Source organism: Eubalaena glacialis, chromosome 10 (genome assembly GCF_028564815.1).
Source record: "Eubalaena glacialis isolate mEubGla1 chromosome 10, mEubGla1.1.hap2.+ XY, whole genome shotgun sequence".
In the NCBI taxonomy this organism is placed as follows: domain Eukaryota; kingdom Metazoa; phylum Chordata; class Mammalia; order Artiodactyla; family Balaenidae; genus Eubalaena; species Eubalaena glacialis.
In genome coordinates, this window is record NC_083725.1 from 57,212,890 (window position 1) to 57,284,978 (window position 72,089).

At 37.4% G+C, this 72,089-nt stretch overlaps 1 protein-coding gene across 2 annotated transcripts; it reads right to left on the reverse strand.

Annotated features, from left to right (window-relative positions):
- Window positions 1-327: 327 nt before the first annotated feature.
- Window positions 328-32,978, reverse strand: EED (embryonic ectoderm development). Of its 2 annotated transcripts, XM_061202762.1 has the most exons (13): window positions 32,501-32,907; window positions 27,287-27,439; window positions 25,225-25,317; window positions 21,898-21,963; window positions 20,717-20,842; window positions 19,987-20,068; window positions 14,964-15,055; window positions 13,023-13,156; window positions 10,384-10,489; window positions 9,131-9,205; window positions 1,953-2,111; window positions 1,146-1,219; window positions 328-729 (listed from the first exon to the last, which is right to left on the reverse strand). In XM_061202762.1, the coding sequence occupies exons 1-13, from the start codon at window positions 32,612-32,614 to the stop codon at window positions 603-605; spliced, it is 1,401 nt and encodes a 466-aa protein (XP_061058745.1). In that variant the 5' UTR covers window positions 32,615-32,907; the 3' UTR covers window positions 328-602. The 2 variants fall into 2 exon arrangements, with proteins under 2 accessions (XP_061058745.1, XP_061058744.1); XM_061202761.1 differs by lacking the exon at window positions 9,131-9,205 and having other exon boundaries at window positions 32,501-32,978.
- Between the last annotated feature and the right edge of the window lie 39,111 nt (window positions 32,979-72,089).

Consider the following 72,089-nt stretch of genomic DNA (forward strand, 5'->3'; position numbering starts at 1 on the left):
GATAGGTTATTACAACATTACATGTCACAACTCTTACAGAATTTACTTATTACAAAATTATTATAGAAGAAATCATTAAGAAATATAAAACCATAGGAAATACAATTTCCAATAAAGATAAGGGTTTAGTGTAGTCAAGTACTGTTCTAATTGCTTCACATGTATTAAATCACTTGATTCTTTTACTTACCCAAGGTCAGTTAGTGGCAGAGCCAAGATTAAAATTCAGTTTGTTCTAGAGCTTATACTTAATCACTATATTATATAGCTTTCTCCAGTTACACAAATAAAACAATAATAATCACTGCAAAAAGATAAGGTGTGATTTTATTACTTTCAACATTTCTTTTCATCACAATGAACAAAACAAAATAAACTAAAATACAACACAGCTTTACAAAAATAAATTTTTATTAAAAGCAGTAGAGTCTGAGCAGGAGACAGTACAAAGAGTGTAAACAATGTAAACATCACTACATTCAGCTCAGCTTGATTGAACGCTGAAAGACAACTCTAAATGCTCTATGTGCCCTTACTAGCAAGGTACGTTAGTTCTACTGTACACAGAAAACACACTCTAATTTTGATTGAGAAAAAGTATTTTATCGAAGTCGGTCCCAGCGCCAAATACTGGCATCATCACAAACAGCTATAAGAATGCTGCTATCCCTGCTAAAACTGGTTTGTCGAATAGCAGCACCACATTTATGATGAGTCAGTGTTGTGCATCTAGGGAGAAAACATGACAACAGGTTAAATACCATGCATATATAATGCTGTCAGTATCTAACTTAAAACAATGAATCAGAAAATGAATAGATGTTCCAAGTCATATAGAAAGCACTTGAAACCAGAATACACTTCACTAAGAGCCCAATCTCAAATTTCATAAAATTTGGGTATATTTTAAATCCAAGAGGCACCATATAACTTATATTAAAAAAAGAGAAATAACTTATTACCAAAGTACTTGGGAAAAACAATCATTATTAGAATAAAAAAGAAATACTTTACAATACTCTGAGAATGTAAATGTTACAAATGATTTAAGGATGTAATTGATACTTGCAATGCCTTCCTCTATGCTGACATAACACTTTGGAGAAAAAGTCAGAAATTATGAAGAGGAATTTCTAAATACTTACTTGGCTTTATGAGGATCTTCTACTTCTAAATCCCAAACATAAAGTTTGCCAACCTGATTGCCCAATGCAAGCATCTGTATAAACATATTTAAAAAAAAAATCAAATTATTAAAATAAGCTATAAAGATTTCAAACAATCCTAAGACATCTTTCTTATTTCAGAAAAACATCAGCTCCAGCCTATGGTAACGTTCTTGGTTATTTCTTTGCATCTTACATTTCTTATATTGTGTAAATGAGGATAAGAGCAACTAATGCTTCACAAAGATGTCTTGAGTAAAATAAGGAGGTTATTTTGCAAATTTACAAAGAACTTTACAATTTATTTACATAGTTAGCATGTACTCTTTATTCTGCCTTAAAGAACTGTAGTAAAAGCCATAGGAAATTTCCAAAGCTTTCATATAGAAATAAATACCCAAGTAATTTGTTATCACAAAATTCTAACACCAAATTTAAAAAAAATTTTAGATAACTAATATTTTGTCTCTATCTTCCACGTTGGTTTTCTATATAAAAAGATTAACACCCTAATCCAAAACAATAAATCTTAGTAACAGATGTTACGGAAAGTAAACACCTAACTGCCACCATTGACACCTGTCAATTTTATTTATAATAAGCACTGCAGATGGTGTGCAGAGCCAAAAGGGTAGAATAAATAACATCAAAGGCCAAAGCAATTAATACAAAAAAATCAAGGTAGATTAAACTTAGAGGTAATAGAATACAGATACACTACAGAGAAAACTAAAATTGCCATGGTTTTAAGTCAAATAATTTCACGATGTAAAAATATGTTGCTACCTTTTGCCAGAAATCCATAGAAAACCTCATGTACCAAATGTCACACTGGCTGTAATCAAATCGCCCAAGAATAGTCACATTAGACTCACTGGGTTTAATTTTATCTATATCATCTTCCATTTTACCAGGTTTCCAGCATACAATGGCATTTTCACAAGACTTTAAAAAAGACAGAAATGAGAAAAAAAGAAATGTTAATCAAAGAACTGAATTTTAAACTTTAAAAACAAAGCTTTTTCTCTACTATCATTTCATAACTCACAGCTCTTAGAACCTGGTTATCCATCTACTGAGTCCAGCGATATACATTCATTTATATTTACAGAGTCAGTATCCACACTTACGGACAAGAAGTCTGATTATCAACAGATTTTAACAGTACAAAAGCATTACACTGTCTAGAATATTCATTTTTGAAGTCACAATTTCTCTTCCAAACCAAAACAAATTCAGCTTTAGATACTTCAGCATCCAGAGACTTGAAGTATTTTATAGCAAAGGTAAAATTACAAACACTGGATTAGAATACACAGCTCTTCAATATGGCCCCTGCTTACTTCGCTAGTTTAATCTTTCCCCATTCCACTTCTAAACCCCTGTGGTTCCCTTTATATCTGGTTAACTATTAATCCTTCTGTCTGCACTACATGATAGGTGCTCAAGAGACGTCATAGGAAAGCTAATGAATTCATAGAAGGGGCCTTAGAGATAAGATTATACAGAAGGCAATAAAAGCAGTGGTTCAATATCAAGACACTGATAAGGGGATGGGATTAAAATAGGCTGAGTTACACCTTCCCTGTCCTGCAACACTGAACCTTTACATATATTCTCTTTAAGCAGCAAGTGGTAAAGAACAGAATGAGAGGAAAAAATGCAAAACAGAGGGCACTATTTATATTCCTGTGTAGGTCAGTGATTTGCTGGCTAAGGGATATTTGGCAATGTCTCTGGCTTCTAGTTAATAAAGGCCAGAGACGCTGAACACTTTGCAAGGCAAAGAACAGCTCCTGCCACAAAAAAGAACTGTCTTACCCAACGTCCACAGGGCCAGGACTGAGAAATCCTGGTGCAGGCGAAGAATGCCTCCTGGAACTTTACAGGATACAGCCTAACAGCCCCATGTGGTAGCTCTGTGGGGTCACGGGGAGATTAGGGAGTGGACAATATGCTTTTTTTCTTCTCTCCCCTTTTTGGATTATATGAAATCCCAGGGATATGGATCTGTTATACAAGTTCTTTATTGTAAAGTATCTTAGAGATCACCTAGTCTGATGACTCTTAACTAAGTACACAATTGGATTGATATAGACTGTACAGCTTTCTTTAAAAATTCATCTTGACCCCAACCCTACTGAATCACAAACTCTGAGAGGGGAGGCCAAAGCAGCAGAATGTAAAATACTTCTTTAAGTGCTTCTTACTGACTATACTGGTAAAGGATCCTTAATCAGTGGAGTTTCCTCATGGAGAACTAAATAATTGCACTAATGGATGGCTGCACTAGAAAATCATCTAGAGAGTTTTTAAACATTACAAATTCCCAGGTCCTTATGCCAGATTTAGAATATCTGGGGATGAAGCCTAGGAATCTATTTTTACAATGTCCTCCCAATAGTTCTGATGTGGAGCCAGATTTGAGACCACCAATATTCAGTTCAGCTTCCCATCTAAAATGCAGAAATCCTTTCCTATATCATCTGATTAAGTTCTAAGAGCAGAAATTTTAGAGCTACTCCTTTTTTAATTCTGCTTCCAAAACAGATGAAGTAGAGGTACTTTTTCCTATTTATCTTGTCAAGTACAGCTTAAAAGTCTGAAGGGTAGGGAGGAGGCAGACTGGTTAGGGGCCCTGGGACATGAAGGACATTGAGTTGCTTGGTTTTCTTTTGCCTCTTTATGTATCCCAGACTGGATGCTAGAGAAGGTAGCAACTCAACAAAGCTAACAAGTGAAGACAAAAAAAAAAAAAAAAAAGCCCCAACAAAAGCCTACTCTCTGCAAAGGACCAGGAAAGTGGCAACCTAGCATGAGAGAAAATTTTCAGGTAAACACTTAATACCACAGAAAAAACAGTGGACCCATCCACACATGTGGACCAGCAAAGTCCCAGTGGGGTCCCTTCTCAGATGATAACTAAACACTTCAAATACATAACACCCTGACTCCTCTCTACCCCTCAGGGTAATGAGGTGACTCTCCTCCTCCTCCTCTGCCTGGGGTGGTATTAGAGGAAGCCTAGCAGAGAGTCAGAATGTTCACAACCACCCACCACTCTCAGTGTCAGTGGAGACCACTCAGGGAGCAGTACTGAGGCCTCCCAACCTCTCTTGCTAGGGTGGTATCACCTGAGGCCCAGTGAAAAGCCTGAACTCCCACCTCAGTAGTAAAAGACATCATCACCAAGTCAACCAAGTGGGGAACCTAAACTTCCCTTGCCACCTGCCAATAATGAAGCAGCACTCCCCTTCCCCAGCTGAAAATTTATCAAGGGAAGCCTGCTTAAATATCAGTAAGATCCAGAGTTTCCTAACAGTAACCAAAATATCAATATCTCAATCAAAATTCACTTGTCATACCAAGAAATGTAAAAATCTCAACTTTAATGAGAAAATATTATCAAGAGATACCAACACTGAGATGACATAGATGTTAGAACTATCTGACAAGGATTTTAAAGCAGCTATCATAAAAATGCTTCAATGAGAAATTACAAACACATTTAAAACAATAAAAAAGTCTCAGCAAAGAAATAAAAGATAAGAATCACATGTAAATTTTAGAACTAAAAAAACTATAACCAAAATAAAAAACAACTGAAGGGCTCACCAGCAAAAAAAGAGAGATGAAAGAGTCAGTAAATTTAAAGTTAGAACATAGAAATTACCCAATTTGAACAAAAGAAAACATACTTATTAAATAATAGAGTCTCAGGGACCAAACAAAAAATATAATATTCACATCATTAGAGTTCCTAAAGGAGAGGGGGGAGAAAGTGGGGCTAAATAAGAATTTGAATAATGGCTGAAAAGTTCCCAAATCTGGGACAAATTATGTCCCCCAAAGACAAACCTACTACAGATTCGAGATGGTGAGTGAACCCCAAAAAAGATAAACTCAAAGAAATCAATATCAGGCATATCACATTCAAACTTCTGAAAACTAAAGACGAAGAAAAAAAAATCCTGAAAGAACACCTTACCTATAGGAAAAAAACAATTCAATGATGGCAGATGTCTCATTACAAATGACAGAGACCAGAAAGAGGGGGAACAACATTTTTCAAATGTTTAAAGAAAAGAACCATCAACACAAAATCCTATATTCAGTGAATATATGCTTCAGGAATGAAGGGGAAATGAGGACATCCTCAGACTAAGAAAAACTAAAAGAATTTGTCACCATTCTAAAAGAATGGCTACAGGAAGTTTGATGAACAGAAAGGAAATGATATAAGAAGGAATCTTGGAATATCAGAAAGGAGGAATGAACAACAGAAAAAGCAAAATGAGTAAACACAACACTCTGCTTCTTCTCGAGTTTTAAAATTCTGTTTGGCGGTTGAAGCAAAAATTGTAATACTCTTTGATGAAGTTCTCAATTGTAAAGGGAATATTTGAGACAATTATAAGTGGAGGAGAGAGAGAGAGGTAAGCTTCCTATACTTCACTTGAAGTGGTAAAATGTTGATATACTGACTGATCACGTATATATCATATATATATATACAGTAACACCCAGAGCAAATACCTACACAAAGAAATATACTCAAAAGTAGTATAGATAAATCAAATTGGAATTCTAAAATATGTGCACATAGGCGAAAAAACCCAGAGAAATGAAAAGAATGAAAGAAAATTAAATGGTAAACTTAACGTAATAATTGGTAAGTTAAGGCTCAAATATAAATGGTCTGAATATACTAGCTAAAACACAGTTTGGCAAAGTGAATTAAAAAAATATGACCCAACTATATGCTGTCTTTAAGAAACTCACTTCAGGTATAACAATACATGTAGATTAAAGGTAAAAGGTTTGAAAAAGATGGGACTTGCCTGGTGGTGCAGTGGTTAAGAATCCACCTGCCAATGCAGAGAACACAGGTTCGAGCCCTGGTCCGGGAAGATCCCACATGCTGCGGAGCAACTAAGCCCATGCGCAACTACTGAGCCTGCGCTCTAGAGCCCGTGAGCCACAACTACTGAGCCTGTGTGACACAACTACTGAAGCCCATGCACCCTAGAGCCCATGCTCCACAACAAGAGAAGCCACCGCAACGAAAAGGCCGTGCACTGCAACGAAGAGTAGCCCCCACTTGCTGCAACTAGAAAAAGCCCGCGCACAGCAACCAAGACCCGACACAGCCAAAAATAAATAAATAAACTAAAAAAAAAAAGGTTTGAAAAAGATATACCATTAATTAAAGGAAAGCAGGAATGGCTATACTACTGTAAGACAAAGGAGCCATCAAAGCAAAAAATTTACCAGAGACAGAGATGGACCTTACATAATGATAAGAGGGTCAAGCTACCAAGACAAAGCAATACCAAATGTGTATACACCAACCAACAGAGCTGCAAAATGTTAACAGAACTGAAAGGAGAAAGGGAAAAAGCCACAATTACAGTTGAAGACGTCAACAATTATTTCTCAATAATTTATTAATTATTAGACAGAATAGTGGACAGAAAATCAACAAAGACATAGAAGAATTCAACCACACTGTCAACTGACAGGATCTAACTGACATTTATAAAACACTCCACCCAACAGCAGAATACACATTCTTTTCAAGCTCCCATGGAACATACCCAAAACAGGGTCATAAAACAAATCTCAAAAAATTTAAAAGAATCAAAATCATAAAGAGTATATTCTGACCAAAATGGAATCAAACTAGAATCAATAAGAGAACGATAACAAGAAAATTTCCTAGCACCTAGAAACTACACAGCACACTTCATATCAAAATTTTTGTGAGATGCAGCTAAAGCAGTGCTGACAGGGAAATTTATAGCACTAAATGCTTACATTAGAAAAGTCTCAACTAAATAATCTAAGCTCTCGTCGTAAAAATAGAAGAACAAAAACAACTCACAGCAAACTAAAGGAAAGAAGGAAGACAGGAGATAACAGAAAAAAATTTGACAAACCCTTAAAAAGAGTGACAGAAGAGAAGACATAAATTACTAATTTCAGGAATGAAACAGGGGCTATCACTAGAGACCTTGCAGATATCAAAAGGATAATAAGGGAATACTACAAACAACTCTCCACACATAAATTTTATATTAGATGGAATGGATCAACTCCTCAAATAGCACAAACTACCACAATTCACCCGATATGAAACGGTTCATTTGAATAACCTTTTCACTTTTAAGGAAACTGAGTGTTTAATTTTTAAACTCCTCCTCAAAAATTTCTAGGCCTAGAGGCCAGTATTATTGATACCAAAACCAAAGGCAATATAAATAAGAAAACTTCAGACCAATATCATATCTCATTAATACATATAAAATCTTTAACAAAATATTAGCAAATAGAATTCAGCAACATATAAAAAGAATTATACAGCAAGACCAAGTAAAGCTTATTCCAGTGATACAATATTCAGAAACAATCAGTGCAATCCACTGCATTAACAGGCTAAAAAAGAAAAACCAGTGATCATATCAGTTGATGCAGAAAAAGCATTTGACAAAATTTAACACCCATTCATGATAAAACTCTGAAATAATTAGGCAAAAGGACAGCTCTCAACTTGATAAAGAACATCTACAAAAATCATACAGTTGATATACATACTTGTGAAAGACTGAATTCTTTCCCCCTTTAACATCAGAAACAAGCCTAGGATGTCTGCTCTTAACACTGCTATTCAACACAGGACTAGAAGCTTACCAGTGAAATGAGACAAGAAAAGGAAATTAAGAAAAATACAGTTCAGAAAGGAAGATATAAAATCTGTCCTTATTTGCAGATGAAATTATGGTCTATGTAGAAAATCCCATGTAATTAACCAAAAACAAACAAAAACCTTCCTAAACTATAAGTAGTTCAAACAGATTGAAGGATTCAAGATCAATACACAAAAATCAATTTATTTCTATATACTAGCAATAAACACAAAGAAATGGAAATCAGAAATACCATTTATTATAGTCACTCTAAATGGAGAGACATACCATAGTCAAGGACCAGAAGACTAAGCAGAGTAAAGATATTAATTCCCCACCAAACTGATATACAGGTTTAACACAATTCCAATCAAAATCTCCCCACCCCCCAAAAAAAATCCCAGAGAGATTTTTAGTAAATGTAGACAAGATTATTCTAAAATTTATACGCAAAGACAAAGCAACCAGAATAGCTAAAATAATATTGAAAAAGAATAAAGTGGAAGAAATCACTCTACCAACTCCAAGACTTATTATAGAGCTAGAGTAACCGAGCCTGTGTATGTAGTACTGGTAGAGGGAACAGAATAGAAAAACCAGAATCGGCCTCATACAAGTATGGCCAAACAATTTTGAAAAAAGTACAAAAGCAATTCAAAGGAGGAAAGATAGGCTTTGAACAAACGGAGCTGGAACAACTGGAAAACTATAGGCAAAAAATGAACTTTCTACCTAAACCTCATACAAAAATTAACTTAAAATGGACCATTAAATTTAACATAAACCATTACAATACTTTTTGAAGGAAACACAGGAGAAAATCTTTAGGACCTAGGGCTCAGTGAAGAGCGTTTAAACACAATATCAAAAGCATGATCCATAAAATAATAATTTTTTTAAAAAATCAATAAATTAATTGAACTTTATCAAAATTAAAAACATTTGCTCTGCAAAAGACCCTGTTAAGAGGATGAAAAGACAAGCTACAGACTGGAAGAAAATATTTGCAAACTAGTTATCTGACATAGGATTTATATTTAGAATATATGAAGAACTCTCAAAACTCAACACAGTAAAAAACAAAACAAAACAAAAACCAATCCAATCAGAAAATGAGAAGATATGAAGAGACATCATTGAAAGGATATATGGATGGTAAATAAGCACATGAAAAAGATGTTCAACACCACTAACCATCAGGGAAATGCAAATTAAGACCACGATGATGTATCACTACACACCTATCAGAACAGCTAAAATAAAAAATAGTGACAATACCAAATGCCGGCGAAGATTCGAAGACACTGGATCTTTCATACATTGCTGGTGGGAATGTAAAATGGCACGGCCACTCTGGAAAATAGTTTGGCAGGTTCTTAAAAAACTAAACGAACTTAACCATGACCTAGCAATTGCTCTTCTAGGCATTTATCCCAGAGAAGTGAAACCTTAAGTAAGTCCACACAAAAACCTATACACGATTGTTCAATAGCAGCTTTATTTGTAATAGGCCCAAACTAGAAACGATCAAAATGTCCTACAATAGATGCATAAGGTTAAATAAACTGTGGTACATCCATTCCATGGGATACTACTCAGCAGTAAAAAGAGAGACTTATTGATACACACAACAACTTGGATGGCATTATACTGAGTGAAAAAAAAAATCTTAAAAGGTCCCATACTGTAACATTCTTGAAATGACAAAATCACATGTGATAAAATGACATAGAACTACACACGCACATTGTACAATGTCAATTTCCTGGATTTGATATTGTATTATAGCTATGTAAGATGTAATAACCAATGGGGGAAATTGGGTGAAGGGCAATATGGGACCTCTCTGAACTGTCTTTGAAACTTCCTGTGAATCTAATTTCAAGATCAAAAGTTAAAAAATAGAAAGGTAAAACTATACCCTCATGGCCAAGGAAAAAATAAATCAGGCTCTGCCCAAGAAAATGTGAAATGCCCTGAAACCTGTATCAAGAAAAGAAACTAGATAGCAGTTTCTCCAAATCTGACAATCCTAAATGTTCAGATGACATCACCACCAACTTCTCTAAATTATCAGTAAAAAATATATATATAAACATATGTATCAACATACTAGAGCAGGGGTTGGCAAACTACATCCCATGAACCAACTCCATCTGTCTGTTTTTGTACATGTAAGTTTACTGAAATGAACACAAACATTAAAAAAAACAAACAAAAAAAAACCCAACCACACTACTGGCTTTAGATATTGGTTATTTTACAATAACACTGGATATCAGAGAACAGTATCAACTTGCAAGTTAACATTTTTCATCTTATTGGAACACAAATTATAATTCATCAGGATGTTTTACGTCTAAAACAAATTTCCAAATCTTTCGAAGTTCTCGTAAGACTTAAAAAAAAAAAAAAAAAAAAGCAATTTCCCATCTGTTATCCAATTTACCAACTGCATAAAAAACTGTGCTCCCTGCAAAGTTCCAACTCACGCAAACAATGGAAATACAGCTTAACAGCAGTTACCATACCTTGGAAAGTATCAAATCACCTAACCATCGCACACAATCGACATAATTTCTATGTATGTCTCTGGTAGAAAAGTCAGGAAAATGAATTTTCTGAGAAATAAATGGCCTGAAATGGAAATATCAAAAGTTAAGAGAAAAACGTGTAGCAAAAGCTCACTAATTTTCCTTTTTGGATTTATAAAACTTTGAAAAATAAAATATATGAATACTAATTCTTCTGTGTTTCTACAAAACTAAATACCTTCTTATCTGTTTACTCGGAGCTAAAATCTCATTCCATTTTTGTTTCTACATTTTACGCCATTATTAGCTCTCAACTGAATTTTGTATTCATCCTATGAAATTTCATTTATAAAAATTGCACCTTCCTGCCTTACTACATATAGGCCAAAATTAATCACTTCAATTCTGGCTATCCTAACCAATAACCAAAGACACCTGATTACAGAGCTGAAAATTTCTCATAGAAAATACTAAGTTACCTACTCAATCCTTTAAAATTAAACATTAATGGTCTATGAAAGTAAACATATCTAGATTATTTCAAAAGATAATTATCTTTTAGGAACAATGACACATCATTTCAAAGTCTGCTAAAGGTAAAGTTAGGTGAGAATCCTGCCCAGAACAACAATTTCTGAAGATGATATCTGACAGGAGTTTGACATTTATTAGTTAGAACTTCTCCTGTATTTAGAAAAGTAAAATATGGCGCAACTTTTCCTTAAAGATGTTTGTGAGAAGACCATAAACTAGAGAAGTTGTTACCAATTCTTAATTAAATGTATACCTAATATTTCTAATCTAGTAAGTGATTCAGTTTTATTTATTTTTATTTATTTTATTTTTGGCTGTATTAGGTCTTTGCTGCTGCATGCAGGCTTTTCTCTGGTTGCGATGAGCAGAGGCTACTCTTCATTGCAGTGCACAGGCTTCTCATTGTGGTGGCTCCTTTTGTTGTGGAGCACGGGCTCTAGGTGTATGGGCCTCAGTAGTTGTGGCACACGGGCTCAGTAGTTGTGACTCGTGGGCTCTAGAGCGCAGGCTCAGCAGTTGGGGCTCACGGGCTTACTTGCTCCACGGCATGTGGGATCCTCCCGGACCAGTTCTCAAACCCGTGTCCCCTGCATTGGCAGGCAGATTCTCAACTAATGCGCCACCAGGGAAGCCCCTGATTCAGTTTTTAAACTGAAGTAACTGCAGAAGTATCATATACCATGAATTAGTTGTGTCTTGGGCAACTCACATGTCCTCTCTTTGCTTTTCCCTCATGTGTAAAAAGGATGTTGGGCTGAATCATTTCAAATACTCTTTCCAATTCAAATTCTGGGATCTTTTCTTTTCTTTCTTTTTTTCTTTTTTTTTTTGCGGTTTGCAGGATCTCAGTTCCTCAACCAGGGATTGAACCCAGGCTATGACAGTGAAAGCCTGGAATCCTAACCACCAGGCCACCAGGGAACTCCTGGATTTTTTCTTTATTAAAACATTAAAATGCTATTAATGATCTGATATAAATTCTTAACTGCTATAATTTTATTAATTACGTTTTAGCCAAATATGTATTATAATCTATGGTTAAACCTCTCTCAAGAAGACCAGCATAATTCACTGTTATTTTCTGTAAGCTGTAAAATATAACTTCTATTTATTTCAGAGCTCTAGAAAATATAAAAACATAAACTGAATATTATACTAAGCCCTGGTGTTTTAAAATAAAAATTGAAAGTCATACTAACTCTTAGAGGCTTGAGATCTGATGCATGTCTGTGTATTAAAATATTTACTGATAATTACAAATTCAACTACCAATCTATTAATAATCTGGCTTGATAACCAGAAAATTAACTCTGCTAAAATGAAAAGTGCAAACAAAGTTAACATTTACAAACATATGATAGTCACAGTGAAAGTGTTAATAATAGCTTGATAAGATTCTAAAAAAGATAGTAAATGAATTAAGAGTTGAGGTTTTTCAAAAATATACTAAGAAAACTGCCAAGTTCCCATAGCTAGTCCCTCCCCTTGGTTCAAAGCTCCTGCTTTTGAATTTTCTCCATTTAATGAAGTGAGTATCACTTAAAGGAAAGCATTATGTTATCATGAATCAAAGCTAAGAACCCCATTTAAAATTATGATTTACTTCTTCTGTTTATATAATCATCTTACACAGATGTGTGAGTTTTCAAATACTTTATCTTCTTAGAAACATAATCAATATAATAGTTTCAAGGCATATGAAATTTAAGGACTGAAAATAAAGCTCTTTCATTATGAGTGAAAAATAAAAATAAAAATAAAATTATAATTTACTGTCTTGAATTAGAACTTACAGTATTGACAAGCAGTGCTAATAACATTAGCACATGCATACCTAAATAAAAATAAGTGAAATGTGCTACTAAATTAAGATAAAAATACAACTGAAAGGGATTTTGAAAAATGAGCCACAAACATATTAGACAAAAATAAAGGCCTTCCATTTAAAATCAGTGAATTTTATGGCATGTAAGTTATACCTTAAAGTTATTAAAAGGGGATTCTAAAATCAGTGTTGGAGACTTATACAACAATTTTGGAAAAAGTAAAACGCTATTCAACAGCATGAGATAGCAAATTGTTTTAAGTACTACAACTGTTACCTGTTAGTTTTATTTGGGTTATAATCATAAGATTCCTTAATTGCATTCATCATTCTCTTTGAATTGATCCTCCAAAGTTTAAGAGAGTGATCCATACCACAGGACATTATTTTTTCACCCAAAAGATCATAATCCTGTATGTAAAACAGAAAAGCTTAAATTAAATATATAAATTATTTCCCCAAATTATGCTATCTAATTTTCATCTGATGTCCAGTATTGTGAAAATTGTATTTCAAACCACCATACTAACATTTTGGGTTTCATATATGTAGGCCATAAATCACAAAGTTTTTACTGCTTTTGAGATTTATTTTAACTGATGTGTCACCACCACAATATATGAGCTTATACAATATGGAAGGCAAAAAAGTAAACTGAATTTAGTTTTATCTATTCAATTATCTTTATTCAAATATTTCCTTTGCTTGATTTTGAAGGTGAATCGAATGATGAGGTAAAACAATTATTCTATGACATAAAAACCTAAATGGTTATGTTACTTTTCTTTGTCTAACCCTGATCAAGCAATGAAACTGACATCTATATGTGAAATTATGAGTCCTTAAACAATTGAAATTTTAGTTTATTTGTACACCTAAGTCACAACACTTCAGGTACCTTGGTTTTAGAGTTCACTTTTTAAATGAATAAAGGAAAAAATGTCTAAAAAAGGAAATAAGATATTTAAACTTTTTCATTTGCTGTTTACTAATTTTTACTAAGCTCCTAACAGATCATCCATTATAACCTTATTCCACCTCATTTCATAGATGAGACACTGAGGCACAGAGATGATATTTAATTTAGCACATGGTACATACATGTGTTAAGGAAAATCTCACACATCAATCCTTCTAGCAGTGAACTCCTATTGTTACAGAGAAGAGATACAGACTCCTGCTCTCATTTTAAGAAATAACAGTAGAGAGTTCTATTTAAGGAGAGTATTTTCCTCACTAATCTAGATACTCTGTTAATCCAACCTTTGAATTAATCATGAACACTGTTTTACACAGCCTGAGAGCTTTAGGTTTGGTGTTTATTGAATCCACAAGTCTGGTAGCTGCTCTTTTCCTAATAACCTCACCGTCAACAGCAACAAGACACCCTTAGAGCCAGGAGCTCTCATTAGTTTTTAAGGAAGGACAGTAGTCTTTTCACACATAAAGCCAGGTGGAGATTGCTATTGCAACTTCTAGAGAATCCAAGTTGCAAGTTCTAGAAAATCCTTTAAGGTAGGTATAATTCTCACAAAAGTATACAAACCCTAACTATAGGAATAGTTAGTACCTCCAATTAAAATGTCACAAGCTTCAAAATATGGTGCCCCTTTAAATAGTTTTAAAAAAAAAGAAGAAAAGAAATGAGCTATAAGGCTACTAAATAAGTAAGCTCTACACAGAACACAAGTAAACCTGAAATAACATAAAAATCTGAAACTTGACTAAAAACATTTATATCATTACAATAGATCAATAGATTATAATACATAAGTATAAAGATAACACCATGCCATCAAAGGGAAGAGTTATCTAAAACTCAGTGTGAACAACACTTCCTAGAAATGAGTAACTTGTATTTCAACTTCAAATAAAAGATGAAAAAGTTTCTTAATTACCAAGTAGGTTAACCTTTTCCTTTAATAACTGAGAAACAACAAACGTTAACTTGGTGATTTTAGATTAAAAAACGAAAAGAACAAGTTCATAGCATTCATTCATGAGAATCCAGGCACTGAGTACAGATAAAACACAAAGAGCCTATTTGCTTTACTTCTTCATCTGTAAGTTAAAACCCTCTCTGTCACAAGTAAATGAAATAACTGTCTGCCAGACTAGATGAAACAAACCACATGCTTTCTTATAAGGAAAGAGTTCTATGGGTATTGTTCACAGCTTTGTACACCTGAAGGTCACTGCCCTGTAGCTTTCAACTTACAGCACTTAGAACTTCATCTCTGTGCCCTTCTACACCTCCAAATATTGCCACCAGAGTGTCCGTTTGGATATTCCATAATCGTAAAGCATGATCTAGTACAGACATAAAAAAATTAATATGAACTTTTATCATTCATTTACTGTGAACTTTCAAAAGCTCTTTAAAGAAGAAAAAGCTACCAAAGTTTGGACTAAACTTACTCACAGTAAAGATTAAGAAGGAATCCATACCATAAAGGAACTTAAAATATTGATATCACCTGTAGATTTAACTAGGCATGAGCTCATACTTTCAAGATAAGAAAGAAACATTTCTCTGGTCCTAAATTTGATTATTGCATATGCCATAGAACAAGGTACTAGCTTTTCTCTCTACCATATCCACATTTACAAATTGAAGAGGACAAAGTAGATTTATAAGATTTCTATAGTAAATCCCAAAATAGGATTGAAACATATATAGTGACATAATTTTAGAGTATTATAGACCTTTCAAACATGCTATAACTGTAAATTGAGCAATCTAATTTTCCACTAAACATCAGCAACAAAATAAAGACAGCAATATTCATAAATACAATACTATGCAGAGCTTGAAATATAGCAACGTCCATACTGTACATGAATATTGACATATTACATAGGTAACACTAAGAGGCAGTAATATATTGTGTTAGTGGAAATTAACATTGCTACAAAAATGATTTCTTGATTCCAATTTGTGTCCAAGTTTTTGTGCAGACATATATTTTCATTTCTCTTGAAGACATACACACCTAGGAGTGGTAATTCTATGTTTAACTTTTTAGGACTGCCAGACTGTTTTTCAATGTCCTTACATTTTACATTCCCACCAGCAATCGATGAGGGGGGTTCCAATTTCTCCATATCCTAGTCAACATATTTTATTGTCTGTCTTTTTGATTATAGTCATCCTAGTAGGTGTGAAGTTGTATCATTTTTTTTAATTAACATCTTTATTGGAGTATAATTGCTTTACAGTGTTGTGTTAGTTTCTGCTATAAAACAAAGTGATTCAGCTATATGCATACGTATATCCCCATATCCCCTCCCTCTTGCGTCTCCCTCCCACCCTCCTCATCCCACCCCTCTAGGTGGTTGCAAAGCACCGAGCTGATCTCCCTGTGCCCTGCAGCTGCTTCCCACTAGCTATCTATTTTACATTTGGCAGTGTACACATGTCAATGCTACTCTCCCACTTCATCCCAACTTACCCTTCCCCCTCCCCGTGTCCTCAAGTCCATTTTCTACGTCTGTTTCTTTATTCCTGTCCTGCTCTAGGTTCATCAGAACCTTTTTTTTTTTTTTTAGATTCCATATATATGTGTTAGCATACGGTATTTGTTTTTCTCTTTCTGACTTACCTCACTTTGTATGACAGACTCTAGGTCCACCCACCTCACTATAAATAACTCAGTTTTGTTTCTTTTTATGGCTGAGTAATATTCCATTGTATATATGAGCCACATCTTCTTTATCCATTCATCTGTCGATGGACACTTAGGTTGCTTCCATGTCCTGGCTATTGTAAATAGTGTTGCAATGAACATTGTGGTACATGACTCTTTCTGAATCATGGTTTTCTCAGGGTATATGCCTAGTGGGATTGCTGGGTCATATGGCAGTTCTATTTTTAGCTTTTTAAGGAATCTCCGTACTGTTCTCCAGAGTGACTGTATCAATTTACATTCCCACCAACAGTGCAAGAGGGTTCCCTTTTCTCCACACCCTCTCCAGCATTTATTGTTTGTAGATTTTTTGATGATGGCCATACTGACTGGCTTGAGGTGATACTTCATTGTAGTTTTGATTTGCATTTCTCTAATGATTAGCGATGTTGAGCATCCTTTCATGTGTTTGTTGGCAATCTGTATATCTTCTTTGGAGAAATGTCTATTTAGGTCTTCTGCCCACTTTTGGATTGGGTTGTTTTTTTTTGATATTGAGCTGCATGAGATGCTTGGATATTTTGAAGATTAATCCTTTGTCAGCTACTTCGTTTGCAAATATTTTCTCCCATTCTGAGGGTTGTCTTTTCGTCTTGTTTATGGCTTCCTTCGCTGTGCAAAAGCTTCTGTTTCATTAGGTCCCATTTGTTTATTTTTGTTTTTATTTCCATTTCTCTAGGAGGTGGGTCAAAAAGGATCTTGCCGTGATTTATGTCATATAGTGTTCTGCCTATGTTTTCCTCCAAGAGTTTTATAGTATCTGGCCTTACATTTAGGTCTTTAATCCATTTTGAGTTTATTTTTGTGTATGTTGTTAGGGAGTGTTCTAATTTCATTCTTTTACATGTAGCTGTCCAATTTTCTTAGCACCACTTATTGAAGAGGCTGTCTTTTCTCCAATGTATATTCTTGCCTCCTTTATCAAAGAAAAGGTGACTGTATGTGCATGGGTTGATCTCTGGGCTTTCTATCCTGTTCCATTGATCTATATTTCTGTTTTTGTGCCAGTACCATACTATCTTGATTACTGTAGCTTTGTAGTGTAGTCTGAAGTCCAGGAGCCTGATTCCTCCAGCTATGTTTTTCTTTCTCAAGATTGCTTTGGCTATTCGGGGTCTTTTGTGTTTCCTTACAAATTGTGAAATTTTTTGTTCTAGTTCTGTGAAAAATGCCATTGGTAGTTTGATAGGGATTGCGTTGACTCTGTAGATTGCTTTGGGTAGTAGAGTCATTTTCACAATGTTGATTCTTCCAATCCAAGAACATGGTATATCACTCCATCTGTTGGTATCATCTTTAATTTCTTTCATCAGTGTCTTGTAGTTTTCTGCATACAAGTCTTTTGTCTCCGTAGGTAGGTTTATTCCTAGGTATTTTATTCTTTTTGTTGCAGTGGTAACTGGGAGTGTTTCCTTAATTTCTCTTTCAGATTGTTCATCATTAGTGTATAGGAATGCAAGAGATTTCTGTGCATTAATTGTGTATCCTGCTACTTTACCAAATTCATTGATTAGCTCTAGTAGTTTTCTGGTAGCATCTTTAGGATTCTCTACATATAGTATCATGTCATCTGCAAACAGTGACAGTTTTACTTCTTCTTTTCTGATTTGTATTCCTTTTCTTTTTCTTCTCTGATTGCTGTGGCTAAAACTTCCAAAAACTATGTTGAATAATAGTGGTGAGACTGGGCAACCTTATCTTGTTCCTGATCTTAGAGGAAATGGTTTCAGTTTTTCACCATTGAGAATGATGTTGGCTGTGGGTTTGTCATATATGGCCTTTATTATGTTGAGGTAGGTTCCCTCTATGCCTACTTTCTGGAGAGTTTTTATCATAAATGGGTGTTGAATTTTGTCAAAAGCTTTTTCTGCATCTATTGAGATTATCATATGGTTTCTCTCCTTCAATTTGTTAATATGGTGTATCACATTGATTGATTTGTGTATATTGAAGAATTCTTGCATTCCTGGGATGAACCCCACTTGATCATGATGTATGATCCTTTTAATGTGCTGTTGGATTCTGTTTGCTAGTATTTTGTTGAGGATTTTTGCATCTTTGTTCATCAGAGATATTGGCCTGTAGTTTTCTTTTGTTGTGACATCTTTGGTTTTGGTATCAGGATGATGGTGGCCTTGTAGAATGAGTTTGGGAGTGTTCCTCCCTCTGCTATATTTTGGAAGAGTTTGAGAAGGATAGGTGTTAGCTCTTCTCTAAATGTTTGATAGAATTCGCCTGTATCACTGTGTTTTTGATTTGCATTTCCCTAATGATTAATAATGCTGAGTGCCTTTCTATGTGCTTATTGGACATTTGTGCAAGTTCTTTGGAAAGATGTCTATTCAAAACCTTTGGCTGTTTTTAATTTGGTTGTCTTTTTATTACTGAGCTGTATGACCTCTTGATACAAGTCCCTTATTAGATACATAATTTGCAAATATTTTTTCCTTTCTATAGGTTGTCTTTTCCTTCCTTGAGCATTACTTACAGAAAAATTCCTATTCATTTTGAAAAGCTGTTTGAAAAATGCTCTTATTGACACAGTGGGGGAAGAACAGGGTTAAAAAGTTGTGACATTAAGAACAAGTAACGCATTATGGCCTATGTTACTTGTAAAGGAATACCTGAGCCCAGCTAATGTTATTAAGAGAAGAGAAAAAGTTATCAGCTCTCTTCTTAGGTGTCTATTTCCAAACAAGCCTTGATAGTTAAAGAAAAATCACACTGAAACATGTTTCATGTAAGAGTTTTAATTTGAGGACATCTTTTAATATGAGCAGATTGTGGGGGTGAGGTTATCGGTGTGACAAGCCATTAAAAGAATAAACTTGACTAGAATAATAATGTAGAAATGAAATGAGAAAGGGCAATCGAAAACAGAATGTAGAGAAAAGAACAACCCAAATCATTTTAGAGAGCTCAGAAATGATTAAGAATGATTAAGAGGACTGTCTGAACCCAGAATAAACTTATAATGCCGACACAGCCATACAGAGCAAAGCAATGCTTTCTCTTTATAAATAAGGAAAAAATTTCAAAGAGCTTACGCTGGATAACTTAGCATTGTAAGGAATTCTACAGGGGATCCTTTATAAAACAAAAGTTTTATATAGAGAGAGTCAAAAAAAAGCAATATCGATCTTCAGATGCATTATTTCCTACTACATGATTGGAAAGAATGGTAAGATGATTTGCAAAACTACCTTCAAACTATTAAAAATGTCATAACTTTGGTGATCTGCCACTTAAAATTAATGAAGCTTAATATGATAATTCAATTGCAGATAAAGTTCTAAAACTATCATAATGCAATATGGTAAATAAGGGTAATACACACTTAATCCTCAGTACCAATTATTTTATTTACATCGTATGTTAACTGTGTATTTCAAGGTCCCATCCTCCAATTCTTGGTTTGGAGATGCTAATCTAGCCTAAGATTTTTCTAAAACTTACTTCTTTTTAAATTTGGCTTTTTTCCTTAGAACAGTTTGTCCCTAAAATAAAAAACTCACTCCCAAATAATAGAACTAAAGAAACATTTGCTTCTCTTACCTTTACTTACTGACAGGAGAAGATTTGGATCTCTTGGATGGAATTTCAGCTCATTGATAGCATTTCCATGGCCAACATAGTGCTATAATAAATTTAAAACATTTCTTCAACTTTCATATAAAAATCAATAAATTCTTTTTCATTAATCTTAGGAGAATGGAAAAATAGTTTCACTTGAAGTAGTGGTTCTCAACCTTGGCTGCATATTAAAAGCACCCAACTTGAAGGAAAAATAAAAGATGTTCAAGTCCCATTTGCAGATATTCTGAGCCACAGCAAGGATTTAAAAGATTATCAGATGATTCTAATGTACCCCCAAGGTTATAGTGATTTGTGAAATTTCTTTTAGTATCAACTTCCAAGGCTTCACTTTTCAGTTCTTTACAAGGTGCTCTTGACTCTATACCCTCTATTTAGGGGATTTTGGAAAATGAGCTCACTCTTTTCTTATTGTTCATTTAAAGCCTCTCAGACTAAAGCAAGACAAAAGGACAGAAATTATTTTAAAAGAAAATAGTTCAAATGATAAAATTTTCCCACTTATTCCTTAATTTGCATTCCCCAAGTGTGACAAAGGTCTCAAAAGACTTGTCTAAATGAAGCAATAGGCAAAGTACAAACCAAATTAGAAATTGCACAGACATTGACTCTGTTTTAAATTCAACATGACAAGCTTTCGCAGGTGTGCGTTCAAAAAAAAGCAGATCTGTAATTTAACAAGAAAACCCACCTTTATGCATTGCATTGTTATGGGATTAATTATCCTAATTATGCCTCTAGATCCAGCTACAGCCAGCAGAGGATGGCTTGTATTGCTATCATATGTCCATGCACAAGTGTAAAAGTTCTCATCAGCCTAAGAAATGCCAGTTAAGAAATATAAATTTGTTTTTGGAAAGTAAACACATCAATGATCACAATACTATTCACAAAAACCTCCAAAGAACTGCTGAAGTTTTTGACAAAGAAGTTCCCATTTTTCTTTACACTACCAGGTTTAACCAATGGAGATTTTAGGTCTAAAATCTATACCAAATGATCAAACAAATCCAGTCCTTCCACTCAGATTTGATTACTATTTTGCTGTTTGCACAACTATTTATCTCTGTCTTTTGAAAGCAGCCATAGCCAATGTGTAAATGAATGGGCATGGCTGTGTCCCAAATAAAAATTTATTTACAAAAACAGGTGGCCAGCTCTATAGGCTGTAATTTGCTGATCCTGGCTCTATCTCAGTAACTCTATGTGCCTCTAGATAAAGATCAATAACTATTCAGTTTTCCACCTTTTCCTGTGTGAGACCTTCCCAATACGGCTACAGGTCACTTCTTTTCTTATCACCTAAGGGAAGACTAAATGTTCCTGCTTTTTCTTATTTGCTAGCTTTTTCAAATGGATCTGGAAGAAGTCTTATCACCAAGCTTTGACTGTTGTACCCTTTGGCTTTTTAAAGCTTTTTCTTTATAAACCCATGTTTTACAGTATTTCCTAAACAAACTGCACATGTTTATTTTTTCCCTGTAGGCTTTGATGACCAAATACTTGGTATGACTGCCAGGCACAGCTTCTGATTAACCCAAGTTCACCAATATAACTGCCCTGAAATGATAAAATTCCAAGCAAGGTCAAAGAAACAGGAAGTTTCTGCTATCATTTTCTATGACAGGATTTCCAATGCTCATCTCCAGACACGCACACTGTCCTCCTTCATATCCACCCTATAATGGCTTTCTAGGAATCAGGAAAACTAGATACTAGGAATCTTTTGGGTGACAGTGAAGGAATAGCATTGGTTAAAGTTAAGAAAGGACAATATAACTTTAGAGAACTAACTAATTTACAGAAGTTTTGGGGTACTTATTGAAAGTCAATTTCTTTAGCCAACAATATTGAAAACCCAGGAAAGGATACATCAGCATCCACATAAGATTGCAACAACCGGATTTCTCCTTGTGAGTGACATTCATATAAGGTAACCTAATGAAAACAAAAATACAGTAAATTTTATCTCAAATGTAGAAACACACTCTTCAGCTTTTGAACATATTTTAGTCACAAATGTATCTCAAAGATGCTACAGAAACTACTGCTTTAAAAGAGCTCCTTTAAACTTAAGGAAGCTATTGTAAAGCCTAATGCATCACATAATTTCCAGAATATATTAAATACTACAGTAATAATAATGGTTTCTATTTCCAATGTTTTCAACTTTTATCTCATCCATGTAATTGCACCAACTCTTCCAAGTAAATAAAGTTGAATACCTCACAGTAAAGTATAACTACTCCCTAAAATTGTAGTTTATCTTTTTTTTTTTTTGGCTGCACCGCAAGGCTTGCAGGATCCCAGTTCCCTGACCAGGGATTGAACCCAGGCCTATGGCAGGGAGTCCCAACCACTGGACCATCAGGGAATTCCCATGGGTTATCCTCTTTTAAAGCTTTAAAGTCTTTGGATAGTTTTAGAGCATTATTAATTACATATAAGAAAATCTAGGACTTCCCTGGTGGCGCAGTGGTTAAGAATCCGCCTGCCAATGCAGGGGACACAGGTTCGAGCCCTGGTCCAGGAAGATCCCACATGCCACGGAGCAACAAAGCCTGTGCGCCACAACTACTGAGCCTGCGCTCTAGAGCCCGCGAGCCACAAGTACTGAAGCCCGTGTGCTACAACTACTGAAGCCCGCGTGCCTAGAGCCCGCGCTCTGCAACAAGAGAAGCCACTGCAATGAGAAGCCCGCACACCGCAACAAAGAGTAGCCCCTGCTCGCCACAACTAGAGAAAGCCCACACGCAGCAACGAAGACCCAACGCAGCCAAAAATAAATAAATTAATTAAATTAAAAAAAAAAAGAAAATCTAAAATTTGCCTAATAATTTTCTCATGGACATTGCTCATCAAATATTAACTTTCTGATATACAGTGGTCTTTTCGTCACATATTCTAATAATATATACACTTTATTCAATTATGTACAGTTGTCCCTTGGTATCTGCTGGGGATTGCTTCCAGAACTCCCCACAGATACCAAAATCCGAGGATGCTCAAGTTGCTTATATAAAATGGCATAGTGTATGCATATAACCTCACACATCCTCCCATATACTTTAAGTCATCTCTAGACCACTATGACATCTAATACAATGTAAATGCTATATAAATAGTTGCAGGCACAAAGCAAATTCAAGTTCTGCTTTTGGAACTTTCTGGAATTTTCTTTTCTGAATATTTTTGATCCACACTTGGTTGAATCTGCGGATGTGGAACCCACAGATACAGAAGGCTTACTCTATAATACTAAATTTTTTATAAATTTTTTTCCATTCTTCTTACAGCTTAGTCATGTTAGCAATAACCTGTTATTAATCTTAATAAGAGTCTATAAGAACTCTATAAAGATCCTTTAAATCATCTATCATCACCTATTAATAAGATAATTTCTACATTAATATTCTAAAAAAAATTCCTTATATGGATGCTAACTAGGTTGTCTTAAGAGATTATTTTGTTTTATTTTTCTTTCTTTTTTTAAAAAAAGAAGTCCAAACAGCAGAGCTTTTTATAATTCAGTAACGTATAATTCAATGTCATTTTAAATGAGAACAGGGATTCTTTTTGTTAGAAAGCCTGGAACATTACAATAAGCATACTGGAGCACAAATTATACTAATTCTAATTATACTAATATGATGGTGAAGTTAGTGAAGTATAATCAGGCTTATAGTGATGTCTTAAAAGTGGATTCAAATGAATTAATGGATTATGTTCCCAATTTTTGGAAAAAATAACCTTAATCTCTTCTTCAAACCACATCAATTTCCCTCTGAATCGTTGTTTTCAAGCTACATATCACAACCTACATTTGGCTAAACACCAAAACAACCTGTTATCCCAGGTTATCAACTTGAGTATCGAGTTTCAAATTTTCATAACTTCAATGACCAGTAAAAGCAACAGAGCCTTAAATGTAATTAAAAGTTCCTTAAAGACTTCCAGGAAATTACTTAAAGCCAAATTTTACTTTTTAGAAAACAGGAATAGCAAAGTTCTAGCCCAGAATAGATGCATGTGTGTTTGTATGATCCTCAAACTTTCAGAATAAAAAATGAAAAAAGCTTGGAAATATGCTGACATTTGAAAAATACTCAGCTGACAACTCCCAAGTTAGTTTTGATTGAGAACAGAATACTAACACTAAAACAGCAAATAAATATAGGAAACGGCGTGCATTAAAAATCATGGTCTTTTATTTCTCTAAAAAACTTAGCACAATTACTAAAGAAGCATAAAATTTAATTTTACTCAATTAAAATAACTTATGGAACACCTCTCAGATTCACCTCCTTCCCCTCCCCTCTTGTGCTAAAAAAAGTGACTTTGTTTATTGTCAATCCATACCAATTAGTCAATTTCCTCCATCTTTCTTTTTCCAAATACGCCAATCTATTTCTCTGTTATTTCTCATAACTCTTAGTACAGTACTAATGAATAAGCAGAATGTCAGCTAATACAGTAAAGACTTATCAGGAGGACAATTTTTCCGAAGTGATTTCAGATTAACAGAAAACTCCTGATTCTCCCTGGTAAGCGCTAGGGAATCATCCTTTTTCCCATTCATTTAGAAGTGAATGGAAATAAACAAGTCTTTGCAATCCACTTTTTCAGCCCCAGGTTTAACTAAAAAGTTAAATAACCATTTACATCAAAACATGCCCAGCATGGTTTTTTCCATGCATTCTCTCAGTTCAAGATACTCTGGCTTCCTAAAATAAAAACAATTCAAAACAAATGTTTATTGCATATAATTAAAATATTTTCAGTAACTATTACATAAATCCACTGGATTTACGCTTTCCATTTACAGAGACCAACTAATTATGTTTATTATTTTTAAGAAATCACAGACTTCTTACCCTAAATTGACAAACAACTATTACAGTCACTTCTAAAAAGCAAGGTCAATTTTTTCAGCCACTCAAAACAAAATATTTATGAGTACAAAATGTAAATAGAAACTGTTTCATGAACAATTGGGAGTATATATGAAATAAAGATATATTTTCAGTCATGAATATTACTTTTAATTTTGTCAGTTTCTAGAATGCTTCACTTTTACATAAAGGAACAATATTGTCAAACCAGCTATACAAAGTTTACTTCAAAATCATTACACTTCAATGTTGTATTAACACCAGACTCTGATGAGCCAAATGCCAAACAGCCCCCCTTAACACTCACTCTGTTGCTTCCTACAGTTGCAAACACTAATGGATCTCCTTCTTTACTGTGCCAGTTAAACTGAACTCCAAACAATGGTTGATTATGATCTTCCTATAAAATAACCAAGAAATAAGAAAAATTAATATATTTTAGAAACCAAAAATGGTACTAAACTGACCATTCCCATTATAACTTTTTTCCAAAATGCAAGCTGCAATTTTATATATCATACATAAACTGACTTTTGACACTTAAAAGGTATCTGTTAGTCCAGTTTTCACATTTTAAAATACTGGTGCATGATAAAGCTTTATAACAATTAAAGATTTAAATCAGAGGTTAGGCAACAAGTACTCATCAATGAAAATACTTTGATAGTTGCCTTCTATATTCTTAAACCCAACTGCACGCTTCTGAATCAAAATAAAATGGATAATTGTGGCAAAGGCATTTAATCCCTTAGGACATAAGGACACAATTTATTTTTCTGAAATAACAAATAACCTAACAGTTAATATAGTTTCTCCAGTACTCATTAAACTTTATTAGGTTTAATTTCCCTCGTACAGTGAAGCATATCAGACTCCATTCAAATCATTGCTTTCTACAGTTCTATAGAAACAACTTTAAATAACCTTGAATTTGGGTCCTAAAAGAAAAACAACCCAAGAAGTTTTATAATGAACAAGAATACTTGAACAGTGGGGGCCAGGGGAGGCAGTGGGCTGTAACGTCACAGTTACCAGGAGGCTATAAGGAGATGTACAAAAAACAAGTATTCAGGGTTTTTAAAAATTTTTATTTTACATTGGAGTAGAGTTGATTAACAATGTTGTATTAGTTTCAGGTGCACAGCAAAGTGATTCAGCCATACATATACAGCTTTTTCAAATTCTTTTCCCATTTAGGCCACCACAGAATATTGAGCAGAGTTCCCTGTGCTACAAGTATTCAGTTTTGTTCACAAAGTTATTTTTCAGCCTTAGGATTATACTGGCAATCTCCTGGTGTTTAACAGTAACTTTCATATTCACTTTAAGGCACTGTTTTCACTTTTAAAGTATAACAACATTCATTTCTTATCCTTTAAAAAGCCATAGCTTTAGGCTTTGGAAATATTTAATCAAAATATCCAAATAGCAGTTAAAACCACCTTCCAGATATACTACGTAAAAACAGGTTAATATACCTAAATATTAACATGAAACTACAATGGACACTTTGCTTTAGAAGAAGGAAAAAAAAAAAAACCACCACCACTGAGATTAATTTTCCTCCTTTTAAGACAGTATAATTTGACACACTGAGCAATGAATTTTGCTACATAGACAGGAAAATAATTTCCATAAAGCCATAGCTTCTTACGCTTTCTGAAGACTTTAAAGTATATTTAGATATTTTAAAAAGAATCTATCTAACATATGTATAAGATAATATAATGCATATATTTGCTCAGCACAGGAAAAACACCCCCAAATTTAAAAAACAGGAAATGAATATATGTAAAACATTTAAAGTAAATATCAGTAATCCTTTTTAAAAATAAAAAAACTATTGAGGAAGGCAGTAATATAAATAACTCCAACCTATTATTTTTTCCAAATATTGAATATTCAAAAAAATTTTAAATTTCTACTTTTTCTTTGAAAACAATTACAAATAAAAGAGTTAAATTTTTAAAGACTGCACAAAGTAAGACATCTGTTTCAATTTATGTTAACTCAAAGTTAATGAGTCACATTGTTTTTTGCAGTAACAGGTACCAGGAAGTGGCTTATGCTTTTAAGTTTTACCAAAATATGAAGAGTAACATTTCTCAAAATCAATAAAAACAGTAAAGAAAAACCAGATGCAATACTAGGTACTACCCATTTAATGTAAAACAAACAAAAAAAAAGCTAAACAAATGTGGAATGGATTATAATAACTATGCAGTCTGCCCTACAAACAAAACGTCAGATTATTATAATTTTATAATATTTTTAACTTGACAGAGTATCTTGAGCATAAAATGTTTACCACTGAGAAATAACTCTGGAGCCCATCATTCAGCACATAGACTGTGTCTTTCTGTACATACCTTGAGACTATTTACACATTTGAAAGAATATTTGCATTTCTTTGACTTCCATTTTCCCTTCCCCCAACTTTTCCTTCCAGGCGCGTTTGGCGTATTTGTAGGTGTATCAGGGCGTTCAGTGTTTGTACCACTTTCTATACTGACAGCATCATCCTATGAGCAGCAAATCAGAAAAAATTATATGAAACAGCAATACTGTACTTAGGAAATGAGTTCATACTGGGTAGCCACTGACTGGCCTAAAAGAATTAATTAATAAATCCTGCAAGAAATGAAGAAATTTATTCTTGTCTCCAAATAAGAAAAAAACACAAACACATTAGGATTTGTGGATATTTGATATTTCAGCAAAAATATAAACAAAAAAAGCTAACCATGATGATGCTAATGGTAAGAATAACACTGCCTTTAAATAACAAGGCACTGGTCTGTGCCAGCCACTTTACTGCATTGCCTCACTTCATCTTTACTGCTCTTCATACAAGGTACTGTTAGATAAGGAAGTGTTGCTTAGAGAGCCTAAATGGTGTCTTGCTGGTTAGGGCTGCTGGGATTCAAAACCAAAAGCTATGACTCCTAAATCTGACTGACCTACATGTCTTCATAATTTATTTGACGGCTGCTCAGTTTGGAGCATGGGAGTGGGTGGCCGTTTGAGGCTACAGTGTTAGTGCTTCCTACTTTAGATGAAAATCCTGATTATCATTCAAACTCTGCTTATTTATAACACTTAAACCATTTAGAATTTTTTTAGGTTCTACATGTTATGTGCTATATACAAGTGAAATTTGACTCATAGCTCTAAAATACTCATACAATAGAGCTCCCAAAACTCACTGTAAAGTAAAATCCTTCCAAATGTAGAAATGACTGCAGGAAACCTTGAAAATTCACCTAATTTATACCCTGTCTCCAGTCCACAAGCTATATTAATGGTCCTCTACTCTGAGAAGAGGATTTCACTACCTCCTTTCATTACACATTCCAAAGTGTTCCTTGGAATAAAGAGATTTATTTAAACCTATATCACCTTAGGGCAGTAGTTACTAAATTCATTCCAGAGGAAGCTTTTTTTCATGGAGTGCCTATTAACATCTATGAGAACACATATTAGGAACCATTGTCTTAGAGGTTATTTTTAAATTACTGCTTCCTAAAGTTGGTTTTATGATATTACAGAACGTTAAAAATTAACTGGAGTATCAAAAAGTATATTAAAAATTCATATTAATTCACTTAAAAACTATATGGTATTATACAGTAGTTCTTAGGGGTGGTTTTTCAAAACGAATGGTTCCTACCAAAATGGAACGCTTTTAAAAAAAATACACAAATCATTCTAAAATATACTGGTTATCTAGGGTGAAAAAAGAGAATGAAGTGGATAGATGGCACACAGGGTCTTAGTTGTGGCATGCATGTGGGATCTAGTTCCTTGACCAGAAACTGAACGCGGACCCCCGCATTGGGAGTGCAGATTCTTACCCACTGGACCACCGGGGAAGTCCTGAAATCACTGTTAATCTCTATTTCTCCCTACCTTTCAGTTGTATTTACACAGTTAAAACCTAGCGTAGAAAACAATTTTGTGTTTCACTGGAAAACTATGTAACTACTGCACGCTCTTCCATGTTATCAGATTCTAGCCCCCTTCACTGCCTTTGAACAATCTTACATCTCTTACACTGTGCATAATCCAAAGGTAGAGGTTCAAAATGTCTTCCCTTTCACTCTGAAGAGAAGTTTTTGTCTCCATTTGCAATTTCATCTCTACATTCCTTTAATCCATATACATTTGTACCGTTTGACTTACACTTGCCCAGTTCCCTCACATGAGTAAAATGTTTCTGAAAATTTATTCTTTTTCTGAAAATTATCTTTCAACACTAGAGAAATGAAATAATAAAACGGTTAGACATTTATTCACTAGCTTCTTCCCAGTCTGGAAAATTCTTCTTTCCATTCTAAAAATCCAACTGCTAATCAAGAAGCCACACAAAACATTGTTAATAATTGGGGCACATTACATGTATGTGTATGTGTGTGTGTGTATGTGTATAAACTTTTAACCACTTAATTTACCCATCTCTTGAAATAGGCAAATCAAGATCAAATGGAAATCAAACAGAGTCAAATGGAAATGAAATACAGTCACAATGCTTTCACTTTATCTTTAAATTCAAACCTTTCCTAAGTATCTAATATGTGTACAAGCTTACTTCCACCTTGGTCCCTCCTCAAAATACAGAATGGTACTATGCAACAGATATGGCACTACCATCTGCATTTGCTCAACAAGGAAACAGGGATAGTAATTTGGCCCTTAACCTTGCCACAGGCTGCTTAAGCAAAAGACATGTCTCCAGATTCAGCCTTCTGATCTCACTACCAGACAACAATTCTTCCATAAGCTAACTACTCTGCAGTCATATGAAAAAGTTAATAAAATGGCAGATACATATAAAACAAACTTAAAATAGGTCGAATGTTAACTAGATTTATTGTGCTGATCATTTTGCAATGTATACAAATATCGAACCATTATGTTGTGCATCTGAAATAATATGTTATTAGTCAATTATACCTCAATTGAAAAAAATTTTAATGTCCTTTCAATTCTTTGATTCACTTTAACCGTAGCAAGCGCTCAGACTACCTCCACTCCAACTCAAAAACACCGCATTCTTTCCTCCACTTGCTTTTGGCCTTCCTGTCATTATTTGGCTCCCTCAAGAGTAAAACGACTGCCCTTGTTAGCTTTTTCTGAACTCATTTTTATACAGAGTTCTCTACTTGCTTCCCTTAACCTATGTCCTAGATCTGGGTCCCTGGATGAAATTCAGAGGACCTGTGAACTTAAGTGGCAAAATAAACAAATACATAAATAAATTTAAGGTTGCATTTTAATATTCACGATCTTTAAGTGAAATCTATTACCTCCTTCTATTATAATGCAGGCAGCATACATGCTAATGTTACTGTAGCTGTGACTTTCTCACCAATGAAATCAGGTATTTTTATATCACATTATAGTTGTTGCAGATCTCAAAAATTGTCTATGCCCATCATTACTATCAGAGTCACTGCTAGACCTAGTTACTTAATGTGCTAATAAAGAAGCACTTCACATTAAAGCACTTTATTAAAACAAATCTTAAATTTGTTTTAAAAAATTCTGTAACTTTTTAATAATTTTATCACTAATTTTGTTTGTAATCTTATATATTGTATTTTATACATTTGAAACTATTATCCTGAGAAGGTTTCACAGGATTCATTAAGGTGTCCAAGGCACAAAAAAGGTTAAAAGTCCCAGCCAAATGGAGGAACCAAAACAACAGCTTAGTCCAATCATCCAGTTCTGAATAGCTTTAGTATGCATCAAGGAGTACATTCCTAAGGGTCTGTAAAAAGAAAATAACCTTTCAATTTATTTGGTCCCCTGAAATTTTCCTCCGTCTAATAGGTTATTGACATTTTCATTACATTTCTGCCTGATTAATACGTGGAAGGGCCAGAAACATAAGTCTAGACAATGTGATTACAAAAGAAGTTATAGTAATTAACACTTGTATGGTACTTATTAAGGGGCAGGCACTCTTTTCAGCACTTTATCTATATTATCTCATTTAATCCTCACAAACATCCCATGAGGTAAATACCGTTATTATCCCCATTTTTAAGATAAGAATCTAAGGCAACTAGGTCAAGCACCTTGCTCAGGACCAAGCAACCGGTAAGCAGTAGAGGGGGGATTTTAACCTAACAGATCCAGTGTGTGCTCCTCGTCACTAACCTAATCTGCCTAGAGGAATTTAAGAAGAGGTGGAAATAAAACAGACACCCAGGGCTGGAATGAAGAGGGTCAAAAATGTTAGATCCCAATATATAATAAGATTGGGAAGCACAAAGAGGAAAAAAAAACAGATTTAAAGTAACATTCAACACCTAAGCTTTCCAGAAATTTCAAGTCCAAATCCCACAAACTGACAATCTCCCAAATATCTTTCTTCTATCTGCAAAAAGAATTCTTTCCCATCTGTTCAGTGAAAATTCTGGTCTTGACACCATGCCATATACATGCTTCAGTCGGTGATGCAGTGATGTAGAACTTAGGAACTGGGTGTGTAAGATACAACATTTATTCTTAAAACTAGCTAAACTGAGAAAAAGAAGAACTTACACCACCCTCCTATAACACTTTAAAGGTTTAAAAAAGATAATCAGATGTTGTTACCTCGGAGGATTCACATTTCAGAGTAATTCGTTGAATGAACTGTGAAGACATTTTGCTGACCTTATTGGATATAAACTTAAAACATGAAACTGAAAATTAATGTCAGTTCGGTCATTACTGGCGTCTCACCTAAAAACACTGGGATCAACTGTTGGGACGGACTAGAGTATTACCAAGATCCATTTAAGAGTTAAAAAAAAAAATCTGATTCCAAAACACCTTACACATGCGAAGCCACGAGCCCACACCTAAAGACATCTACCCTGACCACAGTGGCCTAAAATCTTCCAGGTCATCCCCTTCATCTTAGTGAAAACTTACAAAAGAGTAACTGTCCCTTCTCATTCCTTCAAGGGTCGTTTCTCCCTCCAAGTCAGCAGACGACCCTCTCAATTTTCCTCCTCCTGAAGAGAAGCCGACTGTCAGGCACGCCCCTTCTCCGCGGACAAGACAGGAGCGGACACAAAAGCCCCTTTAAAAGAGTCACCGAAATCTCTAACGTCTAAGAGCTACTCTTCCCATCCTGGACAGTCGGTAAGGGTCTAAGAGTGACACGGCCCCTAAATTCTTTTTTAAAAGTCCATTAACACACGCTGGCCCCTCCTTCCAACTGTCTTAGAAAAACCTCTAACTTGCCTTTTAAACTACTGGAATCTCAGGTCCGCTCTCCCAAAATCTGCCTAAAGGCCCAGACACTCCACATGCACGCAAAAGGATCTCAGAGCCCTCTGACCTCCACCACCACGCTCTCTCTTAAACCACTCTCCTTCGTCAAGTTTCCGCTCGCTCTCGGCCGCAGCTCAAAATCACCGTAGAGACAAGTTCGATGTTCTCCTCCACGCCCGCGTTTTCCTGAGTAGAGGGTGACACCTCTCCCTCCCCCCACAGCCGCCTGCCCGCCCCCGCGCCTACAGTTTAAAAAGAATTTGAAACTTTCACTGCAAAGTCCCGTCCGGACTGCTCAGTGCTGCACTCACATTCTCGTCTCCAGAGAGGTCCGGGTTGCTGTTCTCGTCGCTGCTCAGCTTCTGCTTCTTGGCCGCAGGCATGTCTGTTCCCGCCGGCGCTGTAGACACTTCCCTCTCGGACATATTCCTCCGCCTCCCTCCAGGTTCCTGCCGCCTAGGGCGGGGCCTCCGCCACACCGCCGTCAAGCAAGCCCGTCCGGAGCTTGCCGCAAAGTTGCCACTGCCGCCGCCACCTCCACCACTCCCCCCACTGTCGCAAACCGCGCCCAGCCGCCGAGGCGGGCGTGCGTGCGACCCCGCCACACTGCTGAAAAAGGGGCGCGCGCGCGCGCCCTCCCGCGCGGCTTCCTGGATCCTTCCCTTTCCCCACTCCCGTCTTGCCCTTTTCCCGCCGCCCTCCCGGCAGTTTGCACGGAGAGGTGTGATCCTTGGCTTTCGAGGGCAATATTTCGTACGTCCCCCTTCCCCACGACCGCCTCGAAAAAGGAGAGGCGGAACTCAGAGGGATGCCCCCTCACCCCCTTCCTCCTTCCAAAGACGTTTCAGCCGCAATTGGCCCAATCCTTCGATCCCCGACCCGCTGCAAGGACTCGAAAGTCTGTGGAATGGACTAGCCTATCAATGTCCCAGGAGGCGGGGGACGAGACGAGAAGTCACCTCTTGGTTTAGCGGTATATGCCAAGTGTCCTTAATCTTGAACTCGGAGAATAACGCTCTCACACTATTCACGGAACTGATCACAATCTAATTTTCGTTTGCGAACAAAAATTTTAAAATTGTAGACTGCTACTCACTTTCCTCCCCTACCTAGCAAATGGGAGTTACCCGCTAATGGGTGCGCATGCGCTGGGGCGTATTCTCGCGCTTGGTTGTCCGGACCCGCCTCCTCCAAGCCCCTCCTCTTTGAAATCTTGTTTGTGAACCAGGTAGTCTTCCACCGGGTTTCCGTAGTCCAGGATGGATTTCTAAACGCTACAACATCATAATCCCTGAATGCCTCGTAGTTTCTTGATGAATATTTATTCTAGTGAATGTTTATTGCGATGAATGATTATCCTCGTCCAATTGGTACCAATATTGGGTAGGGTTTAGGTAGGAATATACTAAAATTATAATTCTAGACTCCAATGAGTGACATTACAAAGTGCTTCTTTTACCTGTTAAAGGATTATCAAGGCCCTGAACAACGACAAGGCCTAAAAGTCAATGGTCATCTCCAAGCATGTATGAGACTGTGAGACAAATGACTGACAATATTTTTTGGCACACCAGATACAATAAAATTCTAGGGGAAGGCAACAAAACTGTTATGCTTCACCAAAATGTTTGCTGTGTTACCATATCTGGGCGGTTGACAGGTGCCAAATACATTGGTGAGCCTCGTGGATTCGTTAGATGGGTGATTAAGACACATAACCAAATGAATAGCTTAGAAAAGGAGAACTATGACAAGAAATAAAAGCCAGTTCCCCCTCCCTCCCCCTTTTTTGGAACTTAGCTGTGACAACTTATATTTCTGGGCCTCATTGTCCTCATCTGTAAAAATGAAGCTATAGGAAGGGACCTAATATTTCTTGATCACTTACTTCATATTATATATTTTTTTGTCTTTTAGACCTCATTACATCACCCATTGGATAAACAGTATAGAGTGCCCCACGATAAAATTCTAGTGTACTAGAACTACTTCTGCATGATGCCTTAACAAAGAGAATATCATTATCTCTGTTTCATTAACTGCAGATTGCAAGTCACTCTTGGAGATAAGGAGAGAAGTCAGTTGAGAATGAGCAAGGGAAGGTAAAGCAAACGCAGGGCAGAATAAGAAGTTTTTGCAATGAAGACTCAGGAAAAATAACGAAGCTGAAAAAATTAAAGTTCATATCTTAATAATAGTAATTGCACTTGTTGAACTCCTAATGTGCCAAGCGCTGCTAAGCACTCCTCAGTTGGTGAGAGAGAGATGAGACTGGTATGGAATCACCACTGAGAAAGTAAGATGTGCTTTGGTATGACACTTTCATGGACAGAGACAAACATACCCCACTTATCTGTTGATAAGGATGTTTGTGAATATAGTTATACAAATAAAGGATAATTAACTAAAGCATTTCCAATCCAAATTACTCTGTGTATCTGGGATCAGTGGGAGTCACCTTCTACTAATAAAATCAGAAAAGTGCTGAACATTTGGATAAAGGATATATGGAAGGAAAGTGCCTTTCAGCATGCATGTTATCCATAACAAAGCAGAAAATATTTTTAAAAATATTTAGTTGTATTAAAACTTGGAGAGATATTTTAAAAATTTGATGAGTCAGGGATAATAAATGGAAATTAGTTAATGTTCATTATTGCTAATGTTAAAAAGTTATTCTGACACTTGTTAAAACAGTAAGGAACTTTATTTAGGACTATTGTAATAAGTCAAGACTATCACAGTAGGAGAGAGAGACAGGGCTCAACTCTGAATACAGCAAGGATAGGTGGGGATTTATAATCAAAGAGAAGAGTGGCGGCGGGGTGAAAGAGTTCAGGACATGCCACCTGCAGTATGCTGCTTTGGCAAATTGATTTTCTTTTAATTTTGAATTTTATTTTATTTATTTTTTTATACAGCAGTTTCTTATTAGTTATCCATTTTATACATATTACTGTATATATGTCAATCCCAATCTCCCAATTCATTACACCACCACCCCTCCACTTTCCCCCCTTGAAGTCCATACGTTTGTTCTCTACATCTGTGTCTCTATTTCTGCCCTGCAAACCAGTTCATCTGTACCATTTTTCTAGATTCCACATATATGCGTTAATATACGATATCTGTTTTTCTCTTTCTGACTTACTTCTCTCTGTATCAGTCGCTAGATCCATCCACGTCTCTACAAATGACCCAATTTCGTTCCTCTTTATGGCTGAGTAATATTCCATTGTATTGTGTACCACATCTTCTTTATCCATTCGTCTGTCGATGGCATTTAGGTTGCTTCCATATCCTGGCTATTGTAAATAGTGCTGCAATGAACATTGGGGTGCATGTCTCTTTTTGAATTATGGTTTTCTCTGGGTATATGCCCAGTACTGGGATTGCTGGGTCATATGGTAGTTCTAGTTTTAATTTTTTAAGGAACCTCCATACTGTTCTCCATAGTGGCTGTATCAATTTACATTCCCACCAACAGTGCAAGAGGGTTCCCCTTTCTCCACACCCTCTCCAGCATCTATTATTTGTAGATTTTCTGATGATGGCCATTCTAACTGGTGTGGGGTGATACCTCATTGTAGTTTTGATTCGCATTTCTCTAATAATTAGTGATGTTGAGCAGCTTTTCATGTGCTTCTTGGCCATCTGTATGTCTTCTTTGGAGAAATGTCTATTCAGGTCTTCTGCCCATTTTTTGATTGGGTTGTTTGTTTTTTTTAATATTGAGCTGCATGAGCTGTTTATATATTTTGGAGATTAATCCTTTGTCAGTTGCTTCGTTCACAAATATTTTCTCCCATTTTGAGGGTTGTCTTCTCGTATTGTTTGTAGTTTCCTCAGCTTTTGCAAAAGCTTTGCAAAATCTTCTAAATTTCATTAGGTCCCATTTGTTTATTTTTATTTTTATTTCCATTACTCTAGGAGGTGGATCAAAAAAGATCTTGCTGTGATTTATGTCAAAGAGTGTTCTTCCTATGTTTTCCTCTAAGAGTTTTATAGTGTCCAGTCTTACATTTAGGTCTCTAATCCATTTTGAGTTTATTTTTGTGTATGGTGTTAGGGAGTGTTACAATTTCATTCTTTTACATGTAGCTGTCCATTTTTCCCAGCACCACTTATTGCAGAGGCTGTCTTTTCTCCATTGTATATCCTTGCCTCCTTTGTCATAGATTAGTTGACCATAGGTGCGTGGGTTTATCTCAGGGCTTTCTATCCTGTTCCATTGATCTATATTTCTGTTTTTGTGACAGTACCATATTGTCTTGATTACTGTAGCTTTCTAGTATAGTCTGAAGTCAGGGAGTCTGATTCCTCCAGCTCCATTTTATCCCTCAAAACTGCTTTGGCTATTCAGGGTCTTTTGTGTCTCCATACATATTTCAAGATTTTTTGTTCTAGTTCTGTAAAAAAATGCCATTGGTAATTTGATAGGGATTGCATTGAATCTGTAGATTGCTTTGGGTAGTATATTCATTTTCACAATATTGATTCTTCCAATCCAAAAACATGGTGTATCTCTCCATCTGTTTGTATCACCTTTAATTTCTTTCATCAGTGTCTTATAATCTTCTGCATACAGGTCTTTTGTCTCCCTAGGTAGGTTTATTCCTAGGTATTTTATTCTTTTTGTTGCAATGGTAAATGCGAGTGTTTCTTTAATTTCTCTTTCAGATTTTTCATCATTAGTGTATAGGAATGCAAGAGATTTCTGTGCATTAATTTTGTATCCTGCAACTTTACCAAATTCATTGATTCGCTCTAGTAGTTTTCTGGTGACATCCTTAGGATTCTCTATGTATAGTATCATGTCATCTGCAAACAGTGCAGTTTTACTTCTTCTTTTCCAATTTGTATTCCTTTTATTAATTTTTCTTCTCTGATTGCCGTGGCTAGGACTTCCAAAACTATGTTGAATAATAGTGGTGAGAGTGGACATCCTTGTCTCATTCCTGATCTCAGAGGAAATGCTTTCAGTTTTTCACCATTGAGAATGATGTTTGCTCTGGGTTTGTCGTATATGGCCTTTATTATGTTGAGGTAGGTTCCCTCTATGCCCACTTTCTGGAGAGTTTTTATCATAAATGGGTGTTGAATTGTGTCAAAATCTTTTTCTGCATCTATTGAGATGATCATATGGTTTTTATTCTTCAGTTTGTTAATATGGTGTATCACATTGATCGATTTGTGTATATTGAAGAATCCTTGCATCCCTGGGATAAATCCCACTTGATCATGGTGTATGATCCTTTTAATGTGCTGTTGGATTCTGTTTGCTAGTATTTTGTTGAGGATTTTTGCATCTATATTCATCAGTGATATTGGTCTGTAATTTTCTTTTTTTTTGTAGTATCTTTGTCTGGTTTTGGTATCAGGATGATGGTGGCCTCGTAGAATGAGTTTGGGAGTGTTCCTTCCTCTGCAATTTTTTGGAAGAGTTTGAGAAGGATGGGTGTTAGCTCTTCTCTAAATGTTTGATAGAATTTGCCTGTGAAGCCATCTGGTTCTGGGCTTTTGTTTGTTGGAAGATTTTTAATCACAGTTTCAATTTCATTACTTGTGATTGGTCTGTTCATATTTTCTATTTCTTCCTGGTTCAGTCTTAGAAGGTTATACCTTTCTAAGAATTTGTCCATTTCTTCCAGGTTGTCCATTTTATTGGCATAGAGTTGCCTGTAGTAGTCTCTTAGGATGCTTTGTATTTGTGTGGTGTCTGTTGTAACTCCTCCTTTTTCATTTCTAATTTTATTGATTTGAGTCCTCTCCCTCTTTTTCTTGATGAATCTGGCTAATGATTTATCAATTTTGTTTATCTTCTCAAAGAACCAGCTTTTAGTTTTATTGATCTTTGCTATTATTTTCTTTGTTTCTATTTCATTTATTTCTGCTCTGATCTTTATGGTTTCTTTCCTTCTACTAACTTTGGGTTTTGTTTGTTCTCCTTTCTCTAGTTCCTTTAGGTGTAAGGTTAGATTGTTTATTTGAGATTTTTCTTGTTTCTTGAGGTAGGCTTATATTGCTATAAACTTCCCTCTTAGAACTGCTTTTGCTGCATCCCATAGGTTTTGGATCATCATGTTTTCGTTGTCATTTGTCTCTAGGTATTTTCTGATTTCCTCTTTGATTTCTTCAGTGATCTCTTGGTTATTTAGTAACGTATTGTTTAGCCTCCATGTGTTTGTGTTTTTTACATTTTTTTCCCTGTAATTCATTTCTAATCTCATAGCGTTGTGGTCAGAAAAGATGCTTGATATGATTTCAATTTTCTTAAATTTACTGAGGCTTGATTTGTGACCCAAGATGTGATCTATCCTGGAGAATGTTCTGTGCACACTTGAGAAGAAAGTGTAATCTGCTGTTTTTGGATGGAATGTCCTGTAAATATCAATTAAATCTATCTGATCTATTGTGTCATTTAAAGCTTGCATTTCCTTATTAATTTTCTGTTGGATGATCTGTCCATTGGTGTAAGTGAGGTGTTAAAGTCCCCCACTATTATTGTGTTACTGTATATTTCCTCTTTTATAGCTGTTAGCAGTTGCCTTATGTATTGAGGTGCTGCTATGTTGAGTGCATATATATTTATAATTGTTATATCTTCTTTTTGGATTGACCCCTTGATCATTATGTAGTGTCCTTCCTTGTCTCTTGTAACAGTCTTTATTTTAAAGTGTATTTTATCTGATATGAGTATTGCTACTCCAGCTTTCTTTTGATTTCCATTTGCATGGAATGTCTTTTTCCATCTCCTCACTTTCAGTCTGTATGTGTCCCTAGGTCTGAAGTGCGTCTCTTGTAGACAGCATATATATAGGTCTTATTTTTGTATCCATTCAGAGAGCCTGTGTCTTTTGGTTGGAACATTTAATCCATTCATGTTTAAGGTAACTATCGATATGTAGGTTCCTATTACCATTTTCTTCATTGTTATGGGTTTGTTTTTCTAGGTCCTATTCTTCTCTTGTGTTTCCCACTTAGAGAAGTTCCTTTAGCATTTGTTGGAGAGCTGGTTTGGTGGTGCTGAATTCTCTTTTGCTTGTCTGTAAAGCTTTTGATTTCTCCGTCGAATCCGAATGAGATCCTTGCTGGGTAGAGTAATCTTGGTTGTAGCTTCTTCCCTTTCATCACTTTAAATATATCATGACACTCCCTTCTGGCTTGTAGAGTTTCTGCTGAGAAATCAGCTGTTAACCTTATGGGAGTTCCCTTGTATGTTATTTGTCGTTTTTCCCTTGCTGCTTTCAATAATTTTTCTTTGTCTTTAATTTTTGTCAGTTTGATTACTATGTGTCTTGGCATGTTTCTCCTTGGGTTTATCCTGCCTGAGACTCTCTGTGCTTCTTGGACTTGGGTGGCTATTTCCTTTCCCATGTTAGGGAAGTTTTCAACTATAATCTCTTCAAATATTTTCTCAAGTCCTTCCTCTCTCTCTTCTCCTTCTGGGACCCCTATAATGTGCATGTTGTTGCGTTTAATGTTGTCCCAGAGGTCTCTTAGGCTGTCTTCATTTTTTTTCATTCTTTTTTCTTTATTCTGTTCCGTGGCAGTGAATTCCGCCATTGTGTCTTCCAGGTCACTTATCCGTTCTTCTGCCTCAGTTATTCTGCTATTGATTCCTTCTAGTGCATTTTTCATTTCAGTTATTGTATTGTTCATCTCTGTTTGTTCTTTAATTCTTCTAGGTTTTTGTTCTTTAATTCTTCTAGATCTTTGTTGAACATTTCTTGCATCTTCTCGATGTTTGCCTCCATTCTTTTTCCGAGGTCCTGGATCATCTTCACTATCATTATTCAGAATTCTTTTTCTAGCAGGCTGCCTATCTCCACTTCATTAAGTTGTTTTTCTGGGGTTTTATCTTGTTCCTTCATCTGGTACATAGCCCTCTGCCTTTTCATCTTGTCTATCTTTCTGTCAATGTGGTTTTTGTTCCACAGGCTGCAGGATTGTAGTCTGGCATACTAATTATTTTGAGCTGAAGGCACCTGAAACACAGACTTCTCTGAGCTCCACTTATCTGCCTAAAGATAGATCCTCCAGAAGGAACTCGACTCTGATAAATCCCCTCTCCAGCAGTTTCATCAACCAGGGAAGATTGACTCTTATCACAGAAGAGGAGACTAGAAGTCAGAACTCAGCACCACACTCAGAGAAAATTTGTCACAAATGACCATTGTCTCCCTTCTATTCTAAGGGCCCATTCATCTTTCCAAAACATTACTCTCCCCTAAGTGGCATACATCCTCTTTCTCCTTTCCCTACTGAGATGATATAAACTCTCAAATATCACTGCTTTTTTTGATATTCACTTTTTTCCCCTGGCAATGCTCCTGTGCGTACAATATTAAAAATTAATAAATTTGTAAACATTTTCTCCTGTTAACTTGCCTGTTTTTAGTTTATTTCATAGATACAGCTTTCAAACGTAGGACGGTAGAGGGAAAGTCTTTCCACCCCTACAGGGGGGTTGGTGGATGGAAATTTATTAGAGGAGACCTCAAGGGTAGGGGGATTCTTCCTAAACTGACTTGCCAGTGTTATCAGATATCAAAGGTGGAGGATTCTTTCTAAACTGACTTAGCAGAATTCTTGCTACAACTGAACTAAGCAGGTCGAAGGATAAGGTCTAGTTGAGAACAAGGCTCAGAGGAGCCTGACTAAAGTTTGGTTAAGGAGTCTTTAGTCAGGATCCTCTGAGCCCTCTTTTTTCTTTTCCTTTTTTTTTCTTTAATTTTTATTGGAGTATAGTTGATTTACAATGTTGCATTAGTTTCATGTATACAGCAAAGTGAATCAGTTATACACATACATATATCCACTTTTTTTAAGATCGTTTTCCCATATAGGTCATTACAGAGTATTGAGTAGAGTTCCCTGTGCTATATGGTAGGTATTTATTAGTTATCTATTTTATATATAGTAGTGTTATATGTCAATCCCACTCTCCCAATTTATCCCTCCCCTAGCCCTCTTCTAATCTAACATATATAAAACATTGCAGGTATACTATTTAGAGTGCTATTTTTATGGTATTAGTTTAATAAATACAAAAGATTAGTTACCTATAAAAAGTCATAAGTTTTTCAACACTGAATTCCCTTACTGTGAAAGATTTCAGAAACCATCACAGTTGGAGAGGTCTTACCACCTCCATTTTACAAATGTGGAAACCTTTGCTTAGTGTAATTAAACAATTTGCCCAAAGACACACAGCTTTTCAAAGTGGCAGAGCTAGGGATCATATTCAAGTTTGGTTGATTGGAAAGTATTTTTGCCTCAAGATGAAGGACCCAGGCCACTCTAGATTTATGTATTTCTATTCAGAACTTGATATTTAGAGTACACAATCTTTTATACACCACTGAAGAACATCAAAAAGCTGTCTCACTTGGGACAGAAAGAGGACATAACTGGAGAAATGGGAAATCCAAATAAAGTCTGGAGTTTAGTTAATAGTTATGTGTTTCAATTTCTTAATTTTGACAAATGTACCATGGTGATGTAAGATGTTAATGAGAGAAACTTTGCAACTATTCTGTAAAATTATCCCCTACGAGAAACCTTATTTAAAAAAAAAATCTATCTTAGATTGTTGAGAACTCAAGTCAGAAATATCCCTTAGGGCTTCCCTCATGGTGCAGTGGTTAAGAATCCGCCTGCCAATGCAGGGGACACCAGTTCAAGCCCTGGTCCGGGAAGATCCCACATGCCGCGGAGCAACTAAGCCCGTGTGCCGCAACTACTAAGCTTGTGCTCTAGAGCCCGTGAGCCACAACTACTGAGCCCACGTGCCACAACTACTGAAGCCTGTGTGCCTAGAGCCTGTGCTCCGCAGCAAGAGAAGCCACCGCAATGAGAATCCCACACATCGCAACAAAGAGTAGCCCCCGCTCGCCACAACTAGAGAAAGCCCACACGCAGCAACAAAGACCCAATGCAGCCAAAAATAAATAAATTTATTTAAAAAAAAAAAGAAATACCCCTTAGCCCTTAAACAAGTAGTTGATCTTTCTTGGAACATTCTCAAAGATCATGTATTTTTAAAGAAAAAGAAAATTCACAGCCTCCCTTTGTATTGTCTTCTAGTATCTTGTAAGCTTCATATCAGGAAACGAGTTTCAAAAGCTAAATTAAATCCTTACCATTTCAATTGAAGTCTATTTCTCATTCATTCAACAATTTTTTTCTCTTCTGCTTCATAAATAGCAGCTGTTCATCATCACCCAGGCAGTGTGTAATCATACGCTTGCAGATCCACTTTTCTGTGAATAGAACATCTATGGCTTCTTTGAACATTTTTAAATCAATCAGGAGGAATTTACTGAATGCCATTTATGTGCAAAGCAGTAAGGTAATTGTGAGGGGTGGAGTGGGGGAGGAGGGAAAAAGGGAAAATAAGATACAGACTCTACCTTCAAAAAGCATAATATTCTTCCAGCAGTAAAAAATGTCTCAAGCGTTTCATAAATATTTACTGAGTACTCACTCTGTGCCAAGCACTGTTCTAGGTGCTGGAAATACTTGATAACAAGCAAAACTAGAGCTTACTGTCTAGTGAGGGAAACAAATATTAACCCAATAATCACACAAATAAATGTAAAATTACAACTGTGAAATACTATGAAGAGGAAGTACAAGGGCAGGGCTGCTGCTAGCCTGTGTAATATCTTTGTGCTATTTTTTAAGAGGCACTTCCATAGACAGAAACAACCTAGAGTAGGCACAGCTTGGCAAGCAGACTATGCCTTTGATGAATTAGAAAAAGGCAGCCCTTTTCCAGGCAACACAGCCCTGCTCCATGTGCAAGTCTTTGTAAGTAGAGTACAAATTGGATTTTAGCCACTATTACCTCAGCTGGGAACCATTGTTAAGATGAACAACCTGCACAAGTGTACACAGCAGCCCTACAAAAGTTGCCATGGACATACAACAAAGTGAGATTTGGTAGGGTTTCCCTGAGGAACAGACAAAAGAATGAGAACCAAAGAAGAATGGGAGTTAACCAGGTGAAAAGGAAGAACGAGAAACATTCAAGGGGGTAGTAACAACATGTGCAAAGGCCCTGGAGCAGTATAGGAATACATGCCATTGGGAAAGTGAAAGGTCAATGTTGATGAAAGACTGAAAAAGTGACAGAAGCAGTGGTGACAGGTAAGGCTAGAAGAAATAAGTAGGGGGTCAGATCATGCAGGACCTTGCAGATCGTCTTAAGATTGCAATGTAAAAATAGATCTCCTGCTGATAAGACTTATACAGAAAGAATTCAAAGGGCATTAATTTTTTGTTGGCATTGCATTTAAATACAGCAAAATGCACAGGTCTTCAGTACACAGTTTGATGAGTTTTGACATAGGCATAAACCCATGCCATCTGCTTTCCTCATGCCTCTTTCCGTTCGAATCCCTACCCCGACCCCTTACCCCACCCTCCAGGGCAACCACTATTCTGGTTTCTTTCACCTTATATTGGTTTTGCCTATTCTAGAACTTCGTGTGAAAGGAATAATTCTTTTGTCTCTGACGTCTTTTGTTTGGCATAATGTTTTTGAGGTTTATAGAATGGTGTTAACTGTCTGGTCAGTGGTTCTCAAACTGTAACAGGCATAAGAAGCAGCTGGATAGCTTGTTAAATCACAGTTGGCTGTGCTCCACCCCAGAACCTCTGATACGCTATGTTGAGGTGGGGTCCCTTCATGTGCACTTCTAACAAACTCAAGGTGATGCCGGAGCAGCTGATTCAAGGACCACCTTTGAGAACCACTGGTCTAGATGATAAACTCAGAACTGTCTTATGAACAGCTTCTAGAAATTTATCTATTCATTCAGTAAGCATATTTTTAAGAACCTGCTATGTGCCAGGCACTTTCTAGTTTCTGGGGATTCAAAAAAAAAAAACTAAAACATCTTGCCTCTCCTCTAGTAACTTACAGTCTGGTAAGAAGACAGAGGTAAACCAAATGAATATTTCTACCTGTCTGAGAAAGTCTCTTCACTCAATAATGGACAAAATATTTTAAAAGAGAAAGTGCTCTTGCTTTCCCAAATCAATAAACCACTAAACGTAAAAGCAAGGCTGTATAATCGATCCCATCCTAGACACAGGATTCCTCACTGCCATGCTGAATGCAAAGATGATCAGTAAGATTGACTTTATTGAGCGTTTTCCATGCATCCAGTACTGTGAAAATTGTTTTCCATGCAGCTTGTCTTTTAATTCTCTCAATAACTCTGTGAAGCTAGTACCATATTATCTATACTTTATGGATGAGGGAACAGTAGCTCAGAGAGGTTAAGGGACTAGACAAAGGCCACTCAACAAGTAAGTGGGAGAATCAGAATTCAAACCCACATCTGGTTAAGGAAAATTTATTGAGATCAATTATAGCCAGAATAAAATCTCCCTTGTGATTATGCAGTGACTTTGCTTACCAAGTACTACCTTATGATCGCTAGTTCAACCTTCTGGTTTCCTTGATAACAGGAAGGAAGTCCCCTAAAGAGTGGATATTTGTATTTTAGTCATTGGAGAGGTATATTTCACAGCATAATGTTAATACTTGGGTATATGGTTTATAAATAGGTATCTTGTTAGTTGGGAAGGGGCTGGATTATGAAAAGCCTTCTTCCATTAGTCTGTGGATAATGGGTGGTCAAAGAAGAGTTTTCCCTTTGGCAGATATCAGCAGGTAACACTGGAGGCAGGGAGGGGAACTCCAAGGCCACTGCAACACTGCAGACCTGAACTCAGACAGTGCCAATCAAGGTGCAAAGTAAAGGGTTGTTTCCAGAGGTATTTAAGAAATGTAATCAACTGGACTCTGTAATTCATGGACTGTGAAGGATGAAGAGAGAGGGCCAAAGAGTGACAGGTTTATAGTTTGGCTGACTTCCTGGGTGGTGGTATCTCTAAATAAGATAAGAAAAATGGGAGGAAAAGCAGGTGGACTTTTTAACTTTTAGTGTTGAGCAGAGAGACATGTAATTTTACTTCTCCTCATATCTAAATATAGTCTTCAAGGGCAAGTGGAAATGACAATGATCTATCATTAATCTAAGGGAAGAGTTAGCTCAAAAAATGGAGATAATTCTAATGTCTTGTGCTTTCAAAAGAGTTTTGTATGAGCATTAAATGAGACAATCTGTGTGGAAGAGCTTGAAATATTTGTTATTGCAAGAAAAATTGTTGAATGATAAATTTATTTTGTTTTATAAAAGAAAAGCTTGCTTGTGCTTTAAAATCACCAGCCTTGATTTTAGGAATAGCAAGATTTTATCTACAATTTTCCCCTTATAAAATAAAAAAGAAGTATGAAGAAAAATATATTTTGATTATAACTATCTTCTGAGACACTACTGATTATAACTATCTTCAGTGACTATCTTCTGAGACACTCAGTGCTCTCTTCAAATGTAAATGAAACCCAGCAATGTCCCTGTATGAAAATGTTAAGACAAAAAGAATCTAGAAAGTTGAACAAAGAGTTAACATTCATTGAAAGTTTGCTATATGCCAGGGACATTGCATGATTTATCTCATAATCTTCACCACATCCTTGAACCTCTATTTTGCAGATGAGGAAGATGAGACAGAGAAATTAAATTACTAGCTCACAGAGGTGTTAAGTGGTGGAGCTAGGTTTGAATGCACACAGCCTAAGGCTGGAACCTGAGTTCATCTCTGCACCATATGGCTTCCCACTGAAATGTCAACATGTTTATCTCTGGGTGGGTGGACCTGAGTATATCCTTTATTTCTTTCTTTCTACTTCTCTGTGTTTTTGGTAATAAGCATGTATTACTTTGGGATTGAGAAAAAAAGGTTATTTTAATTTAAAAAGCAATCAGCTAAATGAATTTATTTTAAATAGCCCAATTCTCATTCATTCCCTGAAAAAAAACACCTCTGTATCTAATTTTGATTTTAAGCATTAAGTACCTTGCTGTTTGGAGACCAAGTTTTGTCTGGCACATGGTTCATATTGTGTGCTTAATTCTCTGAAAAATAAACTACAATTATTGCCAGGTTAATTAACTGTCATTATCTTAGAGTCTGGAATATTAGAGATAAATTCACAATTCTGAAATAAAAGTTTAGCTATCAAAGCCAGAGAAACAGGAGTTGTTTTTTTTTTTTAACATTTATAATCTTTAAATTGTCTGAAAGACTGTTAATCAGCCTTAAGAAATTCACTACTATCTATAAGTTAAAGTCAGTGCCCAAACAGTCCTGAGATCTGATGTTTAAGTTAAAAATGTGAGTTAGCACCTTAGAGGTGCAAAATTGCATTTCTAATTTCTTTGCCAATATTTGGTTTTCCTTTTTCCCATGTCCACATTTGATTGTTATTGTATGAGGCCTCAGGAGTATTAATCTGTTGGATCAGATAGTGCTATTTTTGTTGGAATAAGGCAACATCACGGAAGTTTTTGTGTTGAAAGGGTAATTACATAGATTAAATTACATGGACTTTGCAAAAAACATGAGCACTTGGGAACAAAAAACAAAAAACAACCTCTAGAACAGTGTATACTTGGATTCACTGAACAGTCCACCATCAGTATATATAACCAAGGCAAGAAAAGAAATATACTTAATGTAAATATGCTTGATACAAAAATTACTTGCTGCTTTTGAAGATCTGTGTATATTTAAAAATATGCCTGAGAGAGAACCTTCAATAGGTTTTAGGTACAAGGCAGTTTTTGCCTAGTGAAGATGTGATAAGTAAAAATAAATCTGCTTTTAAAAAGGGAGTAAGAACTAAATTAAAAATTGTACCTTTCGGGCTTCCCTGGTGGCGCAGTGGTTAAGAGTCCACCTGCCAATGCAGGGGACACGGGTTCAAGCCCTGGTCCGGGAAGATCCCACATGCTGCGGAGCAACTAAGCCCGTGAGCCACAACTACTGAGCCTGTGCTCTAGAGCCTGAGAGCCACAACTACTGAGCCCGTGCACCTAGAGTCCATGCTCCGCAACAAGAGAAGCCACTGCAGTGAGAAGCCCGTGCACCGCAACAAAGAGTAGCCCCCTCTCACCGCAACTGGAGAAAGCCCGTGCACAGCAACAAAGACCCAACACAGCCAAAAATGAAAAAAAATTAAATTAAAACAAATTGTACATTTTGAATTTTACTCCCGCTTGGGTTCTGACTTTATTTCATTTCTTTGAGCAAAAGGTGACTTCTGGTTCTTAGAACAAAGACTTGATAGAGCTAAAGCATTCAGAAAGCTCAGAGTGACAACTGTGAAAAGAGATTTTGATGAGTTAACTGTAAATGAATCAGAAACAGACGGATTACACTCCTCAAAGTGCCCATGAGTTTAAAAGTGTAGAGGAAAACATGCTCAGTAAAATGCTCAAGGGCATTCTAGAGCTCAAATACTTGAAATATTTAAGATTTGAGGTGTGCACTTAATGAGACCATGGCCATCCATATCCAGGGTAAACATGATAATTTCCCTTAACTTCATTTATCCATTCCACATTTCCTAAATCTTATGCCAAAGAATGAGGATGCTATATTAGTGAGCGTTCTCCAGAGAAACAAAAGCAGTAGGGTGTGTGTGTGTGTGTGTGTGTGTGTGTGTGTGTGTGTATGGGGGGTAGTGTTTAAAGGAATTGGTTCACTCAATTATGAAGGCTGGAAAGTTCAAAATCTACAGTTCAAGTTCAAAGGCCATTTGCTGGCAGAATTTTCTCTCTCTTGCGGGTGGTCATTTTTTGTTCTATTCAGGCCTTCAACTGATTGGATGAAGCCTACCTGCATTATGGAGGACAATCTGCTTTACTCAAAGTCCACTGATTTAAATGTTAATCTCATCCAAAACACCTTCTCATGTTTAATCCAGAATAATGTTTGACCGTATATCTGAGTACTATTGCCATGCCAAGCTGACTCGTAAAATTAATCATCACAGATGCCTAGTTGGCTGATGTTGTCTGCTTATTTTATTTGACATTTAGAATAATAAAGCAATACCAGTTGAAATGAATGACTAGAATTCACTAAAAAACTTTTAGATCTGGAAAGGCCATTGGAGACCTTCTAATGGTATTTCTCAAGGCAGATGCTATTAGCATTGAGGGCAGAGTAATTTTGATATGTGGGAGATTGTCCTGAGCATTGCAGGGCATTTAGCACCCCTGGCCTTAACCTCTGAATGCAAGTAGCTCTCCCAGTCATTGTGACAAAACCATCCCTCAGATTTCCAAACACCTTAGGGTAGGGTTCTTCATTAGGAACCACTCCCTACTCTCTTACAGAGGAAGAAATAGATTTAATAAGGTTACTTTTACTGTATCTTATATGCAGACTATTACTTTCTTTTTTTTTCTGATTTGACGGTGTAATTAATTGTATCAGATTATTTCACAGTAAATAATGTGTAAATCTATAATTAAACTATATAAAATGAGGTTTAGCATATAAACTGCGGGGGAGGGATAAATTTGGAATTTGGGATTAACAATACAGACTACTATATATAAAATAGATAAACAACAAGGACCTACTGTATAGCACAGGGAACTATATTCAATACCTTATAATAACCTATAAAGAAAAAAAATCTGAAAAAGAATAGATGTATATATGTATAACTGAATCGCTTTGCTATACACCCAAAATATTGTAAATCAACTATATACATAGTTATGCAAAGTTGGGTGAGGACTTCAGTCATGAAACCACTAGGGTTTTGGTTAACACACATGTACATTTTTGGTATTAAACTAAAAGCATGGATAAATTACCCCCAATTTTGAAAAACTTTTTGAAAAACTGGTTAGTTGGGGAAGCATTAATCCAAAACAGTATACACAAAAAATTGGATGTCACTGTTGATACTGAAAGGGATGACATTTCTGGGGTGACAGTTAGCTTTGTTTTGGTTAACTAAAACTCACTCTTTCAACATGAGCTTAGATGTTAATTGCTCCAGGCAGTCGTCGCTAACCACACAAATGCACTTCACTGACATCCTATATTCTCCCAATCACAGAAATCATCATTGTAGATTGTAGTTCACATTGCCAGTTCCCCCATGAAACTGGAGGCTCCGGGAGGTCAGGGACCTTGTGAAGATTGTTTACCTGACTTTGTAAACTTCTAACTTTGAGCCAAATGCCTGGCATGTAATTGGACTTCAAAAAATATTTGTTGGATAGGTGAATTAGGAGGGACAGTATAAAGAAAACAAACTTCTATCTTTACTGAACCCTATGCACATTTCATTTTCTACTGGGAAGCCTAGGGAACTGTAATATCTAATCATCTGTGTGTTCCACAAGGCCCTAACATTGCACCTGGCATGCATAGTATCTCTTACACTTTATTGAGGTATAATTTATATATAATAAACTGCACTCATTTAAAGTATACAGTTCAATGAGTTTTGACACCAGTGTAACCCTTGCCACCAAGATATAGAATTTTCCATTATCCCAAAAGTTCCCTAGCACCCCTCTGCACTCATTTTCCTCCTCTACCTCCATCCTATGCAAACACTGATTTGTTTCCTGTTGCTATAGATTAGTTTGCATTTGCTAGAATTTTATGTAAATGGAACCACACAGTATGTAGTCTTTTACACATACACTTCTTGAGATTCATCAGTGTCGTTGCATGCATATGTAGTTTGTTCCTTTTTATTGCTGAGTATGTATTTCATTGTATGGATACATAATAATTTGTTTATCCATATACTTGTTGATAGACAATTGGGTTGTTTATAGTTTGGGGCTATTATGAATAAGGCTTCTATGAATATTTACGGACAAGTTTTTGTGTGGACGTATGTTTTGATTTTCTTTGGGTAAATGCCTAGGAGTGGAATTCTTGATTATATGGCAAATGTATGTTCGTCTTTATAAGAAACTATCAAACCATTTTCAAAGTGGTTGTACCATATTTTTATTGCCACCAGCAATGTATGAGAGTTCCATTTACTCTACATCCTTCTCAGCACTTGGTATTGTCAGTCTTTTTAATTTTAGCTATTTTGGTGGGTATGTAATGGTATCTTATTATGGTTTTAATGTGCATTTTTCTGGTGACTAATGATGCTGAAAACATTGATTATCCATATATCTTCTTTGGTGAGGTGTCTGTCCAAGTCTTCAATCCACTTTTTTTTTAAATTGTTTGCCTTTCTTTTATTGAGTTATGAGTTCTTTATATGTCCTGTGTACAAGTCCTTTGCCTACTATACACAAAATATTTTTAGTAGTCCATGACTGTCTTTTCACTTTCTTAATGATATCTCTTAAAGAACAAAACTTTTTAATTTTGATAAATTTCAGATTATCAATTTTTAAGTAATTTCTTCTTTTTTCTGTTCTCTGAGAAATCCTACCCCAAGGTCACAAAGATTTTTCTTTTATGTTTTCTTCTAAATGTTTTATAGTTTTAGCTTTTACATTTAGATCTATATGACATTTTGACCTAATCTTCATGTATGATGTGAGATAAAGATTGAGGTTTAATTTTTTTCCATTTGTATATACAGTGGTTCCAACACCATTTGTTGGAAAGACTTTCCTTTCCCCATTGAAAAACTTGGCATCATTTTCAAAAAATCAACTGATCATAAATGTGTAGTTCTACTTCTATTCTATTTCATTGATCTGTATGTCTGTCCTTTCACCAATACAACATCGTCTTGATTACTCTAACTTTATAGTGAATCTTGAAATCAGGTATTATCTGTCCTGAACTTTTGTTCTTTTTTTTTTTTTTTAATTTAATTAATTAATTAATTTATTTTTGGGTGCATTGGGTCTTCATTGCTGCACGTGGGCTTTCTCTAGTTGCGGTGAGCTGGGGCTACTCTTCCTTGTGGTGCGCGGGCTTCTTATTGCAGTGTCTTCTCTTGTTGCAGAGCACGGGCTCTAGGTGCACAGGCTTCAGTAGTTGTGCTGTGCAGGCTCGGTAGTTGTGCTGTGTGGGCTCAGTAGTTGTTGCACACAGGCTTAGTTGCTCCACAGCATGTGGGATCTTCCCGGACCAGGGTTTGAACCCGTGTCCCCTGCATTGGCAGGCGGATTCTTAACCACTGCGCCACCAGGGAAGCCCTGAACTTTTGTTCTTTTCTGTGTATATTTTTTATGCCATTTAAGTGTTTATCCGGGAGATGATCCTATTCACCAGGACCAAGCATAACTTTGTTTCTTTTCATAGCCCTTGATGACTTTAAGTGTCTCTAAAGCCATAAAATGAAAGGATCATGCTTTCCTTACTCTGCCATTTCTAGTTTATTCCCCTGTCCCAGGAGATTACTTTGTTCTCTGGCCAGGAGATTCTTTGGCTTACCAATGGATAAAACTTGGTTTTAACTAGACAATGTAGAGGGTCATGAGATGGGTAGACAGGGGTACTTCTACACATGCTCAGGTGAATTGCAAAAAGAGATTTCTGTGTAACTTTACAAAAATTATTTGGGGATGAAAATTATGACAAAAAGATGAAGCCTGTCCTTGTTATCCATAAGCTAAGACTAAATATTTTTACCTGGCTTTTTTGTTTCCTAGAGACTTTTTCATGTATGTGATACGCCAGGAAAACTGTTCAACACTTACGTTCTATAGCTTCCTCACCTCTGTGCTCTAACGTTGCCATCACTTGAAATGGCTTTACCACTCATCTTAGAATATCTAAATTTTCTCCTTCTACAAAACTTTTTGTAATCTTCTCAACCAGGAGTAATTGTGCCTTTTCTAGCTCTCCCATGACACTTATATTTATCTCTTCATTGCATTTATCATAGTAATATAACAGCTTGTATTTATTGACTACTTATTATGTGCCAGACATTGTATTAAGTACTTAACATGCATTATCATTTTTAATCATCATAGAAACATTATTTAGGTAGATATTACATTATAGATAGATATTATTATTATCTAATTGACAGATAAGGAAATTGCGACACACAGATTAAATAATGTTCCCCCAAGGTAACACAATTTTAGAGTTAGTGTTCTAACTAAGGTCTGTTTGACTATGGAGTCTGAATTCCTGACTGATATGATGTCCTGTCTCCAAATAGGGCCTATTTTGCCGGCGTCTCTCAGAAATTCTGGGATACTACTGAAGGCCATCAATAATCCTATTTGCACATGGCCACCTAGTATACTGGAAGAGATGGCAAAGACTTTGGCATTACTCATGAGGCCCCAGGGATACCATAATTAAAAACCCCCGAACAAAAAAAGATGTAGGAAAGATGCTCCCCACAGCGCCTGTGTCCCAGACAGGATAGGAAGTGACTCTTTTCTTTGCCTCTAGATAAAATTTCTGTGAGTAATGTTTTGAGTTGGCACAGTTGGCATCACTAAAATAGCCTTTCGTTCCAGCCCTTGGGGAATTTGGTGAAACTTCTTTGTCAAAACGAGCTACATAATAGGAAGAGCTAAACCACTTTTTGGTTCTTCTTTTTGAAAATATATTTGCTTCAAATATTGAAAGTAACACATGTACATTTTGGATAATTTAGAAAATACAAGGAAACCACAAAGAAGAAAACTCTCTTATATCTTAGCACCCAGAGATAACCACTATTAATATCTGAGCCTTCTAATCTTTCTCTGTGCACAAACATGAATATACACATATTTGGAAAATATAATTGATACCATGTTACAGTTTTGTAAGCAATTTTTACAACAGCATATAGAATATTTTCCTTTGTTTTCCTGAAGCATCCTTTTAATGGCTGCATAGTGTTACATCATAAGGATATCCATAATTTATTTAACCACACCCCAATTGTTTGGCATTTAAATTGTTTCTGATTTTTTTTCATATATATACACATACATGTTTATATCCACATTTGATTGTTTCCTTAGGAGAGGGAAGGGGGAAGGAAGCTAAATCACTCATTCAAAGTTATTGTTTCACTCTGGCAAAGTTGTACCAGTTAATACTCTCGGTGGAGTTGGGTTACCATCTGGTGACTAAAAGATCTCTAATGCCTTAGGGGCCAGATCCTGAAAGGGTTGCCAGAATTGTAAGGAAAGATCCCTCCAGTGGGAGCAGGAAGAATAGTGACAACAACGAGAAAATACTAAGCAAGCTTTTCAACTTTCATACCAGAATGCCAACTTTGCCACATGCCACTGTATGATCAGGCCACTCAAGATGACTGTTCTCTTGCTCTCTGTACATCCCCTGCTCGACCAGTGCCTGCTTCACCTACACCCTCACCTGACTGACCTTCCTACATGCTTGCCCCAGGCCCCAGCTTATGATTGTTCTAACTTTAGCCACGTGATAGCTTATTAAGGGGGCAGTGGGGACCATGTCCCTCTGCTGGTTTCCTGGTAACTAATGAGCCAACCTGACGTCAATTCCCCGTATAACTGGTAACCTCCCCCTGCTCCCGGGAGCGAAGACAGCCGCAGTGTCCCACCTGCCGTCTGCCGCATACAGTGGGCTGTCACTCCAGGACCTTGCTTCAGACATGTAAGATCCCCCCCATCCATTAAACCATTGATGTCTCTGGGCTCTTTCTTCAGTCTTGAAACTGGGAAAAGTACAGGTCTTGTAGGCCTGTGGGATGCAGCCCAGCACCACCTCTTTATTGGTCTACACCGCAAAGGTTAACATGGATCAACAATACAAAATCGTGTACTTCAAGCTCTTAACAGAAGTGTCAGCCTTAATGCAGCTAATCAGCTGTGCCACAACCCCACCCCAGGCTAAATTATTTGTGGGCAGAATCCATTTCTGATTCATCTTGATATCCACAATGCCTTCACACTCAATAAATGTTTTCTGAATGAATGAAATCAATATTATCTTACTTACTCTAATTTATATTGACTTCTTTAGAGGATTTGAGGGAGGCAAGCTCCTAGAGTTGTTATCACAAGGGTTGAAAGACTTTACCAGTTGAGAGCAGAATTAGACCGGCTGAAACCACTTTTACAGGTTGGACCTTCTGGGCAGAGACCTCTTCCACAGTCTCACTAATAATCCATGTAAATAAAAAGACCTTGAACTAATTGTGTTCAAACCTGAATTCAGAATCTGTCCAATTGTGACACGCTTGTATAACTGGGTTTTATAATATATATGAATTTTTAAAAATCCCTGTTCACATCAGCAGGAGAAAGGTACTTTTTCTGAAACTGCACAACTCAGATGGGACTCGAGCCCAGCCAAATTCCAGATTGGGACTTGAACCCTTGGGCTGGGACTCACACCCACTGTCTTTTAATTGAAATCACACACCTGGTCTCAGGACTTAATGAAGCTCGGGTTCTTTATGTCTCAGTGCAGAAGGAATTCAGCAAGAGGCAAACTGATAGATAAGAAGTGGATTTATTTAGAGAGATACACATTCCATAGACAGAATGCAGTCTGTCTCAAAAGGCGAGAGCGGCCCTGGGAGAAGCATGTGCCACAGACAGAGTGTGGGCCATCTCAGAAGGGCAAGAGGCCCAGAAATATGGGTGGTTAGTTTTTACGGGCTGGGTAATTTCATAGGCTAACGAGTGGGAGGATTATTCTAAGTATTTTGGAGAAGGGGTGGGGATTTCCAGAATTTGGGCCACCGCCCACTTTGCTGGCCTTTTATCATCGGCCTGGGAACTATTATGGCACCCATGGGTGTGTCATTTAGCATTCTAATGTATTACAATGAGCGTATAATGAGGCTCAAGGTCTACTGGAAGTCAAATCTTCTGACATCTTGGACCTAACCGATTCTAACCAGTTTATGTCATATCCTCAATGGCTATGTCATTCTTTTAAAGGTTGTGCCCTGCCCCCTTCCCTCCTGTTTCATTTCCACAAGATCTGTGCTGAAACTTGATGACCAAGTTCTGTTCTTTCAGGTCAAATTCCAGGGAAACAATTTTCACTATCACAGGGTGGATTATAGTGAAAATATTTCTAAGCTTTTGCAGGCCCATAATAATAATGCTGTGTTAATATCTTTATAAGTGTTACCGAGTTCAAGCTCGCTCTGCTGTCTGCACAACTGGCCAGTAAATCAGGAGGTGAGGTGTTGAGGCAAAGAATAGCGACTTTATTCAGAAAGCCTTCAGACCGAGAAGATGGCAGACTAGGGTCCCCCCAAAACCATCTTAAAGGGGTCTGGATGCCAGTTTCTTTTTTTTTTTTTTTTTTTTAATAAGAGAAAACTTTAATATATTTCTCTCAGGCAATGACTGAGCAAATGATAAAACAATAAAAATGGACATCAATGCTGTATTCAAGAAACAGAACATTTCTACTTTTCAAGAATCTATAGAATGGTTATAAAAACTTATTAAGTCACAAAAAACCCTCTTTATGTTCTAAAGTTTTTAGAAATAGTATAATCACTGACCATAGTGTATTAAAACTTGGAACAAACAACAAAACCAGAAAACTACATGGAAATTCAAACACTTTCTCTTAACCAACTGTTGGGAAAAGAAAAACTCCAAAACAAGTTTTAGGGTATCTGGGGAAAAAAAATAAAAAGACTACATGTCAGAATCTGTGTGATTGTGTAGAGCAGCACTCAGAAGAAAAGATGCAAAAACTTCAATAACTATTAATAGAAATATCCACTAAATATCCAACATAAGAATTTAGAAAAGGAGCAACAAAATAAAATAAATCAAAGGAAAGCAGAACAAAATCAATAAAGATAAACACAGAAAATAATAAATTAAATAAAGATTCTGTGTTTATCTTTATTGATTTTGTCCTGCCAGTTTCTTTTATAGAACAGAGAGGGGGAGGAGGTGAGGAAGTAAAGGAAAAAGGCCATTTATCTTACATAACATCTCCCATGGCCTGCATCAGGGAGGGGATGTGTTAATTTCTTCTTTTCTGCAGCCATGCACAGGTGGGCAGGGTCAGAATATCTCTCTGTGAGCTGAACAAAGACACTTTAGTTTAACAGTCAGTGAGAGGGGTAGGGTTCCCTGTGACAGGCCATTATATATGCTTACAGCTATAGACAGTGATTATAATAACAAAAGCAACGAAAAGCAAAGGTTAAAGTAAAAGAAACTGATCCAACATGGAGTCAGAATTGGCTCTTCCCTGTTACATAAGGAGATGGTTTACTTATCTCTAACACTCATTCATGTCATGCTAGTGAAAACAACATAGGGTATCTCCCATGGTCAGTACATTTGCATGAAATAAAGAACATTGTGTGGGGTAGAACAAGGCCTTAAGAAGTCCCATAGTTTGTGCTGTACTGATTATAATATAGAAAAGATGCTATTTAGTTTATGTTCTGAGCACATATATTTGTATGCAAACCGTTAATGCCTTTTTGCTTGTGAATGCTAAAGGATTGGAGTTTTAGGTCATTTTTGGTAAGAATTGGAGTTTTAAGGTAAGGTGTTAATGCCAAAAGCTCAGCTTCTCTGTACACCAGTGCCGAATCAAATCTCAGAGACAGAGTTTTGGGTGAAATAGAAAAGGATAGCTTTATTACTTTGCCAGGCAGAGGAGGAACACAGTAGGCTAGTGACTCAAGAACTGTGCCCCCCTCCCTGGGGAACAGGGAGAGGTCTTACAGTCGGGGCTCGTGGTCAGAGGTATGCGATAAGGATCAAGGCAGTAACAGTCTTGCATTCTTCTCATGGGTTGGTGGTGAGGTAAGTAGGAGTCAGCATCATCAACCTTCAAGTCCAACTGGTCTGGGGTCTACATGTTTGTGGGCAGCATACCATCATTAATCCTTAACTTCTCCCACCTAGAGGGGGTTTCAACATCTGCAAAATAGCTCAAAGCAGATTCTTAACCACTGCACCACCAGGGAAGCCCCACAGTGTCTTTTTAAACTTCTCCGAGCCTTAAATTCCTACTGTATAAAAAACTTGGGAATCGAGGCTACTGAGGGAGGTTGATAACGTACTAGCATCATCTCTTTCCCACATCTGCTTTCCTGGTTTTGCTAGTCTGTATATCTATGAATCATAAGCAACTGAGAGTCAGCATGGTGGAATGAAGATCCGTAGAAGACCTGTTATAGTTCCAGCTCTACTATTTAAAAACTGTGAAATCGGGACTTCTTGGTGGCACAGTGGTTAAGAATCCGCCTGCCAATGCAAGGGACATGGGTTCGATTCCTGGTCCGGGAAGATCCCACATGCCACGGAGCAACTAAGCCCGTGCACCACAACTACTGAGACTGCGCTCTAGAGCCTGTGAGCCACAGCTACTGAGCCCACGTGCCACAACTACTGAAGCCTGTGCGGCTAGAGCCCGTGCTCCGCAAGAAGAGAAACCACCACAATGACAAGCCCGTGCACCGCAAGGAAGAGTAGCCCCCGCTCGCCACAACTAGAGAAAGCCCGTGCACAGCAATGAAGACCCACACACAGCGACACAGCCAAAAATAAATAAAAATTTAAAAATAAATAAATAAATAAAAGTAATGAGTCCTATTAATTGAAAAAAAAAAACAAAACTGTGAAATCGTGGGCTAGCCATCTAAATCGGCTTAAGTCACCTGTAAAATGGGACTCTGCTAGTAACATCTGCTTTAAATACCTTGCGGGTGTTGTGAATTTCAAGCAAGATAAAATTATTTGAATCCTTTAATATGCCAATATTCGAGTTCTTTGTTATGTCAGTTTTATTTAATTTTTGAATGTTCATTGAAGGCCTTTTTTTTTTTTAACTGCTTTCCTTGGCTCCTTTTCTTCCACCTACCACCTAAATGTCTCCTTTCCTTAAGATTCCATCATCTGGGCTTCCCTGGTGGCGCAGTGGTTAAGAATCCGCCTGCCAATGCAGGGGACACGGGTTCGAGCCCTGGTCCGGGAAGATCCCACATGCCGCGGAGCAACTAAGCCCGTGCGCCACAACTACTGAGCCTGTGCTCAAGAGCCCGCAAGCCACAACGACTGAAGCCCGCACGCCTAGAGCCAGTGCTCCGCAACAAGAGAAGCCACCGCAATGAGAAGCCCGCGCACTGCAACGAAGAGTAGACCCTGCTTGCGGCAACTAGAGAAAGCCCGCGCCCAGCAACAAAGACCCAACTCAGCCAAAAATAAATGAATAAATAAATAAATAAAAAGATTCCATCATTGCTTCCTTTTGTTCTATCAACAAATATGTAACCCTCAGTTGACCTATTCCATTCTCATAGTTTCAACTATGGAATATATGCTGATAATGGCTATTGGTGTGTAGCTCTCTTGTTGAGCTTCAGACCTATATGTTCTACTACTTATTTGACATAACCACCTACATGCTCCAGAAGGTCAAGGTCAAATGTTCAAAACTCACTGAACATCTTTCTCCCTTTACTCGCTCCTCTTGCCTTGGTGACTAATACCATCCACTGAGTGGGCCAATCCAGAAACCTGGTATTCATCTTAGATTCTGCCCATTCAATCACACCCTTGTGCAGTCAGTCCAAAGTACTGTAGTTTTATTCCCTTAATAGATCTCTAATATCATACCCCTCCTCTTCAGTCCACTGCCATCACTTAGTTAAAATCCTCATCAATTATTTCCTGAGTTACTTACATAGTTCTCCTAGCCTCCCTACTTCTTTTCTGGTTCCACTCTATTCTCCTCATTCTTGTTACAGTAAGTTTCTAAAACATAAATATAACCATGTCATAGCTATTCTGCTTAAAACCAGTTAGCGGCTCTGAATAACTTTCAGGATAAAGTCAAATTCCTTAGGTTATCGCATGAGGCCCTTTAGGATCTTGCTAATTTTGAATTTAGTTTCCTAGCTAATCATTCTGCCACATTACCCTCTTTCCAGACACAGATTCTTCTCTTCTTATGAACAAGTTCATTTCCAAATGGCTGTTCTTAGGTCCACTTGTTCCCAAGACCAAACCGACTAAGAGATGTTTAAGCTTGCAGGACTAGGATACAGTTCCACCAAAAAGATTCTTTGAAGATTTCAAAACAGACAGACTTATTGTCTATAATAGCAAAAGACTACAATATAAATTCATCCATGGAGTGTTGATTATATAAGTTATGACATATTTTTATATGTAGCTTTTAAAATGATAAGGTATATCTATATGAATTAATATAAAACAATCTCCAAAATACATTAAATGGGAAAAAAGTTGCAGAAATAAATGTATAATATGTGCTGACTAATATGAAAGGAAATATAAGAAACTCTTAATAGTAGTCACCTCTAGGAGGAGAACTGGGGGTTTAGGGCAAAAGAAAGACTTGTTTGCTACTGCATATCTTTTTAAACTATTTGGATTTTTAAACATTTACAATGTTTGCTTTAACAACACCAGTTAGTCTTTAAAATCACAAACTAGACATGCTCTTTTCTCTTGCCTTCTAATAATCTGTAAGTTATCTTTTCCTATAGACCAGTTTCCACTATGTTGAACATATGCCAGGAGAGGTGATTCCCCTCCTTGGTGAGGGCTACAAGTGTGGGAAACTCCTTGGAAGCTAAAATATCCACGTAAACTATGGAACTTAACTGTGGCTGTGTCAGAAGTTCTCACAGCACCATTTTTATCATGTTCAGTCTTTAAGTTCCTAAACACACGCCGGTCTTTGTCCAGAATTAACTTTATTTAGGCGTTTGGCATTGATCTCCATTTTCTAGTTGCACACTTGTTAAAGCCTTTCATTCTGACAATCACTTTTCATTCTTTTTGCTCATTATTGCTGATGGCATCGGAATAGGCATGATTGAATGATTGGATCCTTGTCCTTCAGAATTGTCATTATTAATGAACAATTTATCCTACAAGTACATACGTTTGTCACTTTCAATTTTTTACTACATCTATTTTTGTTTCTATACTAACTGTATGTCTCTTCCTTCCAACACTGTTGATACTCTAGCTGCATTTGTTCTTACTGAACATGAAGGGTTAATACCATTTGTAGTTTTGGGGAAAAATTGGAAGCTAAGAGCAAACACATCAAATATACAAAGATCAAAGATCATAAAGTGGTGGTCAGCAGACTGAATTTGGACGGCATAAGTTGTTTGACCTGCATAACATTTAAAAATGTTGAGTTAGTTATCAACATTTCAAAGTTGTAGGAGGTTTCTGGTTTGCTTTGAGAGAAGAAAGGCAAGGCAGCACTGAGGCTACCTCTGGCGAGGTACAATCAGCTGATGTCGCAGGCTGCCCACCCCTGTTGATGGACACAGTTCCCCTCAGCCCTCACTCCACTTCACCTCAGTCCCTGACCTGCCAGCTTCACTCATGGTAGCCATTTGAATTTGCCACCCTGCAAACAAAGGAATTAATGAAAATGGATTTAGAACTAGCCTAAATCCATTTACTTCACGAGACATGACTAGGACTAAAATTACCTCACCTGACCACTAACTCCTTCCAGCATATCTGAAAGAATTGATGTACTTTTGCTTGGAAACAGAGCTTTGTATTTATTAATGTTCATAGATTGAATGTTTTTATGTAAAGATCTGTCATGAATTGTAGTTTACTGATTAAGTCGTGAGCTCTTTCATATATATGTTTCCTTTTGCTTAAAATACTCTCTCCTTCTTACCTTACCCTTTTTTATTTGTTCGTTTGTTTTTTACCTTATCCTTTTTTATGTAGCTCATCCTTCAAAACTTAGCTTTCTGGGAAATCTTTCCTAATCCCCAATCTGATTTGTTTGCCTTTTCCTCATATTTCTGTAGAATGCTTCTCTTATCTTAGTATTTAATTATAGATTTTGTTCTATAATCTTTTGTTCTATTAAGATTGGGAGCTTCTTGCTGGTAGCTTGAGTTCACATCACATCCTCTAGGCCTCCTATTTTCATTTTATCATAGAGGTCTCCTACATGCCTAGAGTCAGGCATATAGAAGGCATTCAACATAAACTTGAAGGAATGAATAACTTAATGTCTTAATCTGTATGTTGTATATGATTTGCTTTCTCTTACCCTGGCAGCAACAATTTTGAGCAGCAGTGTGTAAATTGACAAGGTCTGGTTTTTTTCCCTTAAATTATCAGCTTAGTTATAGTTTGTACTGGAAAGTAGCTTTTGATATGTTAAATGTTGGAGCATAGGAAAAGTAAAGAAAGTTTAGATCTAAATTCATGAATCTTGTATGGAGCCTAAGGTTATTAAAAGGCATCCACCCCTGTCTTCCTAGAAAAGCTATCACAGTGCTAGAATATTTAATTCAGCCACACATTCTCAAGAGTGTCTAAGACATCTAATTATCAGATAAATGACTCAGAGTAAGATGGTATTGGGGCTAGATGAAGTGGGGAGGGGAGTGCTGTAATTACTGAGTGAAGACATGCTGATGTCATTAATTTCCCCAGTGAAGAAGTTAGTGGGAAATAAATTGCGATGAAATACAAGTGTAACCTAATGACTTATTATTACCTTTGAAACCTTGGTTAACAACTTCACCAGCATCATAATTACAAACTACTTATTAGCTGTATATACCCTTAAATTTATGCCCTTAAATTAATTCCCACCCTGTAGTATCATAGAAGGATATTTTTTTTTATCCCCAGTTCCTGGCATAGCTCCTTAAGACCCTTGGAATTTCCTGAGTGATAAGGGCGATAGGAGTGTCTTTTAATGACGCCACTCTTGGGAAGCCTCTAGATAGCTTCAGGATGGGGGCTGGTGTCCAATAAGACCAAACATTGACTGGAAGTATGGAATTTTTTAGCCCCACCTCCTGGATGGGGAAAGGGGGCTGGAGACAGAGTTTAATCACAAACGGCCAATGATGTAATCCATCAAGCCAACGTAATGAAACCTTCATAAAACCCCTAAATGATGGGGTCCAGAGAGCTTCTGAGGTGGTGAGCACATCAAGGTGCTGGGAGGGTGGCAAACCCCAACTGCACAGGGACAGAAGCTCCTGCACTGGTGAAACCATGCAACTCAGATTTGGAACTTGAACCCATGGTCTTTTAATTGAGATCACACACCTGGTCTCAGGACTTAATGAAGCTCAGGTTCTCCATGTCTCATGGTAGAAAGAATTCAGTGAGAGACAATGTGATGGGTAAGAAGTGGATTTATTTAGAGAGAAACACACTCCACAGTCCGAGTGTGGGCAATCTCAGAAGGTGAGAGGCCCCAAAATATGGGTGGTTAGTTTTTAGGGACTGGGTAATTTCATAGGCTAAGGAGTAGGAGGATTATCCCAACTATTTTGGGGAGGGGGTTGGGGATTTCTAGGGATTGGGCCACCACCCACTTTTTGACCTTTTATGGTTGGTCTCAGAACTGTCATGGCGCTGATGGGTGTGTCATTTAGCTAATGTATTACAATGAACGTATTCATTATATGAATATGTTCAAGGTCTACTGGAAGTCGAACCCGTCCACCATCTTGGACCTAGTTGGTTCTAACCAGTTTTTATCATTTCCTATGGCTATGTCATTCTTTTAAAGGTTGTGTCTTGCCCCGTTCCCTCCTGTTTCACTGGGACCCTTCTGGACCTCACACTACGTACCACTTCATCTGGCTGTTCATTCATATCCTTTATTATAAACCAGTAAATGTAAGTAAAGTGGCTCCCCAAGTTCTGTGAGCCATTCTAGCAAAATACCGAACCTGAGGAAGAGGTCATGGTAATCCTTGATTTATATCTAAAGTGTCAGAAGCCTGAGTGGCCTGAGACTTGGAATCAGCATCTGAAAGTGGGGCGAATCTTGTGGGAGTGAGCCGTTTAACTTGTGGGATCTGATGCTAACTCCAAGTAGATAGTGTCAGAGTTGAATTGAATTGTTGGACTCCCAGTTGGTGTCAGAGAGTTGGAAAAGACATCAACATATATACAGTCAGGAAGAAATAAGCCTCTCATGCCCTCTCACCAAGTCCTCATACCTGTAAGATTCTGTCATTGATTATTAGCAGTATGCTAAGTTACTTTAAGCAGCCCCTTTAAATCTATGTTTCAACTCCCTTTACCCTATTGCTTTTCATGCAAAAATATTCATTTACTCTACAAATATTGAAATCCTATTATGTGCCGGGCTCTGTGCTAGGACCTAGGGTACAACTGAGACAGGAAGGGGGCAGGGTACAACCTCTAAAAGAATGACATAGCCCGAAGACATGACATAAACTGATTAGAACCAAGTAGGTCCAAGATGGTGGATGAGTCGATTTCCACTAGACCTTGAGCCTCAGTATATGCTCATTGTAACACATCAGCAAGCTAAATGACACACCCACAGGCGCCATGACAGTTCCAAGGCAGACCATAAAGGTCAAAAAGTGGACACTGGCCCAATTCCTGGAAATCCCCACCCTTTCCCCCAAATAGCTGGAATACCCCTCCCACTCATTAGCCTATGAAATTACCCAGCCCTGTAAAAACTGACAACCCCATACCCTAGTGCCTCTCTCACCTTCTGAGATGGCCCACACTTTGTCTATGGAGTGTGTTTCTCCCTGAATAAACCTTCTTTCTCTTTACTATGGCTCGCTCTTGAATTCTTTCCTGCACGAAGCCAAGAACCCACACTCAGCAGCTGTCCCAGGGACTCGCCTGAGACCTGGGACCTGACCATCCTCTTGTGCCCCACTCTCTTTCCTGCAACACAGTGGTGAACAAAACCAGATATGAGGCCTTACTCTCATGAGCCTAGTGGTAGGAACAGATACTCATCAAAGAATCTCATATACAGATAGATTTATAATTACGGTAAATGCTGTAAATGAGAGGTACAGATGCTATGATTGTTCTCATCAGAAAGAGCATGAGACACTTTCCTAAGGAAGCTGAAATCTGAAGAACTGTAGGAGGATTACTAAGTGAAGATGTGGGAGTGGGTATACTTAGACTTTGCTTCTTATAAAGTCTTCTGAGACTGAGCATTCTTTATCCCACCCTCCTAGTTCAGCACCCTCCTCCTCAAGATTTTTTCCCCACAATTTGGCTTCTATGAAGAGCCACTCAGAATATACTCAGAACAGCATCAGGAGAAAACATTTCATAAAGTTTAAAAAAATAAAAACAAACAGATCATAGCATGTAATATTAGATGCTCAATAAAGTAACGTCCCTAACTTCTCGTAATTGAGTACTGCTGTCCTGATCAGTTTCCTCCTCACTTTCCATGCTGATGCCAACTGAGTGCCCCTGCCTTCACCCAGCCAGAGCCCCAGTGATTATGAAAATAATAGAGCTCTGAGCCAAGACTGTAGGACGACAGTGGGAGCAACGTACTTTGCTGACTGGAGTCTGAGATGTCTTCACAGAGATTTGGTTTGAAGGATGAGGGAGAAAGGAGGACTCCAGGAGGAGGAGATAGCATCCACGATGGCACAGAGGACTGAAAGAACATTACATATTTGCAGGACAATGGGTAGTTTGGAATTCTCTTAAATAAGTCAGGAAAACATCATGATAAAATATTGGAATTTAATCAGCTTTTTAGAAATCAAAAGAATTAAACTTTAGCAAACTCTAAAAGTCCCATAGGTAGATCTCCTCATTTCTATAAAATACTTGATAAAAGAGTTGTTGCTACATGTATTAATCTGAATTTTTGCAATCGTCCTAGGTTCCAGAAACTTAGTTTAATCCCTTAGAATCTGTTTATTTTCCTGGCATACCTCATTAAAATTCTTTCCCATTTTTTATTGGCTTCCAAGTGGTACCCTTCTCTTTTCTTGCTTACCATTTAGAATCTTGTCAAATGATTTTCCACATCTTCCCAGACTATGACATGGTTGACTAAGAATTTGTTTTGGCATAGCTCTTTTTCAGTTTTCCTTTATTTGCTGGAATGGAAGCTTCTACCTAAAATGACATATGGCAAGACCTAGAGGAAAAAATGGTAAGAAAAACAATTTCAGCCTAATGAGAGACCCAACCACTGAAAGTTCTTCCATAAAGTACATATCCAGAGGGAAGACAAATATTTCAGCAATATTTTTGATTAAACAAGTTGTATGGTTCTTTATTACCATATTTTCAGACACATAGTCCTGTATGCATCCATCCTCAGTGGATAAAGGCAAACTTTTCCCTTTCTTAAAATTGAGAATGTTGCAGAATGTTCCCATTATGTGTGAAGAAAGAGTAACTATTATACCATTTATTAGCACACATGTTAAGCTAGGCTCTGTGGTAGATGAATCTGAATGAATGATATCTTGTTTAATTAGCTATCAGTGTGCCTAAATAGGGAGATGGTCATACAATTTCAGCATGGTGATAAACTACAGAGTTCATATAACCCACTGCCTTGGTTCTTTAGAGGATAGTTTAGTGGTCATTTAGTTTATTAACAGCCATGTGGGACTAGAGCCAGGGTCCCTGATGTTCAATCCAATGCTCTTTCTACAAGAGGCTGAGATTCTCAGGACATTTATCTTCTCATCCCTTTTCTCTTCTTTCTCTCTCTTCCCCTCTTTCTTTTTTAAAAGTGCAATTATCTCTGTTCTTTGCAAATGGGATGTTTGAAATTGAAACAGGAGGGAAGGGGGCAGGGCACAACCTTTGAAAGAATGACCTAGCCCAAGGACATGACATAAACTGATTAGAACTCACTAGGTCCAAGATGGCAGATGAGTCGACTTCCACTAGACATTGAGCCTCCGTATATGCTCACTGTAACACCTCAGCAAGCTAAATGACACACCCACAGGCGCCATGACAGTTCTAAGGCCGACCATAAGGATTAAAAAGTGGGCTGTGGCCCAATTCCTGGAAATCCCCACCCCTTCCTGCAATAGCTGGAATACTCCTCCTACTCATTAGCCTGTGAAATTACCCACCCCTATAAAAATGCCAACCCCATACCCTGGTGCCTTTCTCACCTTCTGAGATGGCCCACACTCTGTCTGTGGAGTGTTTCTCTCTAAATAAATCCACTTCTTACCTATCACTTTGTCTCTCACTGAATTCTTTCTGTGATGAGACATTAAGAACCTGAGCTTCATTAAGTCCTGAAACCAGGTGTGTGATCTCAGTTGGAAGACCGTGGGTTTTGGCTGGGTTTGAGTCCCGGCCGCATGGGTTCAAGTCCCAATCTGAAGTGCACGGTTTGAAAATCATCCTTCAACAACCAAATTCAACATTTATCTAAGGATTATTTTCTGCACACTAGTCATCATGCTGGGCATTTGGTTGGATACAGTAAGATAAGCTATACATAGATAACTAAAATACAAAGCAGCATACATAAGTGCATTATAAACAAGTTCTACAGGATTTCAGAGGTGGGTATGGGGAAACTGCCCAGGGACTTGGGCTCTTAAGGGATGAAAAAGATTTTCAGAATGGAGATAAGGGCTGAGGGTAAGGAAAAGAATTCTAGGTAATATGAAGGGTAATAAGGATACAGAGGAAAGGAACACGTTGGGGAGATGTCAAGTAGAATCATACGCCTAACAAAGTGTTTGTATTAGAAGAGAAAATGGAAGACAAGACCGGGAAACAAGCTGTGCTGTTTGTGCAACTGGGTAAGGGGCCCTTTCTATCATCAAGGTTAGAGTAGCTAGGGGACTTCCCTGGTGGCGCAGTGGTTAAGAATCCGCCTACCAATGCAGGGGACACGGGTTCGAGCCCTGGTCCGGGAAAATCCCACATGCCGCGGAGCAACTGAGCCCGTGTGCCACAACTACTGAGCCCATGTGCCACAACTACTGAAGCCCGTGTGCCTAGAGCCCGTGCTCCGCAATGAGAGAAGCCACCGCAATGAGAAGCCCGCACACCGCAATGAAGAGTAGCCCCTGCTCGCCGCAACTAGAGAAAGCCCGCACGCAGCAACGAAGACCCAATGCAGCCATAAATAAATAAATAAAATAAATTAAAAAAAAAAAAAAAGATTAGAGTAGCTAAAATACAAAGAGCGTGGAAGCCCCGGTCAGATGTTGTGGAAGTTGTAGACAGGTCACCTAGAAGTTGACTGGAAACGGGCAAAAGTCAGCAACCAAGTTAACTAAGGTCGCTGCTAAGAGGAACTGGGTGGGGTGAGTCAGGAGCCACAGTCCAAGGAGACTCTTACTAGCACACTCCTACCTCCAGGGGGAGCTCAAGGTTTCCATCCTTCCCTCCAAAGTAAAAAGAACCCAAGTGACTAAAACAGAAATGGAGAATTTACAGAAACAGTGATTCTGTGGGAGATTCTGTCTCGGGATTGAAATTGTTATAAATGAAAGTGGCTGAGAGAATATTTTCCCCATCAGTCATCTCTGGCGACTCTTAGCTTTGGCTAGCTCTTGTAATGCTCTTATCTCTTCACCTCTTCTATGCCTATGATTAGTGTCTGGGACATTCTTAAGTCAGAAAGTCAAAAGTATCCATGGGGGAGTCCACATTGTCCCACGCAGCTGCTGAGCAAGAGGCCTGCTAGGATTTGGGGCCAGCATGAGCTGGTAATAAAGAGTGGGCATTTACCCCAAGGGTCCTTTGTGTATGTGTCTGGTGAGAAGCTTTGTGCAGCCACATGCATGGTGCAGGATCCTGGTCAGACTGCTTTCACCTAACTGTATGTGATTAGCATCTGGTGTGGTCACACAGCGGACCAAGATTTCAGAAGTAGGATTTCATGGGTGGGATTCTTGTTGAGAAGGGATCTTGCTCAAAGCTTCAGCTGGTGATTACCAACAGGCAGAGATGGAGAACTATTTCTGGCAGCAGAAAAGGCTGAGACTACAAAGACACCTAGCTGCACATTGGTGCAACTCCATTCTTCATGGCGGCAGCAGGACCTGGCCTCGGTCCGCATTCACTTCTGGGACTAGAACGGTCTCACCAGCAGGAGCCTGGAATTTGAAGAAATGTAAAGCCAAATGTGACACACATACCTTCTCTAAAATAGTCTGTCTTCTTGTGCAGAGCTGGCCCTCACTTAATTTAGGAGTGAGGAGCTGGAAATACCAGGAGAAATGGCATGAATCTACAACCATGGAATCATGCACCTGCAGCCGTTTGAGATTGGCTTCTTTCATTTAGCAATATGCTTTCAAGTTTCCTCTAAGTCTTCCTGCAGACTGATAGCTCATTTCTTTTTATTGCTGAATAATATTTCATTGTATGGATGTACCACAGTTTATTTATACATTCACCTATTAATGGGCATCTTGGTTGCTTCCAAGTTTTGGCAATTATAAATAAAATGTCTATAAATATTTCTGTGCAGGTTTTTGTCTAGATCAGTTTTCAACTCATTTGAGTAAATATCAGGGAGTGTGAGTGCTGGTAAGAGTATGTTTAGTTTTGTAAGATTTACCTTTTTTGATGGTAGTGTTTACGGTTATTTTTTTTTCTATTTCATTAAACAGCTCAACACCATTACAATTAATCTCTTGATAGAAATAGTCTTTGGGTTCACAGAAGATGAAATCTGAACAACTACCACAGATTGATGGGAAATCCGGAGAAAACAAATTAATAAAGACATTTCCCTTTCCTCTTCTGTTCTTGCTTTCTAAAAAAGCCAATAACGTCATGGGTAACTAATCAACCCGGTTTGCCTGGGACATGGGACTTATAGTGATCTAAACACCTTGTGACTGATAACAGCAATATGGTTCTAGATTGCAATATACAATGTAAATTGGATTCTGGGGATTCAGCTTTTGCTTTGGAAATTCTATTATGGCAGCTAGGCAGTTGTAAGATGTTGACAGTTGTCTGTGATGTGGTTCTGTGATTTCATTGTGTTTATGTTTTGATCTTAAATTTACTGGTAATGTGGGCCTTGTATGAGGAAGTATTCTAATGGGCTTTATTAACTCACTGGATCTTTGGATAATAATAGAGACTTCTTTTTCTCTTGGAATTAATTCTCTGGGTTACCGACTCATCCTGATTTGCTGGGAAATTTCCCAGTTTTAGCACTGAAAGTCCTGTATTCCTGGAAACTCCTCAGTCTTAGGTAAATAAGAAGGGTCTTGGATCGCTTTCTTTTGGGTAGTTGACTTGACTCTCTGACTGTAGGGTTTTGACCAAAGGAGTGACATAATACATTTAGGGAAGATTTGTCTGGTGGTGGTAATCTGCACTGGAATGGAGTGAAGTTAGAGTCAGGGAAACCTATCTTCATACAAGGCAGCAAAAGCCTGAACCACTTCAGAAATGCAAAGGAAGGGGGAAAGATTTAGAGGATATTCTCTAGAATACTGGTTTTTCTTACTGTGGGGTAACTGCTTTTTTGAAGTTCACTAATAACCTCTTTACCACAATTTCAGCAGTCTCTTTTTAAATTCTCCTTAGTTTCACTTCTCTAATTCATTTCACATCATTTAAAAACCCTTCCTGAATCCCCCACCTCGCCTCCCTCGATCTAGCATCCTTCAACATCCTCATTTACTGAGACTTTTTTCATCCTGGTCACAGTGCTTCTTTCTCCTCCCTCCCCTCTCTGCCCTAAATTCACGCATCCTAGGCAAACAGCTCCCATATAGAAGATCAACCCAACATCCTGAGTTCCCAGTTCCACGAACTCCTGACACCAGTGCCCTTTGCCATCACCTTACTTGAGCTACTTGAGTCCTCCTTCGGGACCTTGACATCACCCACAATGGCTCCAACCCTTACATTACGTCAAGTCTTAAACTCCTCTGACCATCTCTTTCCACTCCAGCTTCATTCCTTGGCTTTTACTATTATCTCATTAAGATCTACAATTTACTGATTCTTCCATTTCTTTTCAATCTGTCAGTCTTCTGGCTTCAAGACCCTTTCTATGTAGACTAAAGAGAGTCCAACGATCCAGACAGGTTAAATGGCTATGCTTTTTCTAAAAATATAGAGAAACTGGTCAATTTAACCTTTCTTTCAGTGTCTAGGAAAACTTTTCAGGATTTTGCAAAGTCTTAAGGACATCATTTTGAAGACCGTCATCATACTGAAAACCTTAGAAATACTGGTTAATTAATGGAGAGTTTTGGTTGAGAGAATACCAAGCACATTAGTTTTTACAATACTTTCTTTTCCATTAATTATTTAGAGTAAAACAAAATAAAGAAGAGAAAGTAACATTCCAGAAGCCTAAACTTTCTAAAAAAATTCTTGGAAAATGTCATATGTTGTTGGCAAAAATGGTTTCCTTTCCTGGAAGAGAGAGGAAGAAGGGGTGGTCATCAGAGTTACTTGAATTAAACTGAACATGCAGCAGTGAGTAAGAAGCAGTAGAAAGATGTTTTGCGCATGGCTGCTGTATTAGTTTCCTGTGGCTTCTATAACAAACTGCCACAAGCTGGGTGGCTTAAAAGAATCTCCCAGAGAGTAGATTATTCTCTCACTGTTCTGGTGGCCAGAAGTCTGAAATCAATATCACTGCGCTGAAATCAGTTTCAGCAGGGCCACTTTCCCTGTGGGAGCGGGCTGCATGGGAGAATCAGTTCCGTGCCTCTTCCAGCTTCAGATGGCTTCCAACATTCCTGAACATGTGCTGTGTCACTCTAATTTTCAAGGCCAGAATCTTCAAATCTCTCTGTTCTATCTTCACATCACCTTCTTCTCTGTGTGTCAAATATCCCCCTGCTTCTCTTTATGAGGACACTTGTGATTGAATTTAGGACTCACTCTCATAACCCAGGATAATCTCCTCACCTCAAGATCCTTAACTTAATCACACCGGCAAAGAAACTTTTTCCGAATAGGGCAACATTTTCAGGTTCCAGGGATATCTTTGGGCAGCCGTTATCCAGCCTGTTGGAGCAGCATCATTGGGCAGGATGGAGTTTCCCTGAATCGATAGGAAGAAGAGATGGGGAGAATCTTCCAAGGGCACCAACCCTCAAGTCAGTTCCATTTCCTGGAAAACACCACGATAGGTGGAGTCAACGTATTGGATCAGGGAGAAGAAAAAGACAATGACCCTGAGGAAACTAAAGTACAGATTTCGGACTTCTTGTCAGTTTAGAGCTTGAGTGTTCTGCATGTAGACTGTGGGTTACAAATTTTTTAAGCTGCTGAATACTCAACTGCGAATGTGCCTGAGATGGCAGAATTTAGAAGTGGAGCCCACAGCTGTGGTCCAAGAGAAGAGCTAGAGGCACAAGTGGATCAGAGGCCACTGGCAGAGGCCATAGACAGAAGTTCCAGCAGAAAGATTCCTAATCTTGCCAACAGCCATGAGTGAAGTGGAGGGCATTCAAAAGATAGGGACTTTGGTGGCACAGAGACTCTTCAGCTTTAACAGTCTATCTACTGATTTAATGCTAGTTATTGATTGTATTCTACCAATTAAGCTTTTTGATAACCTTGTTTTAAGTGGCCTCGCAACGGGTTGAGCCAGACCTGCCTGTCTCTTCATGTGCTATTCTCAGGAGTGTAGGAGGGGAAATAAGCTGATAGGGGTGATAATCTTTAATAGGTGACTGGCGACTAGAGGACTTTATGGAAAGAGTATGCCAAATATAACTGTTGCATGTGTACACCCTTCTGAAGGTTAAGTCTGTCATCTGACTAATTTGGGGGATTTATAGGGATGGTATATTTTTCTCTGAGAGGATAGAGAATTTGGGAAGGTTCAAGTAGATGAGCCTGAAAGGTTGGGTGTGGGTGGGGACACTTGCTTCAGCACCTCTCCCCACCAAAAGGAACCATAGTGGAAGCTCAAGCTCTTAATTCAAAGGTCTTCAGAGATGACTGAGCTGGAATTCCCCAGCCACAGACAGGAGACGCCTCAAGTGAGGGGTAAGGGCGAAACTCTGTAGGTGACACTGAGGTTTTCGCCCAGGTCTCACCCCTGCACTGGGCATTTCCTCCAGAGGCCCTGCTTCGAGAGTGAGCACTGTGGGCTGTGCTCTTGCTGCCCTCAAAGGGGCTCAGGTATTTTCTGAGTAAGATGGAGAAAGATTTGATGACGAAGTGAAGCAGAAAGGGGGCAGTGATGGTGACGGGCCCCATGTTGGGACATTCCAACCATGAAGTTAAGAAGAGGGGAGCTGACAGCCACTGGGAGGGAAGAGGAAGAGGACAAAGGAGACACAGAGCTTTGGGACAGTTTATGAACTTC

Coding starts and splice junctions, on each gene's coding strand:
- EED (XM_061202762.1), bottom strand. CDS start 32,614: ATGTCCGAGAGGGAAGTGTCTACAGCGCCGGCGGGAACAGACATGCCT. Junction 21,964..25,224: donor CAACTGTAGGAAGCAACAGA/GTGAGTGTTAAG, acceptor TGTTTTCATTAG/GTTACCTTATATGAATGTCA. Junction 13,157..14,963: donor GAGATGAAGTTCTAAGTGCT/GTAAGTTGAAAG, acceptor TTTTACATACAG/GATTATGATCTTTTGGGTGA.